At 41.7% G+C, this 72,089-nt stretch overlaps 1 protein-coding gene across 3 annotated transcripts; it reads left to right on the top strand.

The window, feature by feature from the left end:
- The first annotated feature begins 44,268 nt into the window (after positions 1 to 44,268).
- LOC131239930 (hydroxyproline O-galactosyltransferase GALT2-like) lies at positions 44,269 to 54,720 on the top strand. 3 transcript variants are annotated; one of them, XR_009168490.1, is made up of 7 exons: positions 44,269 to 44,484; positions 44,583 to 44,632; positions 45,675 to 45,864; positions 46,284 to 46,348; positions 46,851 to 46,929; positions 47,522 to 47,650; positions 54,612 to 54,720. XR_009168490.1 is itself a non-coding variant. In XM_058237871.1 (3 exons), the coding sequence occupies exons 1-3, from the start codon at positions 46,912 to 46,914 to the stop codon at positions 54,716 to 54,718; spliced, it is 243 nt and encodes an 80-aa protein (XP_058093854.1). In that variant the 5' UTR covers positions 46,384 to 46,911; the 3' UTR covers positions 54,719 to 54,720. The 3 variants fall into 3 exon arrangements, 1 of the variants encoding a protein (XP_058093854.1); XR_009168491.1 differs by lacking the exon at positions 44,583 to 44,632; XM_058237871.1 differs by lacking the exons at positions 44,269 to 44,484; positions 44,583 to 44,632; positions 45,675 to 45,864; positions 46,284 to 46,348 and having other exon boundaries at positions 46,384 to 46,929; positions 47,522 to 47,639.
- The last annotated feature ends 17,369 nt before the right edge of the window (positions 54,721 to 72,089 follow it).

The raw sequence follows: 72,089 nt of genomic DNA, 5'->3' as shown, positions 1-72,089 counted from the left end.
TTCCCCACTTGTGGGCCCTTCCATCCATCTGTTCGACCAACTCATTTTATCTATAGAGCCCAAAATTAAAGCTGATCCACATCTCTAGTGGGCCGCACTGCGAGGTGCAAGGGGCTGGGAAGCCCTGCATTAATGACACTTTGCATGGGAGAGTTGGGGTGGGTTTCCACTAGAAGGACCCACCTTAATTTTTTTCCTTAGATCCACACCATCCACTACTTTACCCAAGTCATTTTAACCACTGAGCCCAAAAATGGGGTCAATTCAACCATCAGGTAGACCACACTATAGGGGACGATGAGGTGAGGAACACCCCCTCACCTCAGTCATGCGGACGTGGGGTGGGGGTGGGGGTGTCCCCACCCGTGGACCTCACCTTGATATATATGTTTAATCCACGCCGTCCACCTATTTCTCTAGACCATTTTTGGCCATGGGTCAAAAAATGAGGAAGATCTAAGTCTCGAGTGGGCCGCACTGCAAGGATTAAGGTGTGCTGTTGAAATCTTCCAAGGCCAACCGTGATGGCATTGTTCATCCAAACTAGCCCAACTCAGGCCAATTTGACCCCTCTCGAGCTGGCCAATTTGGTGGACGGATTGGATCATCCAAATGGGCACCACCTAGATGGCGTAAATAAAATTTATGGAATTTTCCCATATGATCGCCTGCCTTTTTGGTTATGGACCGAAAACCTCCCACTTCTAAACAATTTCCAAGAATCTGCTCATAGCTTTCACCATTAGAGATTAAATCACTTTTTTTCTGATTTTTTTTATTTACACGCGCACACACACCCCACACATAAAGCTATACACGAGTCGAGCTGAGCCGAGTATTGCCCAGCTCATGCTCGGCTCGCACTACCCGAGTCCTACTTGTACTCGGCACTGCTCGGGCATCGAGCATGGATTCCTGCTCGTGCTTTACTCGTACGAGTACAAGCTGAGTATGAGCAGAAATCGAGCCAAGTCGAGTCCGAGTTTTTAAGTCGAGTTCGAGTCCGATTCCGAATTTTAGCCCCATTGGAGCAGGGTTTTCGAGCAGCAAATTTAACATATATTAGCTGTATTAGCATATATTAACAATTTTAACATATATTAGCTATATTAACATATATTAACATGTTAACAATTTCTATATTAACATATTAACAATTTCTATATTAACATATATTAGCTATATTAACAGATATTAACAATTTCTGACATATATTAGCAATATATGATATCAATTTCTGAAATATATTAACAATTTTTACAAAAAACTAATAATAATAAATCAACACCACATAGTACAAGTCGAGTACCGAGTTGAGTACGAGTTGAGCACACGAGTCGAGTATTGCCCGGCTCGTACTCTACTCGTAATCAAAATGAGTATCAAATTCATGCTCGTGCTTGGCTCAAACTCATGCCGAGTCGAGACGAGTTGAGTAATTCCGAGTCGAGTCGAGCGAGTAACCGAGCTTACTTTGCTCGTGTACAGCTCTACCCACTCACTCACGCAGTAGTGGAATTTCTCCACCTATGGGTACTCGAACCCTTGACCAAGTGTTGAAACTTCCGGGAGTCTACCACTGGAGATTAAATCACTTGCCTTTAGTTTACTGTGTGAATGGATTTGTGTCTTTTCGTATTGACAGAATTGCCCCCTCTTTACCGCACTTTGCAATCTCCCCTCACTGCCTTCATGGGCGTGCCACCTTAATCCCCGACCGTACATAGGGCCCACCTTGTTATTTGTAAAAAATACATCCTGTCCATCTATCTTACCAACTCATTTTAGTGCAAAAGCCTAAAAATACGCCAGATCCAAAGTGCAAAGTGGGACCTATAATGGCCCTAATATTCTTCAATGGTGGACATTCAATTCCCATTGTTTCCTATCAGTTGGCCCACTAGGGCTTGGTATTGGCCTCATTTTTTGGTCCATGGCATAAAATGAGCTGAAAAAACAGATGGTCGGGGTGGATTTGTCGCAAACATCCTGTGGCTTAATGAGTGTTTTAACTGTAAGCTTTTAATCTCCACTGTTTCATGTTCGGGTGACCTACGTGAGCACTTGATCAATCTCGTTTTTGTCCCATGCCCTAATATGAATTGTCAGAATAGATGGACGGAGTGGATTGGTTACAAACATCATTCATTGTGGGCCCGATTTGGTCGAACAACCTCTGGACTTAATCTGTTGTGTGGCCCACTGGAGCTTGGTATTGGCCTCATCTTTGGGCACAAGCCATATAATGAGCTGAAAAACATATGGATATGGTGGATTAGTAAAAATAATAATTTCCCATGGCTTGACAAATATTTTAATGATGGGTGTTTAATTCTCAATTTTTTATGTTCGTTTGGCCCACTTGAGCTTTAGATTGGCCTCATTTTTTGGATCCATATCCTAAATGAGGTGGCAAAATAGATAAGATGGATTGGATTTGTTACATACATCATGATGGGCCCTATTTAGGTCGAGCACCCCTCCCCATCTAAACGTAAAATGTCCATCAAATCTCTCGCTTGCCATTGATAGACGTTAATGATCTAACCCACCTTGATGTTTGCGAGAAATCCACTCCATCCATCTGTTTTTCCAGCTCATTTTGAGGCATGCCCTAAAAAATGAGGCAGATCTGGAGCTCAAAATGGCCACACAATGGCCCTAAGAAATTTGGGGCGCAGATAACTTTGCCACCTCAATATAACACGGAGGTTGGTGCTCTCTTGTACATTGTAATTCGAGTCTGTCTGAATCATGGTATTAGCATGGATGAGCACTAAGCCAAGTACAACACTGATAAATCAATCTTGTCCGTCCGTTGGGTGGCCTAAAAAATAATTAAAGTAGAAAAATTCATAGCTAAATACGTGTGATCGGTGTGATTTTGACAGTCTAGATCCATCACTGCCATGTGATTGCTGGATGTTAGTTTAAAAGAGACGTCCATACAATTAACAATGTTCATGCATACCGCACCTGTCTTCATGCAGAGACAGATGTTCATGTGGACCCCACTTATCCTCATATGTCTGAAATCGAATTGTGTACTGAGTTACTCAATACATTCTTATTGTACTAAGTAAACTCTATTAGGCCCACTGTGAATGTACGTGGTCTACCCACACTGTCCATTCGTTTTTCCCGGCTCATTTTAATGGTTGAAACCAAAATTGAATTATATCCAAAGGTCAAGTGGACCATACCACCGAAAACAATGGGAATAATAATTTCCACCATTGAAACCTTTCTAGGGTTCACAGTGATGTTTATTTGTCATCTAACATGTTCATAAGATCATGTAGATATGAATGAAGGGAAAACACAAATATCATATTGATCCAAAACTTACGTAAACCCCGAGAAATTTTCAACAATAGACGTTCAATTTATATTATTTCCTGTGTTGTGGCCCACTTGGGCATTTGGATGTGCTTCTTTTTTGGGCTTAAGCCCTAAAATTTCCTGTTAAAATGGATGTAAAGAGAGGATAGATTACAAAAATCATAGTACTATTATTTTGCAAAAGTAAAACCAAGGGAGGGCATGAAATAGTTATATCTGTGATCAACCAGGAGTGAAATTGACCTTTCAATAGTTAACAGCTGCATTTGTCAAGCATCTGCTTGTGTGAGTGGTTGCCAAACGTTTTCGAAATAGGTGAACGGGTTCTGGGAAATAGTTTGAAAGTAGGAGGTTTTCTGTCTATAGCCAAAAAGGTGAGCTGTCGTATGAAAAAATCCCTTAAAAAATGGGTTGTGGGCATTGTACCCAACGTCCAGAGTCCTGCAGCCTTCTTGGGCGGGGAGTGGGGGCCATTCGTGGGACCCATCACGGTGTATATTGTCATGTCCCAAACTCAGAAACCGGGCTCACAGAATTCCCGATCGCCGAATCCGGCGCTGACAGCCTTCGTAGTACCCCATTCTCGACTTCCAGCGCCCATATGCTAGATTTCAATATTGGGATCCTACAAGGAGGGCTTTTATTGTGATTTTTTTAAAAGGAGCATAACCACAAGCATAACCAAGTCACAAACGACAACATTAACACCACATATCCACTAATATAAACATTTGAGTATAATGCTGAAAGGGAAATATATAAATAATAAAATCTCCAAAGTGATCTCTCACAAGCTCTTGCCTCAATGCTACTGTGACCTAACGTCACCTGCACGCAACGGTCATGCATAAGCTTATAGAAATCTTAGAGGGTGGTCTAAGTGTGTGCACAAGATAAGTACCAAGAACACAAATATTAACGTAAGCGGAATACTGGCAAGTTTATAAGTCATTCAATATCAGAGTATGCAATGCAGATCGGCTATGCATTGTGGAGTCATAATGAGCCAAAAATCAGATACCGAGGATGCAATATAATATGCAATTCTTGATGAGCCACAAATACCGTCAGCCTCGTCTAGGCCATATAATTGCAGAACAACCCAAAATGCCATATGCGGAAGTAATGAAATATGCAGATCCTAGTGAGTCCATAATACCATCAACCTTATTCAGGCTAGACAATACAGAAACATAGTAAACCAAATGCAATCTGTTGTGGATGCAATGCAATATGTGGTGTGAAAGAAAAATGACCAAGATGGAATGTGAAGTCGGGATGATGGTACATAGTATCGCAAGCTGTGGGGTCTATCACAAATGACTTCTATCCAAACCAGTCCCATACCTAAATTTGGATAGCCACACTCAATGTGGTAAACTCCTAATCTCAGGTTGGTCACGTGCCCAATCGAAATCCTGGCCATTGTAAAGATATACATAATGATTTGGTTGTGCACCACTAGCCCGAGTGGATAGTGAGTGAATGAATGAATGAGACAAGTGCTGAGTTCACAACTCCTTCTCAGTAAGTTCACATATGACCACCACAACGCTTTCAATGTGGGACAAGGTTTCGCCTCACTGTATGCACAGTATCCTGCCGGTACAATATCCTGCCAACTACTGGTAGCTCGCCCAGGCACTTAGGCTCTGCCCACATCAGCGACCGCCCACGTGTGTAACAGTGACGGGGCGTCACAATATCAGTACCGTATATCTCTAGGATATCACCGGGGTTTAGTACACTCCACACTGGTTGCCGCCTCCCTAGCTGCATAACCCAATGAGTGGAAGAGACCTCACTACCCACCTGACCAGTACTCTGCCAAAACCTACCTGACACATCGATAGTGGACCCATTTACGAGCTGTTCAAACTTATCCTAGCTTATAACCCCTTCACTCAGGCGAATAAGGCCACACCCCCTTCCAACTGACTACAACACAGTAAGAAACATGGCCTACTGCTATTCGGCACTCGTGCGCTCATGTATCCACTCGGTTTAGACGTTGGAGCATCTCCTAGCCATGGAGGTTTAGGGATTTTCACCCACCGACAACTAACGTGCCCAGATGCTCGAACTAAACATTTCTGGTATCTCAGCTGGCAAACCACAATATATGCCTGTAGAAGCCACAGCCCTGATGTCGCGAGGGCACTCTATGATCATATGACCTAAGATGCGAGATGTATGAGCCATACTATCCAATCATGCATCAAACCTGCGTGTACCGCGTGCTCATGCGGGGCAACTCCGCCTCTCAGGGTGTTTCATAAATAACCAACCCATTGACATATGTTATGATCAATCATAACAAGCATACAAATTATGCGCATGGGCATGTATCATGACGTAATAAAGTACATAGGCATGATTATCTAATAAGGCAGATAACAATAATCCACAATCGACCATCACAGGCATGTCACATACTAAGAGTGTAAACTGAACGACGTGCTTCGACAACTATAGGAGCTCATGCGCTGTCTTACATTAGCCTTCCAAGGCTCTGCATGATCCAAGACGGGGATGACGGGTGTAGTCCATACATCGAGATAGGTTTTACATAGTGGATATACCAAACCTAATACTATGTAGGCCTCACACTCTCCCTAAGAAGGTAAATGGACAATGTGGATAATACATACATAACACGAGGTCCTAACAATCGATTACAAGGTAGGATACATCTCACGGGGTTAGTGAAGTAGGTGTACGACAAGTGGGCTTCCTCACTCCCTTTATCATGAACAATCGGGCTTTCCTATGAGGGCCCAATACAAATACAAGGTGGGCCTTGGTAGGATCCACACATCTAGGACTATGTAACCCTACAAACGGTCCTACTCATCATCTAAGTGGGCCTCAGGTTTGGGTTACTAAGCTTGGACAAACGCATGCATCTAGGTGGGACACATTCCCTATGGAAGGCCCGGTATGAACACAAGATGGGCGCCAAGGCTTGGGTGGTCATATAGGGTATGGTGGAAAGCATTATTTTCAAATGGGGGCCCAACGGTTTGTGATAGCTCAATAAGGTAAGGTGAAAATCACTACATCAATGTGGGCCCAATGGTTTTAGATAGCCCAATGAGGTGAGATGGGAATCATTAACATTAATGAAGGCCCAACGGTTTGGGTTAGCCCAAAAGGGGTGGGGTGGTAATGGGCTTAACAATGGGCCCTAAGGATGTTTACAACGGTGGACATTTAACCACCATAATCTCCTAGTATGTGGTTCACTTGGGATTAGACTCTGAGTCACAGCGGGGCCCTCGGCCCTTTAAATATCTAGAAAGATGGATGAACAATGTGTATCTAACACATATATCATGGTGGGCCTCTCACATCGCAATGGGTCTCATACATCACAATGGGTCTCACATATATCATAATGGGCCTCATTACATGGGTGTCATATACATCATAATGGGCCTCATAAACGGGCCTCATATACATCACAATGGACCTCATAAACGGGCCTCATATACATCACAATGGTGCTCATCACATGGGCCTCTTATACATCACAATGGGCCGCATCACATGGGCTTCAAATACATCATAATAAGCCACATCACATGGGTTTCAAATACATCATAATAGGCTGTATCACATGGGCTCCAAATACATTACAATGGGCCGCATCACATGGGCTCCAAATACATCATAATGGGCCACATCACATGGGCTCCATCACATGGGCTCTAAATACATCATAATGGGCCGCATCACATAAGCTCCAAATACATCATAATGGGCCGCATCACATGGGCTACATGGATGGATGGCCTAGATATAACACATAGATCACGTGGTCCCACGTCCTTCCATTGGACGGTGTAGATAAAACATCATGGTGGGCCCCACGTTCGTGATTTGGACAGCATGGATGAAACCCAAACATCAGGTGGGTCAGCACCGTCCCAGCTGGATGGTGTAGGTATAATACATACATAATAGTGGATCCCACTATCCTACTTGGACGGTTTGGATACAACATTTACATCATTGCGGGACCCACCGTCCACGTACTAGACAGTGCATGAAATGCATATATCAGGTGCGTCCTACACAGATGAGCGGTGCAGATAAAACACTTACATCATTTGGGGTCCTCATCGTCCCAACCTAATGGACGGTGTGGAATACAACACATATCATGGTGGTCCCCATGCGGATGGACGGTTAGGATGAAACACATACCTCACGATCAAACCCACAAAACTTGCTGACATCAATAAAGCATGTGGACGGCTTGGATTAAACACATACATCATAGGTGGGGTCCACAGTCATGTCCAGACAGCTGGACGGCTTGGATTAAACATGCACATCATAGGTGGGGTCCATGATCATGTCCAGACAGCCGGATGGCTTGGATTAAGCACGTACATCATAGGTGGGGTCCACGACCATGTCCCTACAGTTGGACGGCTTAGATTAAGCATGTACATCATAGGTGGGGTCCACGACCACGTCCAGACAGCTGGACGACTTGGATTAAGAATACATACATCGAGGTGGGGTCCCACCATCCAGCAGTTGGACGGTGAGGATGAAACCCATACATTACAGTAGGGCCCCAATGTCCAGGGTCTGGACGATGTGGAAAAACACATACATCAGGGTGGTGCCACTTGGTGGTCCACCCGATCAAGATGACATTAGCATTTCTCTTCGTCCAGGGGCACTGGACATCCAGCGGATGGATGGCCCTGGATGGGGCACGCCATCATGATGGCCCCACGTCCAACAATGGACGGATGGTGCGGGTGAGATGCACACGTGCAGGTGGGTCCCACATGTGCAGCAGGTGGGCCTGGCGACCAAGCTAATATTAGTGTTTTCACTTTCCTCTAGGCAGGTCCGAAGTGGACAACAAGATGGACAGCAAGGTGGGTCCCAGTTAGATAGTGGGGGCGTCCCAACTGGGTGGACAACATGGGTAAAATACATAGAGAGAGAGAGAGAGAGAGAGAGAGAGAGAGAGAATGAGACGTGGAGGGGAGGGGCTCCGCCACTATGAGCACTCCCTATACATGATACAAAACATACATCAAATGGGTCCCACCGAATGTGGGCTCTCAAATCATAAAAATCAACAGTGGAAACTCATTTCCCACTAATCAAATGCAAGGTTTAGATGACCTTCAAGCAATAGAAAAATAAACATCATGATGGGGTCCATAGAGAATGGCTCGATCATGAGATGAATACATGGATCATGGTGGGCCATCGGCCACACCTAGAGTCTAAAGTGAGATCCATACCATCAATCGGTAGGCCTCACTTGGCCCATCATCAAAATCATAAATATAGTCCTATAAACACCCACCTATTTCACTTCTTGGTCCCTTGGCTTCCTTAGCTCCTAGGCTTCCTCTTTGATGGAGGATGATGAAGAATGAAGGGTCGAGATGAGAGATTAGGGGTAGGAAATGGGCCACACACTTAGCTTCTTTTCTCTCCTAGGATTTGTCTCTCATGGTTGCTTGAGAAATGAAGGGAGATAAGATGGAATGGGTGAGAGATGGGAGAGAGGAATGGGTGTTGTAAGAAGAAATGACATGGAGGGTATGGGCTTGGTTGACTTTTAGGTGAGAGAAGGATGGGTGTCATGCCTTGTTGGTAAGAGAGGAATGGGCTAGGTATGGATTGTGCTTGACTTGTACTTGATTGATTGATGTGATGTTTGGGTAGAGATTCTTCAGGATTCACAATGTACGTCGTTTCTTCGAAATATACATAGGCCCACAACTCCTAGCCTGGGTATCGCATCAGTGTTCAAGACGCGGCGTTGGAACTGCGGTGACGGCGTGGTCGCTAGGGTACAAGTCTCATGTTAAGTCAACTCTGATCTATGGGATGCAACTTAGGGTCGCGCACAAATACTGATAACAAATCACTGGTTGTAGAAATTCAACGGGGAGGATCGTGGAAGTCTGAGGAATGGTACGGTCTAAGATATGGGCCTTATAGCTCTCCCCTCCTAATAAAAATTTCATCCTTAAAATTAACACTATAACGCAACTAAACAAAACTCACAAAGGAAGGAAAACCATATCACTATATATATAATCAGAACCACAACATACAGTCCAACATCGAAGAGATGGGGATAGCGCTCGCGAACCTTAGCCTCTCGCTCCCAAGATGCCTCATCTTCACTATGATGACTCAGCTGATCCTAGGATCCCAGTCAGAAATGATCGAAACTAGGATATTATGCAGCCTCACAATCCCATCAATGACTAATCTAACAAGATGGTCCTAAGGCCTAGTCGCCCAAATCATCGACAACTCCTCCTGACGACTAAGGGTCCTAGTGGGGAGGTGTATGTCTCCTTTGTGGTTGTTGTTGCTGCTGAGGTCTCGGCGGCAGGTACTTCCGTTGCTGCTGCTGCTGTGGAGGCTTCTGCTGAGGACAGGGACACTCATGCTTACGATGCCCCGTCCCACCACATCCGAAGTAAACACTTGAGAACGGTCTCAATGGTGGTGTTGAAGGTGTTGTTGGTGCTCGAAAGGATGGATGGTTCCTGTGCCTCTGCGGTTGTTGAAGCTGCTACTGCTGGGAGCTACCGGAGGGAGCCTTACTCTTCTGGTCTCCTGTATGGAAACACAGGGGATCAAGCTGCCTGAAGTTACATAAAAGGGTGCTCGTGTGCCCCTGATCAGTCTAGACAGGTGTATCCACGGGTCGCCTACCCTAGCCCTAAAGAATCGCAATCATCGCCTATAGTATCTGTTGAAGTTGATCCGCATTCACTGATACGGTCAGGGCAGTACTGGTCTCGGTCGCGGGAGTTGCTCGGCTCGCTCTCTCAGGCGTCATGTCCTGAAGGAACAAGGGCCTATTAGCTTTAAGCACTCTCAAATGTACGTGCATTAAGGAACTATATCAGAGAGTTTCTAAGTTATTCAAACTCGAGGACCTAATCATTCTAAGTTCTCAACAATCATAGAGTGAAGGTAGCTATCAGCAGATATCTGATATTATCTTCCGGTGTTCCCAAGTTATGATCTAATACCAACTTCTGTCATGTCCCAAAGTCGAAAACCGGGCTCACAAAATTTTTGATCATCGAATCCGGTGCTGACAGCCTCCGTAGTACCCCATTCCCGACTTCCAGTGCCCATATGCCAGATTCCGATCCTGGGATCTTACAAGGAAGATTTTTAGTGTGAACTTTTTTTAAAAGGAGCATAACCACAAGTATAACCAAGTCACAAACGACAACATCGACACCACATATCAATTCATATAAACATTCAAGTACAATGCTGAAAGGGAAATACATAAACAAAATCTTCAAAGTGATCTGCCATAAGCTCCTGCCTCAATGCTGGTGCAACCTAACGACACCTACATGTAACGGTCGTGCATAAGCTTATAGAAAGCTTAGAGGGTGGTATAAGTGTATGCACAAGATAAATGTCAAGCACATAAATAACAACGTAAGTGGAATATTGGCAAGTCTATATGTCATTCAATATCAGATTATGCAATGCAGATCAACTATGCAATGCAGAGTCATAATGAGCTAAATAGCAGATACCAAGGATGCAATACAATATGCAATTCTTGACAAGCCACGAATACCATCAGCCTCATCAAGGCCATATAACTGTAGAACAACCCAAAACGCCATATGCTGCGGATGTAATGAATTATGCAAATCCTAGCGAGTCCATAATACCATTAACCTTTTTCAGGCTAGACAATACAGAAGCATAGTAAACTAAATGCGATGTGCTGAGGATGCAATGTAATATGTGGTGTGAAAGAAAAATGACCAAGATGGAGTGTGAAGTTGGGATGATAGTACGTAGCATCGCAAGTTATGGGGTCCATCACAAAGGACTCTATCTAAACCAGTCCCATGCCTAAATTTGGATAGTTAGAGTCAATGTGGTAAACTCCTGATCTCAGGTTGGTCGCGCACCCAATCAAAATCCTGGCCATTACGAAGATACACATAATGATTTGGTTGCGCACTACTAGCCCGAGTGGATAGTGAATGAATGAATGAATGAGTCAAGTGCTAAGTACGCAACTCCTACTCAGCAAGTCGGCATATGACCACCACAGCGCTTTCGATGAGGGATAAGGTTCCGCCTCACTGTATACACAGTAGCCTACCAGCACAGTAGTATGCCAACCACTAGTAGCTCACCTAGGCCCTTAGGCCTCGCCCACATCAGCGTCCGCCCACGTGTGCCCGCCCACATGTGCAACAGTGACGGGGCATCACAATATTAGTACCATATATCTTTGGGATATCACCGGGGTCTAGCACACTCCACACTGGTTGCAGCCTCCCTAGCTACGTAACCCAGTAAGTGGAAGAGACCTCACTACCTACTTGACCAGTAGTCTACCACTACCTACTTGGCACATCGATAGCAGACCCATTTATGAGTTGGTCAAACTTAGCCTAGCTTACAACCCCCTCACTTGGGCAGATAAGGCCACACCTCCTTCCAACCGACCAAAATACAATGGGAGACGCGGCCTACTGGTATTCAACACTCGTGCACTCATGTATCCATTCTGTCTAGACATTGGAGCATCTCCTGGCCATGGAGGTTTAAGGATTTTCACTCACGGACAACTAATATGCCCAAATGCTCGAACCAAAGATTTTTGGTATCTTAGCTAGCCAACCATGATATGCCTGTAGAAGCCACATCCCTAATGTCACTAGGACACTCCATGATCATATGACATAAGATGCGAGATGCATAAGCCATACTATCCAATCATACATCAAACCTGCATTACCGCATGCTCATACAGGGCAACTTCGCCTCTCAGGGAGTTCTATAAATAACCAGCCCAATGACACATGCTATGATCAATCACTCATAACAAGCATACAAATGATGCGCATGGGCATGTATCATGACATAATAAAGTACATAAGCATTGTTATTTGATAAGGTAGACAACAATAATCCACAATTGACCATCACCGGCATGTCACATATTAAGAGTGTAAACTGAACAACATGCTCTTTCTACAACTATAGGAGCTCATGCGGTATGTCTTACATTAGACCTCAAAGCTCTGCATGACCCAAGACGGGGATGACAGGTCTAGTCCATATGTTGAGATAAGTTTTACATAGTGGATATACCAAACCTAATACTACGTAGGGCTTACACGCGTCCTAAGAAGGTAAATGGACAGTGAGGATGATACACACATAACACGAGGTCCTAGCAATTGATTACCTGGTAGGATACATCTCACGGGGTGAGTGAAGCGGGTATACAACAAGTGGGCTTCCTCACTCCCTTTATCGTGAACAATAGGGCTTTCCTATGAGGGCCCGTTACAAATACAAGGTCGGCCTTGGTAGGATCCACACATCCTGGACTATGTAACCCTATAAATGGTCCTGCTCATCATCTAAGTGGGTCCCGGGTTTGGGTTACTAAGCTTGGACAACACATGCATCTAGGTGGGCCACATTCCCTATGGAAGGCTCGGTATGAACACAAGATGGGCGCTAAGGCTTGAGTAGTCATATAGGGTATGGTGGAAAGCATTATTTTCAAATGGGGGCCCGACGGTTTGGGATAGCCCAATAAGGTCGGGTGAAAATCATTACATCAATGTGGGCCCAATGGTTTGGGATAGCCCAATGAGGTGAGATGGGTATCATTAACATTAATGGGGGCCCAACGGTTTGGGTTAGCCCAAAAGGGGTGGGGTGGAAATGTGCTTATCAATAGGCCCTAGGGATGTTTACAATGGTGGATATTTAATCACCATTGTCTCCTAGTATGCGGTTCACTTGGGATTAGACTCTGAGTCACAATGGGGCCCTCGGCCCTTAAAATATCTAGAATAATAGATGGACAACGTGTATCTAACACATATATCATGGTGGGCCTTTCACATCATAGTGGGCCTCATACATCACAATGGGTCTCACATACATCACAATGGGCCTCACATACATCACAATGGCCTGCATAAACGGTCCTCATATACATCACAATGGGCCTCATAAATGGGCCTCATATACATCACAATGGGCCTCATCATATGGGTCTCTTATACATCACAATGGGCTGCATCACATGGGCTTCAAATACTTCAAAATGGGCTGCATCACATGGGCTTCAAATACAACATAATGAGCCGCATCACATGGGCTCCAAATACATCATAATGGGCCGCATCACATGGGCTAGATGGATGGACAGCCTGGATATAACACATACATCACGCGGTCCCACATCCTTCCATTGGATGGTGTAGATAAAACATCATGGTGGGCCCCACGTCCATGATCTGGACAGTGTGGATGAAACCCAAACATTAGGTGGGTTAGCACCATCTCAGTTAGACGGTGCAGGTAAAATACATATATATGGTGGATCCCACCGTCTTGCTTAGACGGTGTGAATACAACATATACATTGATGCGGGACATTGAACGGTGGATGAAATGCATATATCAGGTGGGTCCTACACAGATGGGCAGTGTAGATAAAACACTTACATCATGTGGGGTCCTCACTATGCCAACCTGGTGGACGATGCAGAATACAACACATCACGGTGGTCCCCACATAGATGGATGGTTAGGATGAAACACATACCTAACGATTAAACCCACAGAACTTGTTGACGTCAATACAACGTGTGGACGGCTTGGATTAAGGACGTACATCATAAGTGGGGTCCACGATCACATCCAAACAGCTGGACGGCTTAGATTAAACACGTACATCATAGGTGGGGTCCACGATCACGTCCAGATAGCTGGACGGCTTGGATTAAGCACGTACATCATATGTGGGGTCCACGACCACGTCTAAATAGCTGGACGGCTTGGATTGAACTTGTACATCATAGGTAGGGTCCACGATCATGTCTAGATAGCTGGACTGCTTGTATTAAGCTCGTACATCATAGGTGGGGTCCACGACCACATCCAGACAGTTGGATGACTTGGATTAAGAATACATACATCGAGGTGGGGTCCCACCATCCAGTAGCTAGACGGTGAGGATGAAACCCATACATTATGGTAGGGCCCCACCGTCTAAGGTCTGGACAATGTGGCAAAACACATACATTAGGGTGGTGCCATGTGGTGGCCCACCCGATCAAGCTGACATTAGCTTTTCTTTTCGTCCAGGGGCGCTGGACGTCCAGCAGACGGACGGCGCTGGATGGGGCATGCCATCAGGATGGCCCCACGTCCAGTAATGGACGGACGGTGTGGGTGAGATGCACACGTGCAGGTGGGTCCCACACGTGCAGCAGGTGGGCCCCACGACCAAACTGATATTAGTGTTTTCCCTTTCATCTAAGTCGGTCTGAAGTGGACAGCAAGGTGGGTCCCGGTTGGACAGCAGGGGCATCCCAATTAGGTGGACAACATGGGTAAAAAACATACATTTTTGATGGGCCATAAGATGGAGAGAGAGAGAGAGACGTGCGGAGGGGAGGGGCTCCGCCACTATGAGCCCTTCCTATACATGATACAAAACATACATCAAATGGGTCCCACTGAATGTGAGCCCTCAAATCATAAAAATCAACGATGGAAACCCCTTTCCCACTAATCAAATGCAATGTCTAGATGACCTTCAAGCAATAGGAAAATAAACATCATGATGGGGTCTATGGAGAATGGCCCCATCATGGGATGAACACATGGATCATGGTGGGCCATCGGCCACACTAAGGGTCCAAAATGAGATCCATATCATCAATCGGTAGGCCCCACTTGGCTCATCATCAAAATCACAAATCTAGTCCTATAAACAGCCACTTATTTCACTTCTTCTTGGTCCTTTGGCTTCCTTAGCTCCTAAGCTTCCTCTTTGATCGAGGATGATGAAGATTGAAGGGTTAAGATGATAGATTAGGGGTAGGAAATGGGCCACACACTTAGTTTCTTTTCTCTCCTTAGGATTTTTCTCTCATAGTTGCTTGGGAAATGGAGGAAGATAAGATGAAATGGGTGAGAGATGGGAGAGAGGAATGGGTGTTGTAAGAAGAAATGACATGGAGGGTATGGGCTTAGTTGACTTTTGGGTGAGAGAGGGATGGGTGCCATGCCTTGTTGGTAAGAGAGGGATGGGCTAGGTATGGGTTGTACTTGACTTGTACTTGATTGATTGATGTGATGTTTAGGTAGAAATTCTCTCAGGATTCTCAATGTGCGGCATTTCCTTAAAATATTTACGGGCCCACAACTCCTAGCCTGGGTATCGCATTGGTGTGCAAGACATGGTGTTGGAACCTTGGCTACAGCGTAGTCGCTAGGGTACAAGTCTCAAGTTGAATTAGCTCTAATCTACGGGATGCGACTTAGGGTCACGCTTAAATGCTGATTATAGATCGTGGGTTGTTAGAATTCGACTGGGAGGATTGTAGAAGTCTAAGGAACGGTACGGTCTAGGATACGGGCCTTATGTATATGATATATCATGCCATTCACCTTTTTCTCCAAATCGTTTTAGGCCATGGGCCAAAAAATGAGGTAGATTTGACTTTTGAGTGGGCCGCACTAAGGGAAACAAATTCATGCTGTTGAAACCTTCTGAGGCCCACCATGGGATCCCTGTTTATCCAAACCAATCCTAGTCAAAGCCTATTGGACTCCAATCGAGCTGGCTTACGTGATGAACAGAGTAGATCAACTGCGTGAGGCCCGCACTGATAATATATAAAAAAGATAAATTTAAAAAATATATATAGAAATAGGTGTCAGAGTTGGTGCTACTACCAGCGCCATAGGCAGGTGGATGCCCAGTGTGGGCATAGAGTGGGGCCCACTTGTGGGACCCCATGATGTATGTGACTTATTCATCCATTTTTTACATATCATGTTAGGCCATGGGCCCAAAAATCAGAATGATCTAAATATTAGGTGGACCACATTGAGGTAAACATGGGCAGGGGTGGCTATACCTTTTTCAAGGAATGGGGTCCCACACCTTGATGTTTATGTGCCATTTATGCTGTTCATCCTTCTTTTCATATCATGTTGGGCCAGGGGCCAAAAGTTCAGGCTGACCCGGATCTTAAGTGGGCCGCACTACAGGGAAATGTGGGGGTGGAAACCCCTTGGACTTGGAATCCCCTGGATATGGAATCCCTTGAACTTGGGATTCCCTTGGATTTGGAATCCCTTGACTTGGGAATCCCTTATGTGGGATCCTTGTATTTGGGGCTCTCTTGGACTTGGGATTCCTGGAATTTTGGAATCCCTTAGCTATGTTTGGCACTCTAGATTCAAAATACCTATAATCATAAGGTAATATGCATAATATGTTTGCAAGGGATTGAATTTACTTATTAAATCAATTTAAAATCCATAATTAGTGTGTGTAAGTAATGTTGACACTATGGTTGTATTAAATTCGTTGAGACATATACTTTGCCAGAAATGTTAAAATCCCAGGACTCAGATGGGTCATAAGCATAGGATCACATCCTAGTGACTAACCAACGATTTATAACCGATGATTCATGTCAGCAATGTTTAGAAGGTGCAAATCATCTTACCAAAGTAATTACAATGATGACATTGATAATCTAGTTGTTTTGGGATATCATCAATGGGCCATGCACCCAATAGATTGATAGCCTAGTGGCACACATGTTACACATGTGGGTGTCCATCCATGTCATTCTTACTGGACCCCTCATTGGCATATGCATCTTATTGTAACACCCCGAAAATCGAGGGTCGAGCAAGGCTCGACTCCCGAGATCCATCGCATCACTTATGCAACATAGATGATGATGATTAAATGTTATCCGTATTAGTGTCTTAAACATGAATGAGATTATACTAAATTAGCATATCATACTTTAAAGATAATTAAGCAAGCGGAAGACTGAGATAGGTATATAAAGTAAATAAGTGTTTCTCGACCCCCAGAGTTTGAGTATGTTGCCAGGCTGAATATATACATGTATTGCTCCAAAATTTACAAAATACAAAATGTAAGTGTCCAACTAATCCTTATATTCCCTGCAATCTCGTCGATCAGTACATGGTCTATATAGACCCGCCTGATAGCTAGACATGGGAGAATTCCTCCTCCTCGTCTATGAAATCCCAATCAGTAGCATAGACATCGTCGCCACCTGCATCTACAACAGAGTCTGGTTGGTGTTTTAAAACACCGTCCCAGAGTGGGAGTGAGTGATCAACTCAGTGGTACTTTAAGGCAAAGGTTAACATGTTATCAATTCAATCAAGCAGTAATGATTAAGCAATACAACAATCATGTCCTAAGTACTCTTATTAATGCAGGAATGGTATGCTATATTGATGCATACCCTCTCCTGCACTCCCTCAACGACACCATCTCACGGTCGCGCATGGCAACTCTCACTGTGCACTTCCTCGCTAAAGCACATGCAGTGCGATGCATGATAGTGTTAGCCAAGTACTTAGTTAGACTTATTCATACAGCAGATTCGGGAAGCTAAGGTACCTCCCTTTATATCATTTACCCAAACGATGATCCATCTAGGGTCGTCAATCTTAGTTAATCATATATGACAGGCAAGTTATAGGGCAACATCACCCCTGATTTGAAAAGCAGTGGATAGGCAAGTTCATGAGTTTACACTCAAGGTCACTACGAAAGGCTCGTCACCTTAGCGTACACCTGATTTATACTCGAGGTCACTATGTTTAACACCCCGTACCTTTAGTACATGGGTGTTACCTATTAAAACCACCTTAACCTAAATCAGACTAAAATAATCAATTGACTCGAACATGACTTATGCAGGACGGGACTTCCAAACACCACTAAGGGCCACCCATCGGAGGCCCCAAGAGCTGGAACGCACCCCATGAAAATTTAGAAGGTAACCTTACATAGGCACCTTAAATCAGAATAGTTCCAACCCAATTTACTATAGTGATAGGCAGTAAATTAATCTTCGAGGGCTAGTAAATAGCCAACCAGGCGCCCATTTTTCTCTAAAACCCCAATGAACCATTGAGAATTGGTGTCGAACCGATCCAACCACCGGATCAGTGGTGATGGGGCTAAAAGGGGTTCGAGGCAAGTGGTACGACCCACCTGGGCCTCGAGTCCGCCAAAAAAATCGGGCCAATACACCCTCATGACTACTTATAAGGTATTTTAACGGATCAGATTTATCGGGACCATCCGGGTAGAACTCATACAGTGTGCATGTGCATCCCATGCACTTGTACACGAAGTGCATTAAAACGGCCAGCCCGGTCAAACGAGCATTGACCAAACCTTTTGCAAAAATCAGAGAAATGACATTCTCCCGCCTTCCTCCCTGTTTAAACTGACATTGCTCGAGCCTCTAAGTGGCCCACCATGGCCACTTTCCAAGCCATCTGAGCCATCCAACCTCTTCATGGGGCCCACACGATCAAAACCGTATAGCGGTTTGGTCTCGTGCATAGGGATAAGGAAGATCAACTGAGACAGTTCGGGATCCCTTGTGCGGCTGAGATTTGAGAAGTTAGGCCCATCCGTGGACACCTGGGTGGGCGGAGATCGCAAAGACCAGGCGATCCCATCCATCCAACCATTATTTGTCTTTTGCCAAGAAAGGCCAGACATCCTCCGGTAGCAGGAAAGGAGAGGAAACAGTTTCCTTTTACGAAAGTCGGTTGCCGACCATCTGATGGGCCTCATCTGACCGTCGAACTCTCTCCCTCCACGTCTATAAATAGAGCCCTGTAGCTCTCAAGAATCGGATGGGAGAGAGAGAGGAGAAAGGAAAGAGAACGGTAAGAGAAAGGGAAAACAGGGAGGTCGGTTCCTCCTGTTAAAGCTCGAGAAGAGAGAGAGAGAGAGCAGTAGCAGGTGACTATTTTCCTCCATTTCCTTCCTTCCATTTTAGCTAACATGAGGTCATAGTGGTGTTGGTATCGGGCTGAAAGCTGGCCAAGCCATGGCCATGCTTTCGGATAGAAAATCGACAAGTAAAACCACTGTGTTGTTGAGTTAAAGGCTGCCCATTCCGAGCCTTTGTTTGAGCTGGGACCGACTAAATGATGGCCGGGTATCAGGTAGACATTAGGCCTGAATGCTGGCCGTAGATGGGCTGAAAGCCAACCAAGTAATGGATGTGTTCACGCCTAAAACAAGGCTTGAAGTGGGTCCCTGTTTTGAACCGAAGCTGAGCAAATCTATGGCTCTCTCCCAGGGTGAAACACAACCCAACTGCAACACCCGTTTCGGGCCAGGACCCAGCCAAACAATGGTCGTGCATCAGGCCATGAACAGGGTAGAACCGAAGCTCTGTTTTAAACTCAGAGTTGTCCTAAGAATAGTCGTAATTCATGGGTTGTTGTAGGTCTATCCAAGCCTCCATCCAAGCTAAAATTAGGCCTGGAGAAGGTGGTGGGAATCAATTACAGTTGAGCTAAAATCGGGCTCCATCAGGCCGCATTTTTGGTTGAGAACCGACACCAAATAGTGGCCTAAGTTGAGCTCTCAGTAGAACTTCGAAGTTGGCCCCGTCAGGCCGTAATCAGATTAAGGTCGAGGCCTGTTCCAGCTCTCTACCTGGCTGTGATAGGGTTTCGATCTGCCCTCTGAACAGAGATTCGAGCAGGTTGCATGGGAGTAGCTCTCAACAAGGCTGAGGACGGGTCCATGCGAAGGAAATCACATCCGGGTTGGGTTGCACCATGCTGGGCCTCACCAAAATACGGGCGGGCTGCACTGTGTTGGACCCTAGCTGAATTCCTGGTGGGCCACACCATTAGACAACCACGGTGGGCCACACCTAGATGTGTGTTCTACATCCAGCCCATCCATCAATGGACGTTGTCTCCTGGTTGTCCATCAATGGACGTGCAATGCTGGATGGACTGCTGCATATGTGAAAACACATGGATATATAGTAATATAATAATATAATGCTATATGTGGTGGGCCCCACGTGGGACCCGCCTGTTGTGATTAACGGGAGTACCCCTCCATTTCAAGTGACGTATAATAAAATATTATATGTGGGCCCCACATCCACGTGGGACCCACCAGGTATACATGTTCACATTTAAGTATATATAATATATTTATATCCTATATGGGCCACACCACATGAGAATCCACCACTGATGGACGTGTGCTTTAAACATTCTGTCTATCTGTGTAGGGCCCACCTTGGGGCGTGTATTATATACTCACTCCGTACACCTGTTAGGACGATGGTGTGGACCCCACTGTGATGTATGTGTCCTATACATACCATCCATTCATTGGACGTGGGCTCATTGCAGCCAACAGCTTTAGCTGCTGCATTGATGCCACCAAGTTCTGTGGGCCACAGCAGCATGAAGTTGCTGTGATGACTTCAACAAATCCAGTGGGTCCATGCATGGTGTATGTGTCTTATTAATGACATCCATCCCAGCCGGTCACACCGCCATGGTATATTTATTCATGCACATTGTTCAGGCTACACTGAATAGTGCTGGACAACGTTTGGGACAGTGTTGAACTATACTTGATAGCACTAAGTTACATGGACTACACTGGACGGTGCCGATTTACATAATCTATGTTCGGTCAGCATTGATTTACATGCCCAATGTTGGATGATGCTAATCATCATTAGTGAGCCAAGTACCCCATGAAATGATGGTGTACAGTGATACACATGTTACACTTATTAAAATGATTTTCGGTGTAACCCAGCCCTCACTTAGGCCTGTTCATAAAGCCGTCATGATTAATGGTGGGCCCATTCCATCTAACGAAGGCCTAAGAGGGCCTTGTTATCGTCCTTTTAGGCCCTCATGATATTTGGGCAAACCCTAGGAATACTAATAGACATAAACCGTCATTTTAGGAAATTCCTTGGGTAACTTTGGACCACGAGAGGACTTGGATCAAGAGCGCAATCACGACCCTACAGGTGATGATTTTTCTCCCCTTAAGCTTTCCATCCCTAACTGGACCAGAAATAATAGCTTTATTAGGATAAATGGCTAGCTAGATAATGATAAACTATGTGTGGAATAAGCTGCAGTCACTTAATTTATCTGTTTAACATGATAATTATCATGCTTACTATTGTTTAGATTCTTGACTTCTCTGAACCGCCTAAGTGAATAATCTAGTCATTCATGTTATGTATCTTACATTAACTCATTAGTGTGTATTGATAGAAATATATGTATTGTTCTTCATTCCCTTTCCATATTATGAACTATGTTGCTATAACACACATTTTGCTGAAATCTCTCCATGGGAAGTCTTAGCAAAGGAGAGTCCATGCTTGAGGTGTAACTAGACTAGTTGTGACCTAAGTAGGGCCCTGACATGGAGGTTTTTAGTTGTGGTGTTTGACCCTGGGGCTTACCATCCAGGTGTGGTTCCACCTAACTGATTTGGGATGGACTTCACAACCTTTCCAAATACTGCTGTTTACTCATCTTTACACCATTCATGCCATCATGTTTTAAATGCCACATTTGGTAATTTCAACATTTCATTCCCAGTCGGCATTGGTGGTGGCTCCTTTATGTCGAATTAATTGGCCACATGTTATTGGGTATTACACACACCCTAAGACGGTAGCCTCATGAGCCGGGGATGGTAGTCACGGGATACTATGCCCAAGCCGTCGGGCTATACTGGGTCATGCGCTCCCCGTAGTGACCGTGAGCTTACTTAAATCGGCTAGTTGCAATTGGACAATAATGGGCTGACAAATCATACATACATGGCATATTACGATGGCTTGGATCATTATGCCCATGCGATTACGCTGAGTGTTGCACTTATGACCAGTCATTCGATTGTGATAGTGACTCGGATTATCATGCCCATGTGATTACGCTGAATGTTCCGCTGATGACCAGTCTTATCCCTGATGATGACCCCAATGTCTATCCAGATGTTTTACCCAGGACATAGGCCATCTGGATGTTTTACTCGGGCCGACGATTGCATTCATATATCCATGCATTTAATAAGACTGCGGCTACTGTGTTTTGGATTATCAGTATCTCTTTATGACATTCCTTATTTAGGGCCGCGGTGTGTAATCTTGAGGGGAGATCACACTGAACTGGCTACTCATTTATCAATGTTCAACCGTACAGATGATAAAGGGACAGATGAACTTGCGGAGGATCCGGAGGTAGCTAAGGTCGAGGAGGAGCCTTACAACGAGGAGCCATACCAGGAGGCGGCTACTTATTTTGGATTAAATCAGTAGACTATTTACTTATTATCTTTTCAGTTCATTTTGGGATTTGAAGTTTTGTACGTAGGCCCCAACTAAGTGGCCTAAGATATTGTTACTGCTTGAGCTTCATTTATACTATGCTTGGTTCCATTAATTGTACTTTGATTTGGTTTGATTATCCTTTACTTATCAGTTAACACCCGAATTTTCAAGAAATGAATGGTATACTCGGGTCTCAAAAATCGGGGTGTTACACTATGAGAGGCTCATCACCTGATCATAGGGCGACAGCTCGAATACAGTGTCCCATACCACCGTATTCGGCTCACGAGTTTGGGTTGCTCACTGCTCACTAAGGGGAGGCTCATCACCACAGCGTAGGCCGACAGGTCGACCACGGTGTCCCATACAACCATGCCCGACTCATGAGTCTTAGCGGATCGTGGTACCAAGGTTGAAACGGGCTTTACATTGGTAAGTGGTACCTTAGATTCAAGTAGCAGCATCTATACATGGTAAACACACATTAGGCCAATAGGGTTACTTGACAAGTTTGATTGGTACGAACGTATGCTAAATTAATCGACATAGAGCACATACGTACTCCTCATGGCCTAACCACTATCGATAATCACCGTACGACTCGAATTCAACGAACGTATCTAATGTGGAGAAAGTAGTTCGGCCACTCAATCAGGAGCCATTACCAATTGCCTAGACTAGGTGGTAGTCCCAAACATACTTAAATGTAATAGGGAATCACATATGTTACTCATATCAGCATTTAACGAATAATACAAATATAAATCTCATTTGAGCATGTTAACAAACACATTTGACAAGTTGACAATAGATGTGCATTTCACCCATACATCATATAATGACAATTTACAATACATGAAGGAAACTATTCATATGACTAAGGAGATTAAGAATCCTGTCTTAATACACTTAATAAGTACAATCCATCAACAAGATCTCATTCAGACATTTTAATAAACACTTAGACTACAGAATACCACATACATGAACCAATCTAGTTATAACATATATTATGAAAAATCCTTTCATAAAGGAGTTGTCTCACATACAACGAACATGTATTCTAGGTGAATAGGCATGGCCAGCATAAATCATAATTCCACTTTCATTCAAACATTTCAACAAACACATAGAATGCATTTTATACTCACATATTTCAGACATGTATAATTTATTAAACAAAACATCGTAGATAATATCATATGGCAGCAATCAAGTCAAGCATAAATCATTGCTAACATTGAAAGCCTTGAAAACCATAACCTAAACATTTATAGTCCGCACCTTCCGTCAGTTTGCTCATTACGAACTTGGTTCATACCCTACGCTTTCGTCTACAGCACAACAGCTACCTAAATCACGAAATAGGTTAGCTATTTTGTCGTTTCCACTATTTGAATCCCTAAAACAAGATTAAGGTTAGGATTTCATACCCAAAACGAAGTTGAAACGAGTTGAGTAGCTAGACGTAAAGGCACTTCGATGCGAGAAGTAGCAGAACAGAAGTACTACAGCAAACTCCAAGGATCTCCCTTCAATCTTCACCTTTTTCTCTCCCTTTCTCTCTTCTCTCTCCTAGGGTTTGGAGAAAATTCATATGGAATGAGAGAGGGGTGGTTTAAGGTCCTTATATAGGCCAAGGACTGATGTCAATGGCCCCAGGACCATGGTATACTTAGGTTATAGCCAAAGGGTGTTTGTTTCGGCCAAACAGGACTCATTTGGAGGCCCGTTTCTCACCTAAGTCATGGAGTAAATTTTCTGACAATGGATCTATGATAGGACTGTTTATGGTGTGATCTGACAAACATATCGGTCGTGAATGACTCGAATCAGATCAACGGTCATCGCTCCTCGATCAGGGCCATAAGTATACTAACTTGTGCAGGGAAATTTCCCTGATCCAGGGGTATAGTTTGGTTAGAATTTGAAGGTCTGAAACCTTCAATTTTTCCTACAAGAGAACAGTCCAAATCACTTAAGTTTGAGTTCATTTTCTAAAGATATTCGTGTTTCCCACACACTTTGATCAGGGCTCAAGTTTTGTGCTTCTGGATACTATTTGTGTTTGATTCCCGCAATGCTTATCAAGCCCAGTATGGCGGTCATAACCTTATTGTTTCGCGGTAATCGGACTTTCAATACGCGGTCCAGGTCCGATATTGAGTTTCAATGCGCTCCCAAGAGCAACTAGGTTTTGAGATTGCTCTTAGGTTCTTAGGTAATGTTGAGTTAGCGATTCTAATGGTTTTAGGTCTTGCAGTTCATATAGATAGTGGTTCAAGCTAATTCCACTGGTGATTGAGTTCAATACTTAATTAATTTTCATCTAATTACTAAAGGATTCGCTCATTAAGGATTTCTACTTGAGGTAGTACTCGGATCTTTGTACGAATTTTTCAGAGACATTACAATTTAACCCCCTTAAAGAAAATTTTATCCTTAAAATTAGTACCTTTTCGTACTCCTCTAGAATCTGAGGGTAGTTCTTATGAACTTCGACTTCCATTTCCCACTTAGCCTCTTCCTCAGTGTGGTGAGTCCACAATACCTTCATAAGCGGAATCACTTTACTACGTAACACCTGCTCCTTCCTGTCTAGAATACGCATCAGTCACAGTACATAGGTAGCATCTTCACTCAATTGTACCTGCTCCCATTTCATAATGTGGGATAGATCAGGAACGTATTTCTTCAGCATCGATACATGAAATACGTTATGCATGCCTGCGAGTGGTGTGCACAAAGTAAGGCGGTACGCTACCACACCCACTCGGTCTAGTATCTGAAATGGGCAATGAATCTCGGCGTGAGTTTCTCTTTCTTGCCAAACCAAAGGACTCCCTTCATCGGGGAAACCTTCAGGAATACATGGTTCCCAACCTCAAACTCTAGCTGTCGTCATCCAGTATCAGCGTATCTCTTCTGCCTGCTCTGTGCTACAAGAAGTCGACGCCTAATAATGTCGATCTTCTCAGAGGTCGCCTGTAACCAAATTTGGGCCAATTAAACTCTTCTCACCAACCTCTGCCCAACAATGCGGTGCTCGACATGGACGCCCATATAGTGCTTCGTATGAAGCCAAGCCAATGCTCGCTTGAAAGCTGTTGTTATAAGCGAACTCAGCATAGGAAAGATAGTCATCCCAACTGTCTTTAAAATAGAGCGCACATGCCCGCGACATGTCTTCTAACACCTGATTTACCCATTCCGTCTGCCTGTCAGTCTGTGGGTGAAACACGGTACTGAACTTCAGTTTCACACCCATTACTTCTTGGATTCGAGTTCAGAAGATAGAGGTGAATCGCGTGTCTCGATCCTACACAATCTCCATAGGAACCCCATACAGACGTACAATCTCCTTGATGTACAGCTTGGCCAAATTATCTACTAAGTTTGAGACTTTAATCAGAAGGAAATGAGCCAATTTCGTCAATCGATCCACAATCACTCAAATGGAGTCGTGTTCCTTCCTCGTCTTCGGTACCTCAAAACTGAAATCCATAGAGATGAAATCTCACTTCCATTCAGCTATGGGCATGGGTTGAAGTAAATCAGGAGGTCAGCGATGCTCTGCTTTGACCTGCTGGCATGTGAGACAACGGGATACATAATCCGCTATGTGGGCCTTCATATTGTCCCACTAGTACGAACGCTTCAAATCCCGATACATCTTTGTACTACAGGGATGCATTGCCAACTTTGAATTATGTGCAGGTTCGAGAACTTCCTTTCTCAAGTCATGAAGATTAGGGACGCATAGGCAGCCACGATAATGTAAACGCCCATCTGAACTAACTCTCCATTCAGATTCTTCATCGTCTGTTGCCTGTTCTCTCATTTTCACTAACAATTCGTCCTCTTCCTGAGCCACAATGATTCGGTCATCAACAAGTGGTTAGACGCGAATGTGTGCGACGCTCTCAAACTGCTCCTCTACTGTAAGCCTCTGTTCGAAGTCTCACATAAATTCTACCTATTCCATTCCTCTATCATCAGCGGAGCAGCAACCGCTATCGTTTTCTTACGGCTCAACGCATTTGCCACAAGGTTAGCCCTGCGAGGATGGTAGGAGACTTCAAACTTGAAGTCCTTCAAGGTTTCCATCCATCGTCATTGCCTCATATTCATGTCTCTCTGCGTGAATATGTACCTGAGGTTCTTGTGGTCGCAAAAGAGCTCAAACTCCTCCCCGTAGAGGTAATGTCTCCAGAGCTTTAATGCAAAGATGACGACCGCTAATTCGAGGTCGTGCGTAGGGTAGTTCTCCTCGTGTTTCCTCAACTGTCGCGATGCATAGGCAATCATTCTGTCCTTCTATATAAAAACACAACCCAAACCAACACGAGAGGCGTCAGTGTATATGGTATATCTGACTCCTTGCTTCAGCAATACTAGCACAGGTGCGGATGTCAACTTGTCCTTCAGTTCCTGAAAGGCTGCTTCTGCCTTCTCATTCCAGGAAAACTTAAGGTCCTTTTGCATAAGCTGTGACAACGGTCTGGCTATCTTGGAGAAATCTTTAATGAATCAGCGATAGTAACCTGCCAGACCGAGGAAACTCCTCACTTCAGTAACCGAAACGGGCTGCTCCCAGTCCTGAACTGCGGTCACCTTAGCAAGGTCCATAGCTATTCCTTCTTTGGACACTACATGTCCCAGGAACTTGACTTCTTCTTTCCAGAAGTCGCATCTCTTGTACTGAGCAAACAACTGGTTCTTCCTGAGAGTATCAAAGACTGCTCGTAGGTGCTCCTTGTGATCTTTCGGACTCTTGGAGTATATCAGGATGTCATCTATAAATACGATGATGAATCGGTATAGATACGGCCGAAACACCCGGTTCATAAGGTCCATGAACACGGATGGTGCGTTTTTGAGTCCAAACAACATCACAAGGAACTCGTAGCACCCAAAGCTGGTTCTGAATGCTGTTTTCTGCACGTCCTCATCCCTGACACGCAACTGGTGATATCCTAACTGTAAGTCAATCTTAGTGAAGTACTATGCCCCTTTCAACTGATCGAACAGATCATCTATCCTGGGCAAAAGATACTTATTGTTCACTGTCACTTGGTTCAACCTGCGATAATCAATACATAATCGCAACGATCCGTCCTTCTTCTTTACAAACAACACGGGTGCTCCCTAAGGAGATACACTCGGTCGTATGAAGCCTACATCCAATAGATCATTGATCTATTTCCTCAATTCCTCCATCTCACACGGAGGCATGTGATACGTCGGTAGAGATATAGGTGTCACACCTGGCACTAGGTCGATGGTAAAATCGATCTCGCGCTGATGAGGTAATCCAGGTATCTTTTTGAACACGTCCGTGAAATCCTGGACTACTGGCATGTTCCCAAATGTCGGACCATCATGATCTTTCAATAGGGAAGCATAACAAAGGATGCGAAAAGGGCAACTGACCTGAACTGGGAAAGTGAAGGTTGTGCCCTCAGGCCCACGCACTGTCACCAATCTGGTTTCACAATCGATCTCTACATTCATGTTAGTGAGCCAGTCCATGCTGAGGATGACGTCGTAATGGTATATCGTGGTGACAATCAGGTCAATGCGTATCGTTCTGCTCCCCAAATCTATCAAGCAACCCTCACACAACTTAGTGGCATCTGTAAAAGTTCCTGTTGCTGTGATAACTCTTACCCCAACCATAGGGGTCGTATTCAGCCCTAAGCGCTTGATTGTAAAACATGATATCATTGAAATAGTGGACCCAGTGTCCACCAATAGAAATATGGGTGTACCTTAGATGTGGGCAGTGGCCTCAAAGGCTAAAGGCACGTAGTTGCTGACTCAGACACTCCAGCTGAAAGGGCATGTACTCGTGCCTATTGAGAACGGTTCGGTTGTGGTGCCATAAGTCATTGAGGCAGCCTAAATTAAGGTGCGGGTGGCCGGTAAGATGGCTGTGTAGGTGGTGTCGATCGTAGAGGTGGAGTTGAGATAGGTCGAGGCATCTGACGGTTGATCTTCGGAGGAGGCGTGAAACCATTGTGTCTCATCTTGGTAAAGTAGTACGTGTCAGTATCGTCTGACCTCTTCCAGCAGGTGTACCACACGTCTGATCGCCTCAGTTGGGTCAGTTGAGCCGTAAGCCTAGGATGCGAATCTGCGTGTGGCCTCTTGCTGAGGAACGGTCTGCTTGGCAAATCAAGTCGAGGTCTCAGACCTATGGGTACATGTGTACGGGACAGCTTACAGGGACATGTCCACTAGCTCAACATAGTTGGGAATGCTAATGCAATACATCTTCGTACGTATTTCAGGCCGCAGACCCTCAGAAAATCGCCGCATTCACATCGGCTCGTCTGCTGGTATCAAAGGAGTGTATCTGGCCAACTCCGTGAACCTATTCTTATATTCAGCTACGGTCATCCCTCCTTGTCGGAGGCGAAGGAACTCACCCTCCTTTTCATTACGGTAAGTAAGGGGGAAGTACTTCCCATGAAAGCACGTCTCAAATGTGTCCCATGTCCACACGTGTCCTAAGGGAATTGTCCGTAGGATGCTATCCCACCATAGACTGGCCTCCTTCTCGATCATATAGGTGACCAGCTCAACCTGCTCTACCTCAGTGCAGTGCAGCAGTTTCAACATCTTAGAGATGCGATCATGCTAGTACTCGGCCTCCTCGGGTCTGTGAGTGCCAGCAAAGGTGGGAGGTCGAAAATATTGAAAGCGCTTGAACAAGCTGTTGGCATTCATATGTCCAGCAGGCTGCACAGGTGGTGCACCCGGGACCACATTCATGTTTTGGGCAATGACCCCCGTAATCGTGGTCCAAATCTGCTGCAGCTGCTGCATTAAGAGCATTATCTGCTCCAAACTATGAGGAGGAAGAGTTGCCTGAGGCATGTATGGCGTCGAGGTAGATGCAAGGTTCTGTTATGGAACTGGTGGTGCACTAGGTGTTAGCCCATTCATAGATCTAGTGGCCAGCTGAGAATCCAGCGTGGTATCACTATCAAGGCCTAAACTGGGGTCCATGTGGCTATAGCCTAGGGGAAGTGCCCCGTCAAATGATCCACCAAGTACAAGACGTACAGTGCTCTGAGTGCTCTTAGGTGGCATTCCCTATATACAACATACGGTGCAACCCATGTAAGATTTAGCACAACGATACACACTTATCCAAACGTCATTCGCAATCCAAATTAAAAAGAAGCTTCGTGTATTTCATTCAACCAAAATTTTCACGATACATATGATGTGGCATTAGCGAAATCAAGACAGAAAATGCATGTGAGCTATTCTAACACAAGTTTTAAACACCAAAACACACTAATAACCAACCAAGCCTACCAAGGCTATTACAAAAGAAAGCTAGAAATAAAACAAACTAAAAGACGACTGCATCGCATGACTAGTCGTCCGAATCTGGTGATGGTGGAGGAGCACCCTTGTCCTGTATACAACACAAGAGAGCCTTCAAGGTGCGAGACAACTTTTTAAATCTCCGCTTCATGTAAGCCTGACTCTCTTCAAGCTTTTGCTTCAGTTTGGCTTGGGTCTCTCTGACCTCTTGTCTCAGAGCGGCCTGACTCTCCTCAATCTGAGCCAAGCGGGCCTCTATGGCGGCCCGATCATGGGGGTGCTCATGTGTAGCAGGAGGAGGTCCCTCATCAGAATCTTGGGCCTCCTCTTCTTCTTCTTGATCCCCCTCTTCATCACTGCCCTTATCTTCACCGCCTTCCTCTCCACTTCCTTCTTCTCCGTCACCACTTTCTTCCTCGCCTTCACTTCCCTCGACATCTTCACTGTCTTCTTTTGAATCATCGCTCTGCTCCTCAAGTCGGGCTTGGCGGTGCCTAAGGCCAATGCCCATGTTGTCGAGCATGTTTTCGCTGATAATGTGATTAGGGCGACGTTATCCATATGGATTCTGAAACTGTAGTGGGGAGCAATTTTGCAAACAAGTCAACTAAAAGGTAGCGATGAGCTTTCCCTAGTAGACCATGCAGAGTGGATTATCTGAGATAGGACAAGAGTAGGCAGGCATACTTTCTCTCCTTGCCCGACTCTATACAAGAAATCTACCATGAACCTTGTGCATTTGGTGCGGTTACTCCACCTAGGATACACGTTATACGTGCATATGTGGTGGAGTAGGCGGAAGTCGTTCGTCATCTTAGATGAAGCGAGGCTATTTTCACGCCTCCAACACTCGAGCTGGTCACATAGAAAATGTGTGCGGCGTCTTTTGTCTTGCTCACTAGTGAGGTTCTTCTCACTGGCGTGTACCACACCTCTTTTAACTCCCATAATGCGGGCAATCTCATCCACACCAACTATTCCTAAAGGGATAGTAAACTGGAGAGGCTTCAATAATGGGTTCTGAATGTGGGCATAGAAGGCGCGCACAGTGCCTTCGCTCACATGAGTGTTTTCCTCAAATATGGGACCTCATCCATTTTTTAGGAGAAAGTCGATGACTGGATACGTCCCAAACAACTTCTCATCGATGTGTGCTTCAAATACGACCTTGCAGTTACGGAACTTACCAAGATTGACGTTCGACGGTAGCGATCTTTTCAACGGAATTCGAAGATCGAGGTCTCGCTTGGACCTTCGTTCACACTCGTTACTCGTACTGGCTTCGGCGTCCGCCCTCTTCGTAGTATGGCGTGGTTGGCTCAGGCCAGCCTCATCCGAGGCCGCTCTCTTCTTTCCCATGAGAGAAAGGAGCATGGAGATTAAGAAGATGGCAGCGACAGCCTCAAAAAGAGTCATTGGAAGTGGAAATGCTTGAAGGATGAGATGGGTTAGTGGGTTTTTGGAGGGTTTAAGACACAAAAGGAGGGCCTTTGTGCTTAATAGATGGAAATAGGGAAGTTAGAAAGATAAAATAATAGTTTCAAGGCAATGGAGGTGGGTAGATGCAATGGGTAGAAAATTTGGAAAGTTATGAGACACAAAAGAGGGCTTTTGTGCTCAAAGGGGTGGAAATGGTGAAGATGGGGAGATGATATTAAGGGATAGTGGAATAATGATGAGTAAGGAAGAAGATTCTTAAGGTTTGAATAGTATGGATGAAAGGATATGAGAGGAAAGAAGGGTTTGGGGGTTTGGGAGTGAAAATGGAGTGGAGGAGGCTTGCAATGGGTCAAAACAACTCCAAAAAGGGTTTAAAGGGATGGTAGGGTGGTCTCACACGTGTGTTAGGGCCCACCATCCACCGACCAGGAGGTGCGCCGCCCCACCTCTGGACCTCCAGTGGTGGCTCCGCCCTAGGGCGGTGGCCACCCCCTCCCGGGACACCGAAAATGTGCGGGACCCCCCTGGGTCCCACTGTATTTTATGGTGTGGCCCCCCACATTTGTTTGAAGTGCTTTCTGTGTCCAACTCGCACGTATTCATGCTTTTTGGCATGTTTTGAGCGTGGGATTCGCCGAACTACTATCCCAACCCGTCAATTGACGGTCTAAAATGGGATGAGGATCATTTCACAGGATCTTATACGCATATGGGGTGCATTTCAGCTGTCAGTTTTGACCGTCGATGAAACTGGAAATCCTATGTTCGTTTCTACATTTTTTTCACCCCTACCTAAGTCAAAGTATGTCAGTGTGCATGATGTTACCATAACCCAGGTCCAGTTTAATCCAAATCATACTCTGATACCAACTTGTAACGCCCCGAAAATCGAGGGTCGAGCAAGGCTCAACTCGCGAGATCCGTCGCATCACTTATGCAATATATATGATGATGATTAAATGTTGTCTGTATTAGTTCCTTAAACATGAATGGGATTATACTAAATCAACATATTATACTCCAAAGATAATTACATTAAGCAAGCGGAAGACTGAGATAAGTATATAAAGTAAATAAATGTTTCTCGATCCCCCGAGTATGAGTATGTTACCAGGCTAAATATATACATGTATTGCTCCAAAATTTACAAAATATAAAATGTAAGTGTCTAACTAATCCTTATAGTCCCTGCAATCTCGTCGATCAGTACATGGTCTACATAGACCCGCCTGATAGCTGGACATAAGAGAATTCCTCCTCCTTGTCTATGAAATTCCAACCAGCAGTGTAGACATTATCGCTACCTGCATCTACAACAAAGTCTGGTTGGTGTTTTAAAACACCGTCCCAGAATGGGAGTGAGTGATCAACTGAGTGGTACTATAAGGCAAAGATTAACATGTTATCAATTCAATCAAGCAGTAATGATAAAGCAATACAACAATCATGTCCTAAGTACTCTTATTAATGCAGGAATGGTATGCTATAATGATGCATGCCCTCTCCTGCACTCCCTCAAAGACACCATCTCATGGTCGCGCATGGCAACTCCCACTGTGCACTTCCTCGCCAAAGAACATGCAGTGCGATGCATGATAGTATTTGCCAAGTACTTAGTTAAACTTAATTATATAGCAGATTCGGGAAGCTAAGGTACTTCCCTTTATATCATTTACCAAAATGATGATCCATCTAGGGTTGTCAATCCTAGTTAATCACATACGACAAGCAAGTTATAGGGCAACATCACCCCTGATTTGAAAAGCAGTGGATAGGCAAGTCCGCAAGTTTACACTCGAGGTCACTATAAAAGGCTCGTCACCTTAGCGAAGGCCTGATTTATACTTGAGGTCACTATGAGAGGCTCGTCACCTAATCATAGGCCGACAGCTCGAATACAGTGTCCCATACCACCGTATTCGGCTCACGAGTTTGGGTTGCTCACTGGTCACTATGGGGAGGCTCATCACCCCAGCATAGGCCGACAGCTCGACCACGGTATCCCGTACCACCATGCCCAGCTCATGAGTCTTAACAGATCGTGGTATTAAGGTTGAAACGGGCTTTACATAGGTAAGTGGTATTTTAGATTCAAGCAGTAGCGTCCATACATGGTAAACACACATTAGGCCAATTGGGTTACTTGACAAGTTTGATTAGTATGAGCATACGCTAAATTAATCGACATGAAGTGCATATGCACTCCTCATGGCCTAACCACTTCGATAATCACTGTACGACTTGGATTCATCGAACATATCTAATGTGGCGAAACTAGTTCAGCCACTCAATAAGGAGCCATTACCGATTACCTAGACTAGGTGGTAGTCCTAAACATACTTAAATGCAATAAGGAATCACATATGTTACTCATATTAGCATTTAATGAATAATACAAACATAAATCTCATTTGAGCATGTTAACAAACACATTTGACAAGTTGACAATAGATGTGCATTTCACCCATACATCATATAGTGACAATTTACAATACATGAAGGAAACTATTCATATGACTAAGGAGACTAAGAATCATGTCTTAATACACTTAATAAGTACAATCCATCAACAAGATCTAACTCAGACGTTTTAACAAACACTTAGACTACATAATACAACATACATGAACCAATCTAGTTATAACATATATTATGACAAATACTTTCATAAAGGAGTTGTCTCACATACAACAAACATGTATTCTAGGTTAATAGGAATGGCTAGCATAAATCATAACTCCACTTTCATTCATACATTTCAACAAACACATAGAATGCATTTTATACTCACATATTTCACACATGTATAATTTATCAAACAAAACGTCGTACTAATATTATATGGTAGCAATCAAGTCAAGCATAAATCATTGCTGACATTGAAAGCCTTGAAAACCATAACCTAAACATTTATAGTCCGCACCTTCCGTTGGTTTGCTCGTTATGAACTCGATTTGTACCCTACACTTCCATCTACGGCACAACGACTACCTAAATCATGAAATAGGTTAGGTATTTTATCGTTTCCACTATTTGAATCCTTAAAACAAGATTAGCGTTAGGATTTCTTACCCGAAACGAAGTTGAAATGAGTTGTGTAGCTAGACGTAAAGGCACTTCAATGTGAGGAGTAGCAGAACAAAAGTACTACAGCAAACTCCAAGGATCTCCCTTCGATCTCCACCCTTTTCTCTCTCTTTCTCTCTTCTCTCTCCTAGGGTTTGGAGAAAATTCGTATGGAATGAGAGAGGGGTGGTTTAAGGTCCTTATATAGGCCCAGAACTGATATCAATTGCCCCAGGGCCATGGTATACTTAGGTTATAGCCAAAGGGTGTCTATTTCAGGCAAACATGACTCATCTGGAGGTCTGTTTCTCACCTAAGTCATGGAGTAAATTTCCTGATAATGGATCTACGATAGGACTGTGTTTATGGTGTGATCTGACAAATAGATCGGTCGTGAAGGACCCGAATCAGATCAACGGTCATCGCTCCTCGATCAGGGCAACAAGTATATTGACTTGTACTAGGAAATTTCCTTGATCTAGGGGTATAGTTTGGTCAAAATCTAATGGTCCGAAACCTTCAATTTTGCTCGCAAGTGAACGGTCCAAATCACTTAAGTTTGAGTTCATTTTCTAAAGATATTTGCGTTTCTCACACACTTTGCTCAGGGCTCAAGTTGTGCACTTCTGGATAATATTTGGGTTCAATTCCCATGATGCTTATCAAGCCCAGTATGGCAGTCATAACCTTATAGCTTCGAGGTAATCGGACTTTCGATACGCGGGTCCGATACGGAGTTTTAATGTGCTCCCGAGAGCAACTGGGTTTTGAGATTACTCCTAGGTTCTTAGGTAATGTTGAGTTCGTAATTCTAATAGTTTTGGATCTTGCAATTCGTATAGATAGTGGTTCAAGCTAATTCCACTGGTGATTGAGTTCAGTACTTAATTAATTTTTGTCTAATTACTAAAGGATTCGCTCATTAAGGATTTCTGCCTAAGGTGGTACTCGTGTCTTTGTACGGATTTTTTCAAGAAGTTACACTTATCCATGCTTTACATGCAGTTACCATGTGCAGGCTACATGAGGGGCTGATGTTAGTCTAACGTGGGCCACACCACATAGACATCCATATTTTAGTGGGGCCGGTCGTTTGGTTCCCACTCTATGTGTATGATGTGCCAATTAAGGCCGATTATCTCATGATATGTCTAATGACATGCTGGTATATTTAGCCTGATAGGACACACTAATAACATGTCTAGTATAAGGGATACCATGCGCACTTGTATGCCCATACGCATCATTTGTATGCCTATTGTGAAGAAAGATTGATCATAGCATGCGCCTTTCATCTTGAGATACTGACGCAGGGAAGGACGTGAGGTTGAGCACCATCTTCCTGAAGGGGATAACTGTTCCGAATCCACGAAACTTCTCTAGACTCCTCACAGAGACTCCTCGAATCCACGAGGAATAGAGCAAGAAAAATAGAAAATAAATTCTATAAAATTCAAAATTGTTTAATGAATGAAATAAATGAGTTAACAACCCTTTAAATAGGGAAACTAAGCAATGTGAGAGAATTCAGAATCAAACTACAACTAAAACTGCTAGAATTCGCAACTTACTATGATAGTAAACTTACTATTTATTGACGGTCGTGATGTTTACTTGTACACAAGGTTTTCAGCCAAAAATAGTAAGTGTCCTATTTGGTTTCACTAAGCTGATCTCCTAATTATTCTAAGCACTTCTCGCGTTGGGCGCAACTCCTAAAGCCCAACGGATGAAGAGTTATAATCAAACTAAAACTTACTATTTATAGTAAAAATGGAATTAAAATAAGGAAATGACCATCGATCTGGTGATATTTCTCAAATCCAACCTTCGTAACCTGACATGGCCTAGTTGGGTGGCTAAAGTAGCTCATTCCACCCCAAAATCATATATCTTATGCCTGATAACTCATTTTGGATTGCGAGATATGCCTGATTTAAGATCTGACAATCCGGATCACTTCTATAGTCAACTGGGCCTTTTCCAATCCATCTTGGCTATGAAACTATCCTTGAACTGCTCTACATCAAATACTTAGGGTGTAAGTGCTAAAATGATTAAGCACACTTTAGTTGTCAAATTTTGTATAGTCAAAATAACTTAATAAGAGATTTTTAAATCTGGTCCATAACTAAGAAAATATCAAGCTCAAGATCAAGAGAAGATCAAGCTCAAGATTGGTACATTCTTAAGAGAAGATCAACTGATTTTCAATAATAGATCAAGCTCAAAAGTTAAGATGAAGTCCGTAATCAAGTTCAAGACAAAGAAGTTTAGATATTTCATATATCTCAAGTAGTATAAAACCCTAGAAAGACCTTAGGATTAGGTACTTTCAAAATCTTTTTAAAATTTGGTTTTATACTTGTGTTTGCTTGGAATTTAACTAGCCTAAGGTTTGGTTCGACTAGTTTAAGTTTTCTCAGCCAGTCCGAATTCAAGTCGAAGCAAAACCAATTTTAGGTTATAAATTCGACTGGTTGAATTTTTGGTTCAACTAGTCAAAGCTTGACCTTCGACTAGCCCGAGAAAATTCGGCTCTAAGTCCAGCAACTACAACATTTCATATTTTCGGAACTTCGACCAGTCGAAGACCAAATTCGACTAGTCGAACTGGTCATTAGGCTAGTCGAAGTTTGGATAGATCTTATGCTACGTGATCCGAAATCCGTTAAATTGAATCCAGTCTGCTCGGGCTAGTTGAAGATTCAACTTCTTTGCCTATAAATCGAGTTCCTCTCTCAATCCAAATATCCATTATTATTATCAAAATCCTTCTGCAAGAAAGAGAGAGAGAGAGAGAGAGAGAGAGAGAGAGAGAGAGAGAGAGAGAGAGAGAGAGAGAGAGAGAGAGAAGCTCAAGTTATTAGCAAGCTATTTGAATAATATTTATAAATTTTATTTATAGCTTTTGTTTAATTCCCTTAATCTTAAATCTTTCCATTCTGATTCTAAAGAGAGTAAACTATACTCTTCTTTTGAGATTTAAGAGAATTAACTTAAGTAGCCATTGGTTTGAACTTAATTAAAATCAATAGAACGCTGGACCCTTTCTATCTGACTGAACAAGGAACAATCTACATTCAAGAAAGCGGTTCTTCTGTTAAAAGCTTCTGATACGTCTTCTACGGTGAAGATAAGTATACCTTCTATTTTTTTATTTGGATTTTCTGAGATAGTCAGAAAATCTCAGTGTAGGTTTTGTCTGAGATATCCTGAAAATCTCAGTGAGGGGTTTGATTGTAATAGCCTGGTAAAATCATAAGAATTATATCAGGTTTTAAGGTAACCCTGGGAAAACCTTTTTCTTATTGAAAGCCAAAATTATGTGGAGAGTAATTTTGGGAGTGGAGTAGGTGTGGCTGTTTTAGAACAGTTGTTGACACATCGAACCACTATAATTCTCTGTGTTATATGGTCAATGCTTTTACTTTTTATATGATGAATGGTTATATTTATATTTCACTTAAAGTGGTGAATGATTGTAATATCTTATTTTTATTTACTCTTGCAAAGTTTGAAGTTTTATTTTAAAGAAATTCATGAAATAAGATTGTCCTGCCTAAATTTTAGATGAAGGTTGTCGTACGAATTATTTGGAATCAACGTTTCAATACTTAGGCAATTGAGAACTCTGATTTATTTACATATTCAACACTTAGTTCGATTATTTGGCGTAATCCTATTCACACCCCCTCTAGGACTTCTTAAGCTCTCATTTTCAAGTGGTATTAGAGAGGGTTGCCTTTTTTTTTTTTTTTTTGAATTTACCTCCTTGAGCTAGATCCAGAGCTTTATTATGTCAAATTTTGACAGCTTGTTTATTACCAGGCCACCTACTTTTGATGGCTCTAATTATTCATACTGGAAGGTTGGGATGAGGATTTTTCTAAAATCCTTAGATGAAAGTGTGTGGCAAGCCACTGTGACTAAATGGATCCCTCCTATGATTGAAGTAGCAGTCGATGATGTAACCATATCGATGAGAGAAACCGCATTTTCTTTTTAGACTACAGTTCAGAAAAGTGAAAGCAGTGCAAATGCAAAGGTCTTTAAACGCAATAACTTGTGCTCTATTGCCTGATGAATTCAAAAGAATTATTTCATGTGATACAGCTAAGCAAGCATGGGACATTCTCAAAATGACATATGAAGGAACCACTATAGTGAAGAAATTAAAATTTTAAATCTTCACAATCAAATTTGAGGAGATTCATATGGAAGAAAATGAGTCTTTTATGGACTTTCATGCGAAACTAAATGATATAGTGAATTTCATGTGGGGTGTTGAGTGTGAAACATTGCATATTTTCCCTATTTATAACTTGGTTTTATAAACATGATAGTGCTTAATCGATTTAATTATGCATGTTTTCATGTGCGAGGTGATTTCGAGAGGTTAAGGTGAAATTGATGCGAAAAGAAAAATTTATGCTCAAAAGATTACTAAATGAAGAATTTACATGTGAAAGATTCAAGAAAACCAAGTGAGGAATGAAGAGAATTAAATATTTGAAGTGAAGAAAATGAATACTGAAATTGTCCTAAAAACAAACATATTCCTGAAATTGTCTTGAAAAAATATATTTTGAAACTCCGAGTCTATTTTCAAAAATTGTGCAGAGTGCATAATTTCAGGCGGTTTAAACTCTTGAGTTTATTTTGAAAAACTGTACAGAGTGTGTAAATTTAAAGTGGTTTCTAGATTTTTCTAATTCGGTGTGAAAGTTGGAGTTCCACAACTATAAATAAGACTCCGTATGATACTCCAAAGCATTTTCTAAGGTTTGGAAAGGTCTCAAGGAACATACATAAGGGTGGAGTAATAGTCAAAGAGTTTTTCTTCTTTCCTAATTTATTTTTCATATATTTTTTTAAGAGATTTGATTTCAATCGTATTTATGGCACTGCACCAAAATTCTTTACGAGGAACGGCTAGTGCTTTGGTTCAGAAACGGTATTAAGCCGTTTCTATTTGCACACGATTCTAGACTGTCTACATGCAGGGAGTGTACCCTCTTTCCACGCACGTTTCTGAACGCAGGGAGTATCTATACCCAACTTTTAAGTCGTTCTAAAGCAGGAAAAAGCCCGATTTCACCGCAGTCGTACCCAATCTCTCTCTCTCTCCCGCTCCGTCACGACTTCAATCCCTCTCTCTCTCTCTCTGCTCCCTCCCTCCCCCTCGATCTCTCCTCTCCCTCTCTCTCCTGCTCCCTCACTCCCTCACTCCCTCCCTCTCGATCCCTCTCCCTTTCTTTCTCTCCTGCTCCCTCACTCCCGATCTCTGTCCATCTCAATCTCTGTAGCTACAGAAGATTGTAGATCGATCGACCTTCGCCCCATCCACTTGTTTTTGAGCAGATTTTCTATCGTTCGATCGCTTTTGAGGTGATGAATCTTCGATCTCGGATTCCATTTTCATGAAATAGGGTTTCAATTCTCAATCTCGCATCCCATTATGGTTGAACTAGCCTGACTTTTGGGTAGGGGTTGGGCCCACCTGATGAAACTCATAAGAAGTCAGGAATGTATACTACGAATTGCCTTCGAATCTCTCTTTGTTTACTAGGGTTCCTGAGATTCTTCTTAGGGTTTTTACAGGGATGATCTGGCACATGCGGATTTTGCCACGCTGGAGCTTCTGGAGGATCCGGACCGGCATGTCTATTCTGTCCTAATTGTCAATTTGTACCACAAGATGAAGGATCTGGTTAACTCGGCCTGCTCTATGAATTTCACGCTGAAAGATCTTGTCAGTCTGAAGCGTGACTGGACGACTGCATTCATCAACGGGATCATCAATTTGTGCCTTTACAAGTAAATCAATACCTTTGATTCTCTCTTTAGGGTTCCTTTTGTAGGTTTTAGTGATCGAGGTTTCGATGGAATAATGGATTAGGGTAATCTAGGGTCGTTTGGCCTCCTTAAAAATAGCCATCTAGAAATGGAATCCGTTAAATAGGGGTAAATTCCAGCATTGGGGACCCTAGAAAAGCTTAGAAACTGTCTCTGGTTGGAAACTGGTTCCAGCTTAATGGCTGCTTTTTTGATTCCTGGCCAGAGGCTGGCTTACAAATTTGAGGGAAATAGATTCCTCCCAGCTGTCACTTTTTTGAAAATTTTAATACACATTGTGGAATTCCTGAAAATTTCCACAAAATTACAATCCCAATAACCAAACATGACAAACAACCTGTCTTTCTCCGGGACTTCATTTCCTGTAAACAAATTCTTTTGTAAATTTTAAATTCCCAGGTGCCAAATGACCCCTTAAAACTTTTTGACTGGTTGATTTTAAAATTTTAGGGAATTTATATTTTCTACCTCATTTTTGATACATTGACCTTTTTATTTTTGCTTTTGGTACTATTCCGATATTTAGAAGTGGGAAATAAGAGGTCTATATACCAAATTTCTTTTAATGAATTCTTAGAAAAATGGGAAATCTAACTTGCATGTAGTGCACAGATTTGATAATCTCATTTCTGTGCTGCATATAATAATGCCTATGGGAGTTTTGCGTTCTCATTGCCAGTCCCAAGCTGGATAAAGGAGGATTGAATCATGTTGTGATGCATTGGTTTATGGTGTGATGCCTATGGGAGTTTTGCATTCTCATTGTCACTACACAAAAATTGTTTATCAGTAACAGCTAGTGCTTTGGTTCAGAAACGATATTAAGCCGTTTCTAATTGCACACGGTTCTGAACCATTTCTACATGTGGGGAGTGTAATTTTATACATATTTCCATTCATAGTCTGCCCCCCAATTTGGATGTCCTGGATTGCCGTCATGCTTACCACTTGTGACTAGTTGAGTCACTACTATTTTAAAAATGGCAGGTAGGCCAAGATCTAAATCGTCCATCTAGTGATCCTTCCATGTTCAAGGGCTGAAAATTGTTCAGAGTGTACTTCCCTAGCTATAAGAATGTGATCTACAAATGGACAGCAAAATGGAAATGGTTAGTGGTCAGGATTCAACAAGAAAAAATTAATGGATGGGATGATATGTTCGGTTTAATTTTCAAACTTTGGCCGCCACATGTGGGAACGGCTAGATGATCAACCCGGGTAAAACCCCCTGCCATGTGTCAGATCAAGTGGGACAAACGCCTTTGTCTGATCCTAGCGGGGTCTAGTTTTTATTAACCATTCCCTTGGTGGGGCATTGATAAAAGATTCCTGTAATTTGTGGGAGCAGACAAAATAAAGGGCCGAAGCAATGGAATATAGTCGTGGATTCGTATCATCGCTCCAGGGTTAGTAGTCGCTTTCCTATTAATATTGTTATAACACCACCCCAAGCCGTCCTGCAGTGATGTGTCAGGGGCTGTGCGACCTAACGTGATGCATGTGTTTTATATCCACGCCGTCCATCCGTTATTCACTCTTATTATAGGGCACGATTAAAAAAACGAAGAAGATTTGAAGCTCATGTGGACCACACTGCTGGAAACAGTGGGGATGATGACACCCACCCTTGAAACCTTTCTAGGGCCCACCTTAATGTTTATTTGTCCTCATGTCTGTTGATAAGGTCACTCAGACGTAGCCTGGTCCAAGACTCCTATAGCTTTAAGAAGTTTTTAACGGTGAACGGTCCATCCCCACTATTTTCTTTAGCGTGGACCACTTCAGCTTCAGGTCTACTTCATTTTTAATAGCACGCCATAAAAATCCATAAAAATGAGTCAAAATGAATGGACGGCATGAGTATAAAGCATATATATCAAGTTGGGCCCCACATCCACACACCACCGCTGGGGCCGATGTAGGCAAGATCGACCCACATGTGGATTGTATCCTATGGACCACACTAAATAGCAAACTTAGGTTGCATTAAATGCATAAAGCATTAAATAGAGGAGTTATATATGGACACCCATGGTTTTCTCTCGTCTGGTAGATAGGTTTATCTTTGATTTCTAAGATAGGCTGTCCACCGTAAGTTCTCAGAAGTAGTCCCTAGCCCAAATATGACACGAACGCTTCAGGTCAGATGGTTTTCTCTCGTCTCATAGATAGGTTTATCTTTGATTTCTAACATAGGCTTTCTTTAGCTAGGCGAATGACATTTTATTAATAGGTGGACCTAATGGCAATCACATTAGTGGCTTTTTTATCGTAGACTATTGACATGCACAGATGTTCCCTTAAACTGGGCATTTGTTTACTTGCATCAATTTTGAAATTTCAAATTCTAGAATTCCATATCCATGTGATTTGTTTACACAAACATGCTAGATATCTGTTTGTTTGAAACCTCATAACAGCTGGTTACATTGAGCAATCACTTTGGGAGGTATGCATTTATGTTTTGAATTTTTATAGATGATGTTTGTACCTGAATGTGCGCTGTTTCTTATGTTTATTGTGAGTTTTTTCTCCATCCCTGAAATGGCAATGGATATCCTTCAGGAATGCTTACTTTTATTTGATTTCTGTTTTTCAGCAGTTTTGCTTGTTTTGTTGTGTAGGTTACTCCAGAAATGCCCCTCACAAGGACTACTAGGTTACTCCAGAAATGCCCCTCACAAGGACTACTCCATAGAACCTAAGAAGTCTTGTATGTATATATGTCAACTATAATTGTGACAGGCAAAGGCAAGAATCCAGGAAAACAAATGGGTCCACCATGCCCAGTATCGTATTGTTTGTTGGCGCAACCGATACACCCACCAATACTGTTATTCAAAACCTTGGGCTCACCTGATGAGTTGCCAGCCTGATTTTTTGGCCTGGTCATCAATAAGGCGGTGCCTACCTGATGATAGCTAGGATGTTCCAATACATTGCTCTAAGTATTAATACTTCTTGTCATATGTAAGATCAAGGTGCTCCCACTTCTAAATCTGAACTCTGTTATGATTGGCTCCAAGAGCTCATGTAGAAAAGGAAGGTTAATGTCTGTTAGACAACTGTTTCTACCTAATGTGTCTTACTGGTACACAACCCCTTTACTAGTATTAGTGCAACAGATTAGTAAGTTCAGTCACTATTAAGCAACAAAAAAACAACAATTTTACCTTGGGTAATAAAAAGAATACGTACTCAAGGCAATCCTAGATACCAACTACATAAAAGATGGAGTAACAGAAATCTACAGAAGCTGGAATGTTAACATGGACAATTCGAACAACATGAAATGTAACCATCATATTTAGAATTCAAAATTGTACTTCTGCAACTGTATGTAGCCAGGATAGGGTTTTGCACTTCCAAAACTATTAAGTAGTGTTTACCAGTTGACCAAATATCAGTTTGTAAAGGCAATATTGGCAGGTAAAAGAAAATCATTAAAATTGTTTAGGTAGTACATAAGTTTTGCCGAAAAGAAAGAGATATTTAGTACATATGTCTTTATATATGCAGCCCTGTGTGAAGATTCGGTTTAGAGTCTCATCTTTTGCAATTCACTTACTTGAGAAGGGAACACAGGTTGGTTTCTTCTTCTATATCACATGATTCTACCGATAAATAAATAAATAAAAAATTAAAAAAAAATAAAAAATAAAAAAAAACAGAGAGAGAGAGAGAGAGAGAGAGAGAGAGAGAGAGAGAGAGAGAGAGAGAGAGAGAGAGAAGACAAACTGATACAGATGCACTCAGAAATTGTATGTGTTATATGTAGTCCCAAATAAAACCAACTAATTGTGCAGCCCACTGTTCTCAAGTCACAAGACCAAGATCAAATTGGTCGAACAATCCTAGCCACTTTATACATTTTCTTAGACTTTGTATTCCAGTTTTTTAGGTGATAACATCTTAACGGTTCCTTAAAACAGGTGTTTATTTATATATATATATATATATATATATATATAAAACTTTAAGGCCATGGCAACTTGATCAGTGAGCATTTCTGTTTGGTGAGGATGTAATTTTGAGATGAGAAAGAAAAAGTACAGATTTGGCAATTTGGGCAACTATGTGTGAAATAGTTTGAGGACATGTCTACATATAAAGACAAAGTCATTGCAATGTGGGCGCACGTGGCTGGGGAAAATGTTGTGTTTCTGGATGCTCAGAGATCCGTGTAAATGATACAGACAAGGTAAGATGATGACATGATTTTTTGTATACTATACTCATACTTGTAGAGAGAAATGTATCGTTCCTCCAGGCCTTACATGAATTGGGTTGTCCTGGTAGGTTATGGCAAATGCTGACAAGGGAACGGACTTTGTAGGATAGAACACATGGTAAATAGAAAATATATTTGTTCATTTTCACAATATTTACATTGACTTTCGTTGGTGTAGAAATTTTCACAATTTGTGTAAGTTAGATTGCTTTCCTTCATAAATGCCAGTTGGAATGCATTATATTTAATTGCATGACCAATGGTAACCAGGCCTAAAAATCCAAAGATCTCAATCATGTTAACCTCATAAAGATGGCTATACCAGGATTCTAATTATGCTACTCTCACAAAGATAGCTGTGAATTGCCCTGTAGTGAGAATATTACAACTATAACGTGGGATTTAGTGTCCCATGGGATTTATATGAATGGTTTGGATTTTGCCACACAACGCTTGCCTAATGCCTACACACCTTTCATACATCTCTAAGGTTTTGATGGAAAATGGTGCCAATCATACCACGGCTACCATGCAGGGCTGAATCATCTTAGATAATCATTTGAATTTAGATTCTAATGCTGCAGGGGCCATCTGAAGAAACATTCCTTTGTGCCCTTTTAAGTCTTCCACATATTTGAAATCCTTAATAGTCTTTTAGACTATTTTAAAAAATAAAATAAAATTAGTTAATGCATTAGTACACATACCCCCACTGTTAGCCACACCCTACTTGGGAATTGAGGTTATTTTCATTCAGTCTACCACTTGATGTATGGATTGGTGTGTAAATTAGTCCTGAAAGTAGCTATTAATCCTAAAACCTATGGTATTATAGACTTAGAAAGTAGCAGTTGGTCTTGAAAGCTGAAATTTTATTTGCTTAATTAAAAGAACATTGGTTCGTTTTCGAACTATGTTGATTAAAATAACTATTACTTTTTTCATGTCCACATTTTAAATTGCTAAATTCATATACCATGTTTAGATGGGTAGAATTTGTGGGGGTTTTCTTCTTCTTCTTCTTCTTCTTCTTCTTCTTTTTTCTCGTTTTTTTTTTTTTTTTTTCTTTTAATTGTCATGCACCTAAAATGATTTCTTTCATTAGTTGTAATTGTTGTTTTCAAGAATCTAGCTCATGGCTGACATTACCGAACTTTCAGGGATGTGCTAGGTATACTGTGCACCCACATTTGAAGCCAGCCCTCTAGGAAGCAGAGTCTTCAATAGTTTGAGCAGTGGGGCCTATGGTTTTAATGATCCTGTCATCAGTTTGTTTGGGGCACAATATGTATGGGCAGTCACCCGAGCTGGAGGGTTACGAATTTACTTACTTCATTTTATCTATGGAAAGTGTTACATGTATATCTGTTCATCACATTCGACACATGTAAAAAGGTTATCTAATAATCCTATACTATATATAACTCTAGTAGTTGGATTTTGACAGTGGTTGTTTGTTTCAATACTTGATTTAATTTCTAACCAGTAAATATTGCTTATCAACAGGGGTTGGCGAAGTATGGTTCCATTAGTTGGTGAAGGTTATAGATATGTTTACTTGTGAACTATATCATTGATGAAAAGTTTAAAAGTAATGAAATAATTAAGATGAAAACCGTTCTTGTTATGAAATATATGGTTTTCAACCCAGTCTCTCTGTTGGGCTTTTGTTATGAAACACTAGTGGTAATAGCTGGGAGCTAATCATGTCGATGTTATCTATATATTTTGAATTGCTTGCACTCATTCTCTTCAGGTCTTGCGGTAAGAGTACATTCGTGGAATCAGTGCATGGAATTTTGATCTGGAGGATTTGAAAGCTCAAGCTACCATTGTAAGGGGGTTCAATTTTAGTTAGATATTAATGCTTAAAACCATGAAAAATGTCTAGAAATGGTTCATTTTGGTAGTACATGGAAGTACCTCAAATTAACGATGATTGCCTATGTGGTGATTTCATGGGATACCATGGGAAATGAATCCTGAATGGTGAATTTTGTTTTCCTTTTCCCTGCCCTGGAATATTATTCCTTTAAGTTTCAAGGTACTTGAAGTTAACAAAAGATTATGTTGGCAGAAAAGCATTCTATAAAACCATTTCCCAAGGCACTTCCAGATGAAGGGATGAAATAATGGTGGCAGTGACTTTTCACTAAAAACTGGATTCGACACATATATAAGGATCCAATCCAATCCAATTCTATTCGTTTGAAATATACACACATTTATGAATTTTTCTTTCTTAACCTCTTAAATAAAACCCATAAAAGATCTCTCTTAATTTTTTCTTTTTTCCTTCTATTATAATGATTTTGTTTTGATGGTGGTATATGAAGGACAAAGAGGGTGCATGATTGGTGTAAAAATAGGCAGTGACTTAGACGAGTTGATTTATCAATGCATGTACTAGCAATGGTAAGAGACATCATTATTATAATTTTTTTGATAGATTGTTACAGCTTATTTTTCTATTTTACTTTTTATTGTTTCCCTTTCTTTGTTTATCAGGCTGCTGTTCTTGGAGCTCCTAGTTGAGAAATGTGAAAGAATCCATATTGGTGTGGTTTCTAGGCTCTCACGCTGACACATGTCATTCGATACATGTGGGCCAATCATGTACATTGAATGTGGACTAGATATCAATATTTTTTTAACCATCCATTTCTTTTGAGGACATGTGACCAACCTGATGAGTGGATTGCCCGATTCCTTGGCCAGGGGGTGTCCACATGAAGCAGTGCAACTGCTGCTAGCAGGGATCATGCTGTTTTCTTATATTCCCATGGGTTCTGTACTTTTTTAAAAAAAATTATTGGTTAGCATGTTAGTACACACACCCCACTTGGGAATCAATACCAAGACCTCAGTAGTGTTCAAACGAGGTTATTTTCATTGGGTCTACCACATGAGCTAAGGATTGGTGTGTGGGTTTTGTACATGTACTTGTATGTTTATTGGTTTCTTGTCTACTGAATTTCTACTCATTCTGAAGATTGGCATGTTGTAGAATCCGAGGAAGGAAATCAATGTGGTGCTGAAGAAGGAAGCAGATTATTTTGGCGACATTGTGATTTTGCCATTTATGGACCGTTATGAGTTTGTGGTTCTTAAAACCATTGCCATCTGTGAGTATGGGGTGAGAATGTTTCCTTTTCTGTTTCCTTTCCTAAGTGTTTTTTTTTTTTTTTTGGTTAGAATGATTATTTGATTCAGATAAGTTGTACAATCCACACAGAATTATTGATCAATAGAGTCCATTCCATCCATATGTCTGCTTGCCTGCCTGCTAAGGGAGGAAATTGCATTTTGGTTATTTCCATTTTATTATACCAATGTTTGCAATTCAATTTAATAGTGCATTGAAATTCACCCCAACTACCAAAGGGTTTTACTGATAATTGGACAGTTCCTTTGTTTCAATGCCATTGATGCACAATTTTCGCATTTAAAAAAGAAAAAGAACAAAAAGGAAAGAAAATAAAAGGGCTTGAGATCTAGTTGGTGTTTTTGTTATGGGAAAAGCTTAAACCTTGAATGTCAGTTTTTCGCAACATGAGTTGTTCTTATTCTAATTCCGTGAATTTTCTATAATTTTCTTCACTTGAATGTCATAAAAAGATGGTTTTGGTTTGCCTGGGTGTAAGGCCCGTATCCTAGACCGTACCGTTCCATAGGATTCTGTGGTCCTCCTGGTCGAATTCCGGCAACCCTCGACCTGTATCCAACATTTGCGCGTGACCCTAAGCCGAGTCCTGCACATCAGGGTCGGCTCAATTCGAAACTTGTATCATTGCAACTGCGCCGTCATCGCGATTTCGACGCCACGTCTCACGCGCTGAGGCGACACCCGGGCCAGAAGATGTGGGCCAGCATTCAGTTTGAGGAAAACACTGCACGTTGCAAATTTCAAGAGAATCTATCAAATCCATCACATCAATCACATCACTTGTCAAAAGTACACCCATCACTTAACCCATTACTCTTCCCATGCCCAAGTACAAAAGCAACCCCAAAAAGTCAACAAGCACCTTACCCCTCATGTCACTCCACCATCCCTCTCTCCCATCACTTCTCTCCCATCACCCATCTCTTTCTCATTCTCTCTCTCATTCTCCAAAGACAACCAACTCCAACGTCCATGGCTTCCATGGAGAACCTTAGTGCGGCCCACCTTCCTATCTCTCATCCCCACCATCCAAAGTCTATCTCAACCGTCGGAATCATTTCCTTGGAGCTCTAGATCGTGTTGGAGGAAGAAGGGAGAGGAGATCGACGGTGGGTGCTTTTCTAAGATTAGATTTGTATCATTTTACTTGGATTTGATGATTGAGGGCCCACACATGGTGGGACCCATCTTGATGTATGATTTTTAAGGACCCATAGTGGCGGGGTCCCTCCACTCTTCCGATCTCTCTCTCTCTCTCCCTCTTTCTTTCTCATGTTTTGGGGCCCACTTGATGAATGGGTTGTACCACGTTGACCAAGCCTTGGGGCTGTGTTGCTGTCCACCAGATGGTCCACTTTGCTGGACTGTTTGGACCGATGTGGCCAGACGGCCACACAGGCCCAAATCGGACAGTAAACACGAGTTTCAGCTTCATTAAAAACTGTTGGTGGGCCACACCACGTGGCCCCACATGATGTAGATGTTCCACCCGTGCCATCCACCGTCCAGACCCCCTGGATGGTGGAACTTGCAGTGGTGTTTGCACGCCGTCCATCTGCTTTCCATCCAAGCCGTCCATCTGCCCAGCTTCATGGCAGATGCATTGACGTCAGCAACCTTTGGTGGGCCGCTTGTGTGGACCCACCTCATGCATGTATGCCACTTTTGGGCGGTCCATCTGTTGGACGGTCAGCAGCCTACAGCTGCTGACCTGACGCAACAAGGGCTGTGCGGCCGCCATGATGTATGTATTGTATACATACCTTCCGTTCATTTTTTCCTATGATGTGGGACCACCCACATGTGTGACACGTGTGGGGTGGGACCCTTGATGTATGCGTTTAATCCGCACCGTCCGTTTTGGACGGTGGGCCAGTGCTGAGGACGTCAGCAAGATATGTGGGTCCCCACCGTGATATTTGTGTTTTATTCTGCTGCAACATTCATTTTTTCCTATGATGTGGGACCACCCACACGTGTGACACATGTGGGGTGGGACCCTTGATGTATGCGTTTAATCCACACCGTCCGTTTTGGACGGTGGGCCAGTGCTGAGGACGTCAGCAAGATCTGTGGGTCCCCACCGTGATATTTGTGTTTTATTCTGCTGCAACAGCAGCCGTGGGACCCACGTGTGTGTGGACTCCACATGATGCATGCCTTTCACCCGTGTTGTCCAGGGCCACTGTGATGTATCTGTTCTATCTACGCCGTTCATCATCTGGACGGTGGGCCATCCCACCCAGTGAGGTCATCAGATCTTGTGGACCCCACCGTGAGGCATGTGTCTTGCGTCCACACCGTCCATTCCAAATGGACGGTGGTCACTGGACGTGGCAGGCTACAGGTGTTGTTTATATTATATATAATATAATATATATATACATCTGGCTCTCAGGTGATATTAATATATTATATAATATATTATATATGTGTATATCATAAATGGTGAGCCCCACATGGGAACCCACCTTACTGTATGTGGCCTATATCCTCACCGTCCATGTGCTCTGGACGGTGGGATCTGGATGTGAGAAATCCATACTGTCTGTCCATTTCATCTCGTGGGCCACACGTGTGGACCCCACCATGAGGTATGGGTTTTATCCAAGCTGTCCCACTGTAGGACCCGACCTTAATACATGTATCGTATTCACGCCGTTCATCTGTGGTGGGCAGTTTGGATGGTGTTGTGCTCCCCCGATGCATTTGTTCATCCACACCGTCCAGATGATCTGAACGGTGCTGGACGTGTTTGAACGGTGATGAGGACTCCACCATGATGTATGAATCTTATGTCCACACCGTTCTTCTATCGGTCCCACCTTGATGGATGTGATTCATCCACACTGCCCGGCCATGTGATAGGGCTCACCTGTAATGTATATTTGAGGCCCACCTATAGTGTATATTTGAGGCCCATATGTAAGGCCCAATGTGGTGCATATCAGGCCCAAGTGATGGGGCCCGTTGTTATGTATAAGGCCCATATCGTGCGGCCCATTGTGATATGTATTAGGCCCATGCTGCATGGCCCATTTGATGCATACGAGACCCATGTGTAGGGCCCACCTATTGTGTATTCGAGGCCCATGGGTTGTAGCCCATTGTGATGTATTCAAGGCCCATGGGTGAGGCCCGATGTGATGTATGTGTGGCCGTTACGTTGTGTATGAATCCCTTATGTGGGCCACTCGGGAGCAATGTTGGTTAGATGTCCACATTGCTGGGCAATGATGGTTAGATGTCCACATTATGACATTTCCTTAGGCCTTGTTAGGCCCATTCTCACCGATTTCGATTGTCGTGGCCGATTGTCAATTCCGAGTATCGTAACCGACTTGCCGACTCTGATTATCGATCGATCCCGATTGTTGATTCCGAGTATCATGACCGATTTGCCGATTCTGATTATTGATCGATTCCAATTGTGGTGACCGATTTGCCGATCTTGATTATCGATCGATCTCGATTATCGTGGCCGATTGTTGATTCCGATTAACGTGACCGATTTGTCGACTCTGATTATCGATCGATCCCAATTGTGTAACCGGTTTACCGATTTTGATTATCGATCGATCCCGATTGTCATGGCTAATTGTCGATTCCGAGTATCGTAACCGATTTGCCGATTCTGATTATTGATCGATCCCGATTGTCGTGACCGATTTGCTGATTCTGAGTATCGATCGATTTCGATTGTCGTGACTGATTGCTAATTGACATAACCGATTTACCGATTCTGATTATCGATTGATTCCGATTGTCGAGGCCTATTGTATAGGTCGATTCCGATTGTTGAGGCCAATTGTATAGGCCGATTCTGATTGTCGAGGCCGAGTATCAAGGCCGATTCTGATTTATCGAGGTTGATTTCGATTGTTGAGGCCGAATGTATAGGCCGATTCCGATTGTCGAGGCCGATTATATAGGTCGATTCTGATTATTGAGGCCGAGTATCGAGGCCGATTTCGATGTGTCGAGGCTGATTGTATAGGCCGATTTCGATTTGTCGAGGCTGATTGTATAAGCCGATTCCGATTGTCGAGGCCGATTTCGATTTGTACAGGCCGATTATATAGATCGATTCCGATTGTCGAGGTCGAGTATCGAGCCGATTCCTATTGTCGAGGCCAATTGTATAGGTCGATTTCGATTGTCGAGGTCGAGTATCGAGGCCGATTCCGATTGTCAAGGTCGATTCCGATTGTTGAGGCCGATTCTGATTATCGAGTCTGATTCTGATTGTCGAGGCCGATTATCAAGACCAATTTCGATTGCTGAGGCCGATTTTCAAGACCCATATAATGTATATGAGGCCTATGTGATGAGGCCCATTGTGATGCATTTGAGGGCTAGGCAATGGGGCCCATTGTGATGCATATTAGGCTCATGGTGTGGTATACTAGGCCTTTGTGTGAGGCCATGGGTCCACTATATGATAGGCTCTATGTGGGCCATTCCTTGGGGGAAATGTTGGTTAAACGTCCACATTATCGAGGCTGATTGTTGATAATGATTATGAGTATGTGACAGCATAGCATCACGATACATGCCCATACGCATCATCTACATATTTATTATGAGATGTGGTTGACCATTGCATATGTCATTGAGCATGTTGTTATCAGACTCCCTGATAGGTGGAGATTGTCTCACATGAGTACACGGTATGCGTAGGATTGATGCATGACTGGATTGTATGCCTCATGCATCTTGCATTGTGTGTTATGATTACTGTACGCCCTAGCGACATCAGGGTCGTAGCCTTCACAGGTACTTTGTGGATGGCCAGATGGGACACCGAAAATCTGTTCTACATGGGGTGCTATAGATATCCCTGGGTGAAAGTCCTTAAACCCTCTTGATTCTAGAGGTTGCTCCTACGTGTAGATTGAGTGGATGCATGAGCACATGAGGGCCGCATACCGTTAGGCCGCGTCTCCCTCTGTGTCGTGGTCGGTTGGAAGGGGGTACGGCCTTACCTGCTCGAGAGGAGGGGCAATCTGGCTGAGTCTGACCAGCTCGAGGAATGGGTCCACTATCGACGAGCCGGGCCTGATATTGGCAGGCGGATAGTAAGGTTTCTTGCACTCACCTTGTTGCGCGCGATGGGGCGACAATCTGGTTTGGAGTGTGATAGACTCCGGTAATTTTCCAGAGAGGAACCATACTGATATGTGGACTTATTGGGCAGGAATTGCATACTCATTCATTCATTCATTCACTATCCACTCGGGCTGATGGTGCGCAACTAACTGTTGTGTACCTTCGCATGGTCAAGATTTTGGTTGGGCGCGCGGCTAACCTGAGATCAGGAGTCTACTACATTGAGTCTGACAATCCAAATTTAGGTATGAGACTGGTTTGGATAAAAGTCTCTTGTGATGGACCCTATAGCATGCGATGCTACGTACTATCATCTCGACTTCACTCCAGCTTGGTCATTTCATTCGCACCGCATATCACATTGCATCCGCAGTACTTAGTATTTTGGGTTGCCATGTTTCTGCATTGACATGGTCGTTAGTACTCACCCCTGGCATCTCCTAGCCTTGGTACGACTGATGACACTCGTAGACTTATCAGTATATTTCCGCTTATTTTAATATTGTATGATTTATGACATTGTATCCTCGACATCTAATATTTGTCTTGCTCTGACACCTCATTTGCATAGTAGATTTGCATTGCGTACCCTGATATTGTATGACTCATGGACTTGTCAGTACTTCCGCTTACTCTGATTACTCTGATATTGCTTACTTGGCACTTACCTTGTGCACACACTTACACCACCCTCTAAGCTTTGTATAAGCTTATGCATGATATATGCGTGCAGGTGTTGTTAGGTTGCAGCGGTGTGGAGCTTGGAGCATGTAGCTGACTTCTGGAGCTTTGATTTTGACATATGTATTTCCCTTTCAACATTGTATTCAAATGATTATATTAGTGGATATGTGATGATGTTGTTGCCTTTATGACTTGGTTATACTTGTGGTTATGCTCCATTACAAAAAAAAATAAAAAATCATACTGAAAATCCTCCTTGTAGAATCCCAGGATCGGAATCGGGCACGTGAGTGCCGGTATTAGAGAATGGGGCATTATGGAGGCTGTCGGCATCAGATTCGGCGATCGGGAATTTTTTTGAGCCTGTTTTCAGAGTTTAGGGCGTGACACTGGGAGTCCAATTAGTGACCTAAGTTTCCAGACTTGGGAATCTTTGATTTTGTTTTACAAATGGGTTGCATTTCTCCACTACTTTGTTACAATTAGCAAGAATTCTGCTACTTCATTCATTTATTTGACTATAAAGTATATTTTCCCTAGAATAATGAACTATGTTCATTTCTCTTTTATATGTTTCTACCATTTCATTTCTCTATTATTGCCAGGCTAGAAGTGGCAATTTCTTGAGTCTAGAATGGAATGAAAGATTGGTTTACAGTAAATTGTTCCCTAAATTCTTTTCTTATAGGAAGATCTGGAATTACCAATAGGCATGCAACATTTTCCTTTAGAAGGGCACATGTTTTCTAAGAGGCATGTCTTGCTGCCAAATAATTTGTTCCTTAAAGCTTACCAATGTTTGTTAGCCTTAAAGTGACTCACTATTATAGCTATGAACATAATGATTTGAAAGAGAAATGCTATGCATGCTTTCTCACACGAGGTTGAGGGTTATCTTTGCAGTAGATGTGTGCATGACAGGGCTATTCATCAGGTGGGTCTCACCATCAGTATGCCTTATCCTAAAGACCAATTTGATCCACTCATTGGTTGGGCCATTTACATGTGTTGCATATGGATCATTGGTCGTGTTTTTCCTATATGTCCACTTTTCTCATACACTAAAAACAGGGGACTGATGCAATTGAGAATGTAATGGAGGATATAATTAAAATTTTTGTTGGTTTGTTTTCTATAGGGATTTATCCAGTAACTTGCTATATGGAGATATTCCATTATCGACATCTAGGCTCAAACAACTTGCTATATGGAGATATTCCGATAACTTACTATGTAGGACCTTGAAATGAAACTAACCTTTATTCCTAAGTTTGTCGAGGCTATTGCCATGTTATTCTTGGCAATCTCAAAATTTAGAGACACTGTCAAACACCTGACACAGCAGAACATCCATCACTAAAGATAAATATCAATCAAAATGCATTAAGAGTCATGCACTATTTACGACTACAAATATGAGAGAAGATAGCAATGGACTACCTCTCGTAGGAAGCAATAGTTGATTCCAAGTCCCCACGATTTTTATATATAATACCCATGTTGCAATATGCTTCAGCATACATAGGCCTTTGTAGTGCAGCGTTCTCGTATGGTAGGTCCTAATTGTTCTTCAATGGGCTATGGAGCAACACAAGAGATTGGTCCTTTCATCATTGATTCAGATGGAGAGCTTAAATTCAATCCTTACTCATGGAACAAGGTCTTGAAATATATTCACATCATACATGCCCCTATAGATATACATACATACATACATCTAAACATGCATGCATTCTTACAGATGCATATAGTAGGGAAAATGGTACATAAATTTTCATGATATGCTGCAGAGGCTAAATTTTGGAATGTTCAATCTGAAAAGGAAAATGTGGGGGCTTTTATGTTTTCGGTAACATTGGTCCAGCAGGGTTCTTTAACGTTTTTGGGATTACTTAGGCACTGTCAGGGATGCTTGAGTGTTTTGTTTAGGCTTGTCAGGGGTTATTCCAGGTGAAAGAGAAGTCTCTTTGGTGCTTGTCTCTGTGGGTTGGTTTATGATCTATCTGGATGGAATGGAACAACAGCACCTTTTGCAATAGAGGAGAGTCGATGGATGTTACTTTTCTCAGGGTGAGGAGTAAAGTTGTTCATCAGGCGGCAGGTCTTAAAACATTTGCATAGTGTAGTAAGTCTTGTATAGAGCCATCTTGGGAAGTGGCCTTTGTTTGTTAATGTTCTTGTTGGACTTTTCCTTGTATACTTGTGCTGTCTGGGAAACAAGTAGATTTTGTAGCATTTATGGTTTGCTCTTACTTGAAATGAATTTTGTACATAGTCCAATAGGAAAGGTGAACTTATTGGTAGCACAATCTCTTGGCCTTTTGAAGTTTATATTAGTTTCAAATTCTCTGGTTTATTTATTTGTGTAATTCATTCGTTTCATTAACTTTTCTAACAGTTGTGCATGTTAGTTTGGACTGATTAGCATTTTCATATTACAGAATTGCTTCAGGCCCTCTACTTTTTATGGACACCAGTAGCTTGTATTCTTTGGTGAGACCTTTTCTTTCATTAAACTGCTAGTTTTCTGTCATATTGTTATAGAGAAATGCTTCTACCACGGGTCTTTTTGTACAGTTCCATAAGTGTGCACTATAAGTGCACAATATTCCCTAGAATCTTAACACTCTTCCTTGATGATTTAAAGCAGGGTTGCCTTCAGATGGCCAAGCAACTTGAATTGAATGCTGTCATGGGACTCAAAATTTAATAATTGTAATTCAATATGATAGTGCATCCAAATGCAATCAAACATCTTCAAGCACATTATTTTCTTATGTTTTTCTTTGGATTAATCTCTATTTTGATGGAATGCAATAAACTTTTGTTAATTTATTTCCCTTGACCCTAAATTTTGCGTGTTTATCAGGGTTTAAAATTGTTCCTAAAATTCCATCCTAAAATCTGACCGTTACATTAAGAAAGGTTTAAAACCGTTCCTAAAATTGTGTTCAAGATCGTTGGCACTAGAACTGTTTAAAACCGTTCCTAAAATTTGAAACGGTACCCAAAACGGTTCTGAACCGTTCCTATTTTTCTGCGATTCCTCATTTAGGAAATGGTTTTAAATCGTTCCTGAAGCATTTAGGAACGTTTTAAAACCGTTCCTAAATGACAATTTTGGTATAGTGTGGTTGGCTAAACCTCTTAGCTAGGGCTAAGAGGTGAAGCTTGTAGCATGTTTGGATGTTTATTTTGCTTTGATTCTTGTTCTTATTGAACTTCATTGATTTCTAGTTTGATATTAAGGGAATATTTTTAATTTTCTATGATTTATTGTGACTTGAATTACAATAGATGTTGTGATAGCTTTGGATTTCTTCTTTTCCTGTTTTGAGATAGTGAGATTAGTAAATCCCGTTGTTCACCATCGTCTCCTGGGCATGGTAGGGTGATGGAATCCCTTCTAATCATCACAATTCTCCTCCATTGAGAATTAGGTCAATAAAAAGTTGAGATTTGATTTAAATTGCTTTATCTTCCAATTGGATATGATAAGACTTCAATTCCAATTGTGTTCCTTGAATCAAGTAAGGTAGCATCTTAATAGCTATAAGTGGATCCTTGGCACCCTAGTTCCCATCTATAGATTCATAAGTTTTAATCAACATTATTCACCATTACTCTCAATTATTCAGTTTTTAATTTAAATCTTTTTCAAGTTATAGTTTTAGTTATTTTCAGAATACGTACAAGTTTAGTCCCTGTGGATTCGATCTCGGTCTTACCGAGTTATTACTACATCGTAACCCTACACTTGGGGTTGTCAACACGTTTTTGGCGCCGTTGCCAGGGACTACTGCTACGTTTATCTAGAATTAATTAGTATTAGAATTAGGTTAAGATTAGGGTTTATTTATCTGCAATGTTTTTAGGTTATGATTTTTTTTTGAAATTATTTTTAGAAAGTAACATTGTTTTCTGTTTTATAGGATCTTAACATAACAACTCTTATTTGATAATTTTGTTCCAACCCTCTCTCTTACCTTTTCTAGATCTCTTATTTGTTTTGGTTGTTCTACTTTTCTTTTGAGGCTTAGTTGTTTAGTTACTTGAGGGTTGAGAGTGTTTCATGCCCAAGTGGGTCTATGATAACACTCTACGTCTTTTGAATGAAAGAGGATTAGTCGAAGGGTTGCCTATCCATCATAGGATTAGACACCACTTGAGACCCTCTGAGTCAATAGAAGTGATGGCTACAAATCAACCTTAACCTTCAGTTGAGGAAGTTCAAGATGAAAATGAGGTACAGAATGCACACCCACCTCGTACTCTATGCTATTTCCATTGAATACATGAACTGTGGACATTAAACCAGGGGTAATTCAACTCCTCCCTAAGTTTCATAGACTTGAATCTGAAAGTCCATACTTACATATAAAAGAGTTCGATGAAATCATATCTACATTACACTTCCCAAACGTGTCTGAGGACACAGTCAGACTGAAATTATTTCTTTTCTCTTTGAAAGAAAAGGCTAAGTCATGGTTACATTCCTTAAGACCAAGGTCCATTAGCACATGGGCTCAGATGATAAAGGAGTTCCTTAAAAATTTCTTCCCCTATCAGAACACAAATACCTTAAGGAAAGTAATCATGAATTTTGTGCAAAAAGAGGATGAGACCTTGCAATGTTGGGAGCGATTTAAGGATCTCATAATTTCATGTCGACAACATGACATATAACAAGCTTTTTCTATGAGGGATTAATCGCACCCATGTGCCAATTTGTAGAGATGATGTGTAATGGGGAATTCATAAATAAGGAAGTCGATGATGCGTGAGATTATTTTGATAAACTTGCTGAAAACGTGCAATCATGAGATACCTCTTTAAGAATTACCACTTCTAAGCCTACTCAATCAAAGGAAAAGGGGAGGAATTTATGTTCTAAAAGTGGAAGATGATATAAATGCAAGAGTGGCCAAACTCACAAGAAAAGTGGAGGCTATGAAACTTAAGAAGGTAGAACTCGAAAAGACTGCGAAAGTTGTTTGTGGTATTTGTGCTTGTAACATACATATAACTAAGAATTGCCCAACAATTCTTACTTTTTAAGAGATATTAAATCAGTAATCAAATGCCGTAAACAACTACCAAAAATATTTCAGTGGACCCACCTCAAATACATATAACTCAAGTTGGAGGAACCATCCAAACTTCAGTTGGAGGAATGGACAAACGGCTACTCAAGGGATTCTTAACCCATTTCTGAATCAAAGGAAACCTCAAGAGATTCCAGTCTTAAAACATATATAAAACTAAGAGCTTTTTAATTAGGATATGTTGCAAGCCTTTCAAAGCATTATAAAGGCCATGCAAGGGCTTGAAACAAAAAAAAAAAAAATTCGATTGGGGAGACAAGGATCCTTCCGGCTCAGCCTCTCTCCAACTTAAAACAACAATATGAAATCAGTGACCCAAGCTCTTCAAAACAGATGGAGCAGGCTAAGTCTATCACCACTCTTAGGATTGGGAAGACAATTGACAAATCTATTCCGGTGAGGGCTAAAAAGCCTAAGGACCCAAAAATAGATGAGAATGGTAGACCTAGCAATGCTCCACATGGGTTAGAACCGGAACCACAAAGTAAGCCGATTACGCCATTCCCTCAACGGTTGATTGCACTAAAACCTCTCTCTAAATCTCAGGATATTCTAGATGTGCTTAAGAAAGTGAAGGTTAACATCCCTCTACTGGATGTCGTTAAACAAATTCATTTATTTGCCAAATTTCTGAAAGATTTATGTACAATCAAAAGACGGCAAAACATACAAAAAAAATTTAACAGAAAAAGTGAGCCGCACTTCTTGACTTGGGGGCGAGCGTAAATATAATCTCTTACTCGGTTTACGAATAATTGGGTCTAGGTGAATGAAAACCCACCCGGACCACATTACAACTTGTGGATCGCTCAGTTCGTGTACTGAGAGGGATGATTGAGAATGTGTTGGTCCAAGTTGATAAATTCTACTATCCAACAGATTTTATTATCCTGGGTACTCAACCCATCATATATGTGAGCACTCAAATACCCATCATTCTTGGTCATCCATTCCTTGCTACATCAAATGCTATCATTAATTATAGGAACGAAATGCTCAACATCTTTTTCAACATAAACAAATAGCCAGAGGATGATGATGATAGCCATGACATTAACATGATCGATTCTTTTATTGAAGATAGAGCACTCCTGAGTCTATACTCTGAGACTCTGGAGAAGTGCTTGGCCCACTCCCTTGATTTAGATGATGACATGATTAGGGAAATGGATGCCTTACTTGATGTTATGCCGGTACTTGAAGTTAACTGGTGGAGGCCATAATTTGAAAAATTATCCCAAACTTATGTAGTGCCTCTACCGTCTAACCTCAAAGCACTGAAGCTTGACTTAAAACCTTTGCCCATCGATCTTAAATATGTCTATTTAGGTCAAGATGAGACATACCCGATGGTGATATCTTCCCACCTTGAGAAAGAACAAGAGAGTGTGCTCATTTCCACTCTCATTAAGCATAAATGAGCTCTTGGATGGTCAATTGCAGACCTTAAGGGAATTGACCCTTTGATTTGTATTCATCACATTCATTTGAAAAATTATCCCAAACTTATGTAGTGCCTCTACCGTCTAACCTCAAAGCACTGAAGCTTGACTTAAAACCTTTGCCCATCGATCTTAAATATGTCTATTTAGGTCAAGATGAGACATACCTGATGGTGATATCTTCCCACCTTGAGAAAGAACAAGAGAGTGTGCTCATTTCCACTCTCATTGAGCATAAATGAGCTCTTGGATGGTCAATTGCAGACCTTAAGGGAATTGACCCTTTGATTTGTATTCATCGCATCCATTTTGAGGATAATGCGAAAACCTCCCGATAACTACAACGTCGACTCAATCCAAATATGAAAGAAGTGGTTAAGGCTGAGGTAATTAAGTTATTGGATGTGGGTATCATATACCCTATATTCGATAATCAATGGGTGAGTCCAACTTAGGTAGTTCCTAAGAAGTCCGGAATAACCATCGTATCCAATGCTGACAATGAACTCATGCCAACTAGAGTTACTATAGTTGGAGAATGTGCATTGAATATAGGAAGTTGAATACCGTCACAAGGAAGGACCACGTTTCTTAGCCCTTCATTGATCAAATTTTGGAAAGGCTAGTCGGTCACTCTTACTATTGCTTCCTTGACAGATATTCGGGCTACAATCAGATAGAGATAGCTCTTGAAGATCAAGAGAAGACAACATTCACATGTCCCTTTGGCACCTTTGCTTACCTAAGGATATCATTTAGACTATGTAATGCCCCAAATATGTAATGCCCCAAAATAATGTGCATGTGTATCCAGATTAGATGAACTAATAAAATGTATAAATCAAAAGTGGTCCCACACCCAAGTGGGTCAATAAGAGGATGAATGTTATGTACAACATAGATCCAACATGCACATCAGTTAGCACATGAAATGTATTGATCAAATCCTTTATTGGAAAATATCATCCAATGGATGGTTTGAAAATAAGTCATTTATACTTTATATAGTTTTTCAACCATACAGAGCCTTAGATTCATCTGAACCACACAAAACGATTCAAGGTTTATCCTTACGAAAGTATCTATCGGTCAAGAATTTTTTAAATTTTATCATAAAAGAATCTAACCATAGAGACCATACATATGATTATTAACTATCTCAAGCATGTTAATAATAAATATCAAATATATCCGACCGTTGGAATCACGGATATGGCCCACACAAGAATGGTCAAAACAAGCCCCCAAATACATTTTCATATAAGGCCAAGATCTAAGTCGTCTAAACTCCGATCGAGGCTTATTATATACCGTTGGAAAGATACTTCAATTTTCTATGAATCCAACGAAACATATATTTTCATTGTATTCGGAAGTAAAAATGGTTCCATTTTTGGCAAATCAAAATCCTGCATGTGCTGCTGGATAGCAGCCAACTAAAGTTGATGCTACTGATGATTGGACCGTTGGATGGCTACAAAATTTGGCCCAAAGTTATCTCATATTGTGGTTCATACTATTTTCAAGTTTCAACTCTGATCGTAGATGGTTGATTTTGTATAATTTTTAAAAGTTGCTGTCCAAATACAAAAAGGGGATTTCAAGTGAAGTGTATTGATACAATGTTCATCATGGTGGACCATACTGACATGGGCCACCATACTAACCACCATAACAATTAATACATGCACCCATGGGGCTCCATACTAGTGGGTCTCACATGCATCAAGAAAATATAAAAGGTGGAAAGAGGAGGATGGAAGTTGGGGTGTATACTCATCTCAAATAGATGGATGGCTTGATGATGATGTGTGGTCCACTCCCTCTAGGTTGATGATGGGCCACATCTTGGCCCCACCATCTCTCACTCTCTGTTAAAATCTCAGAATTTTTCTAAGTATAGCAAAAAGATGAGTGTAAGAGAGCTCCTACTCTTATATAAGGAATTGAGGGTTAAGGTGGCAAGATGATGTGGCAAGTTTATGGGGTCTTATTGGTGCCAAAAGTGAGGTAGAAGGTGGTGTATGGTATGGGTAGTGGATGGATGAGTTGGATGGTACTAATCATGCATTGGCCAAGGTGGAAGAAATCTAGGCATGCATTGGCTAATGGATGCATAAGGGTTGTGGGTTATAGGTGATGCATAATGGATGATGAAGTGGAGTGTTACAATTGGTTGTTTGAAGTGATGTGGCACAAAACAAGGCATACATTGGATGCATGTGTAGGATGAGGTGGACATGGGCCATGATTAGTTTCTAAGGCATGGGGAGAGGGCTAATGATGGATTTTGGGCTAGACTCCATTTTTGTCTCATGTGCATTATCTTATATGTGTTAACTCATTTTTTTTGTCATGTAGTAATTGTCCTCTTTTGTGATAATTTTTATATTCTAGAAATTGGTCTTTAGGCCCACATGGGCCCAAGTCTAATGGGCCTAGCATAATAAATGTTGCTCATGTTACAGGATACGTAATTTTGGTCATGAGTTCGACGGGTCATATCTTACTAACGGAGCATTGATTGACGTATAGTTTTCGCTGTGGCGACCACAACGACGACGCAGTCCATATGACAGATGTTTCAAAGGCATGTGGAATAAATCACTCGGTCGAGCGGTTTTAGTGGATCCAAGGTCACTCCTTTTGGTCCCAAACACGTGCGTATACACACACAGACATACACTCAAGTCAATAAATCAAAGGTACTGCCCAAGGACATTCAATTCCCAGCTGGCAAAAATTCAGGGTGTTACAGAAGACGTCTAAATATTACCTCACCATGTTAGAAAAAAAACTAAACATGCATCCTATCTGGCCATCCGCGATGAACCTGTGGAGGCCACAACCCTGATATCGCTAGGGCGCCAAGTGATCATGTCACACAGATGCGAGATGCATGAGTCATACCATCCAGTCAAGCATTAAACCTGTGTGTACTGCGCGATCATGTGGGGCAACTCCGTCTCTTAAGGAGTTCCCTAAATAACTCAGCCCAATGACAATGCTATGATCAACCATTCCTCACAACATGCATGTAAATGATGCGTATGGACATGTAGCATGATGTAATACTAAGTATGATCTCAGTGTGTCTTACTAGACTAAGTACACTAGCATGATTTTCAGATATAACAAGCGATGACCGGTCTTAATCGGTATGTCACTTACAAGAGTAGGGCTGAATGATACGCCTCGCAGGACATATAGAAGTTTGTACGAAAAGGTCCATGTTAGACTATCATAACCTACTCAAGGTACTAGCATATCATACCTCCTAAGGCGGGGTCCCCTATAAGGATGGTAGATCTAATTCATGAATCAAAAAAAGCTTTAACGGTGAATGTATCAAATCTAATACCTCATATTCGTCCATCTACGGCAAGGGTGATGGTGTACTAAGCAACGAATGGTACAAATGATACACTAATATCAAGGATGGACCTCACACTTGTCTCAGCAAGGAGATGGATGGTGTGGATGATGTGTGCATATCACAAGGTCCTGGCAAATGGAATACAAACATAGATACATCTTTCATGGTGAGTCAAGTGAGTATACAACAATGGGAGTTCATAGGGTAAGCTAACATGGTGAATAATTGGACTTCGTAAATCTCTATATCATGTAATAACTGGGCTTTTCTATGGAAAGCCTGATATGTACACAAAGTGGGTTACAAGGTTTGGATAATTCTATAAGGTATGGTGGAAAGCACCATCATTAATGGGAGCCTAACGGTTTGGGATAGGCCAACAAGGGAAGATGGGTACCACTAGCATCAATGGGAGCCCAACAAGGGAAGATGTGTTGAAATTTTAGATATAACAATGGGCCCTATAGGGTATGGTTTTCAACGGTTAAACGTTTAACCACCACTATTCCTATGGTGCGGTCTACTTGGGATTTGGATCTGACCCTCAATGGGGCCCACGGCCCTATGAGATTTGGAAGAATGGATGATTAGCATATTAATAACACATACATTATGGTGGGACTCTACTCAAGGCTAGGTAAAAGAGAGGATGGGGAGATGGGCTTCATGATGAACCCTAGGATGGTTCCCAACGGTGGACATTTAACCACCGCATACAACATGGACATTTAACCGTCATTGCTCTTAAGGTGTGGCCCATATAATAGGTAGAAAGAGTGGAACTTAGAATCTAACTACAATGGAGTCCACGACCCTTATACTAGGTAGAAAATGGATGGGCTACATATCATGGTGGAATCATACATCACACTTGGGCCTCACACATACAATGGACCTTCAAACATATAATGGGTCTCATCAAATGAGCCATAAATACATCACATTGGGCCTCATCAATGGGCCATCAATACATTACATTGGGCCATACCACCTGGGCCTCAAATACATCATGATGGGCCTCATTACTTGGGTTGCATATACATCATAATGGGCCTCATCATATGGGCCATAATTACATCACATTGGGCCTCACCAAATGGGCCACAAGGACATCACAATGGGCCTCACCAAATGGGCCACAAATACATTACAATGAGGTGGGCCTTGCACATTCCAAATGGGCCCCACCAGACGAACAGCTTGGATCAAACACGTACCTCATGTGGGGGTCATGTGAATGGATGGTATGAATATACAACACATCACAAGATGGGGCTCATAGTCCTACATGGACGGTGAAGATACAAAACTTATATTACGGTGGGGGTCCACGTCCAGCAATGGACGACGTCGATGTAATACAAACATCAAGGTGGTCCCACGTCCAAGTAATGGACGGTGTGGATGGATATAAAACACATGTATCATGGCAGGCCACATCGTCCCATGCTTAGATAGTGTGGATATATAACATATCAAGGTGGGACCCACCATCCATAGGCTGGACGGTGGATGCAACATATATATATATATATATATATATATATATATATATATATATATATATATATATATATATATATATATAGTGGGTGGGCCATCATGTGGCACCACCCTGATGTATGTGTTTTGCCCACAATGCTTGATAGTGTCAATGCAGCAGCTGCTGCATGGTGTGTGGGACCTACCGTCCGTACCAATGGACGGTGTGGATATAAGGTAGGTCCGCACGTGTGGCCTACCATAACTTTTATCTTCCATCCCATTTGTTCATAAGGTCACAAGACCTGAATTAAGATGAAAAATAAATTTCATATAACTCCAAAACTTCTGTGACCCAAAAAGGGTCCAATGGTAGACGTTCAATCTCCTGCTGTTTTTGGTGGTGTGGACCATTTGAGTTCTGTGAACAGCTAATTTTTGGGGTATCCCAATATCTAGAGGGGACCTATCAAATGCATGGTGTAGATGTTTAACATACATCATGGTGGGACTGGTGGTGGGGCCCACGGTCCATGCGTTCAACTAAGCAATCGGACACTGCTTGCTGCAGCGCCCTCTGGACGATGGCAGTAACAACGTCTGCTGTTAATTTTTTTGTTTTCTTTTATTTTTTTTACAGTTTTTCATAGGTGGGGCCCACATCAGGAGGATACACCCCGCCAATTGGGTTCCCGGGCTCGAGACAGGCCTAACAAGCCCAATATTTGATATATTTTGATGTACAAAAACATCACAATAGGCCCTAATAGTTTATATCACCTAAAACCACTTCTTTCTACAATATGGCCCGCCAGAGATTCGATTTGGCTTCATTTTTCAGCTCAACGCCTAAAATGAGCTAGGAAATTGGATGAGAGGTGTGGATCAGATACATACATCAAGGTGGGGTCTATGTCCAGTGGACTGGACGGTTGGCTAAAACACATACAACATGGTGCGTCCAGCACCGTCCCACACTGGACGGTGTGGACAGCACACAAGTGCCACGGTAGGCCCACTGTCCCCACCTTTGGACGGTCGGTATATACAACACATACATCACTAGGGACTCCAGTGGATGGGATGGATGAATGCATACATCTGGTGGGTCCACATGTGTGGCCACCAGCTTTGAACAAAGCTGATATTTATTGTTTCCTACGTCCAAACTTGCTGGATGGCCTGGACAACAGCCTGTTTGGCTAGTCATGGCCCACTAGGCCCATGTCTTACATTATCTCCAATTGGACGGTGTGAATTTTGATCACGATCATTAAGGTGGGCCATCAAAACATGGGAGAGAGAGAGAGAGAGAGAGAGAGAGAGAGAGAGAGAGAGAGAGAGAGAGAGAGAGAGAAACGTGTGGTGGGAGGAAGGGCTCCACCACTATGAGCCCTCCTTAAGTGGGTCATGCAAATACAATACATACATCAAAATGGGTCTTAAAACATGTGGGCCCTAAATCATAAAAATCAATGGTGGAGATCCCTTTCCACCAAACAAAATGCAAGGTCTAGATGACCTTTCATAATGGTAAAATAAACATCATGATGGGGTCCATGGAGAATGGCCCCACCATGGGATGATCATATGAATTATGGTGGGCCATCGGACACACCTAAGGTCCAAAGTGAGATCCATACCATCAATCGGTAGGCCCCACTTGGCCCATCATAAAAAATACAATCTAACCTACAAGTCACCCACCGATTTCGCTCCTTCTATGGTCCTTGGAATGCTAGGACCCTTGGCTTCAACTTTGATGGAGGATATGAAGATTGAAGGATGGAGATGATAGTTAATGAGGTAGGAAGTGGGCCACACACTTGGCTTTCTCTCTCTTGGTTGCTTGGGATGGGTGAAGAAAGAGGGAGAGAGGGGGTGGTTGTAAGAGTGATGGATGTTTGATGGGTGTGAGTGATGGGTGTGAGTAATGGGTGTAGTGATGGATGGAGTGATGTAAGGATTGACTTTGGGGGTGTTACTTGTCTTGGAGGAAAAGAAAAGCATGGGTTGAGATGTGATGTGTACTTGATTGATTGATTAATTGATGAGATGGATTGGGTAGAGATTCTCTCAGAATTTGCAATGCATGACATTTTCCTCGAAATGAACGTGGGCCCACAACTCCTGGCCTGGGTATCGCATCGGTGACCAAGACTCGGTGTCGGAACAGCGGCGACGACACAGTTGCTAAGGTACAAGTCTCGGGTTGAGTCGACTCAGAATTACAGGATGTGATTAGCGTCGTATGTAAATGTCGATTACAAGTCGAGGGTTGCCAGAATTCGACGGGGAGGATCGCAGGAGTTTACGGAACAGTACTGTCTAAGATACGGGCCTTACATGAACTCCTTAGCCATCAATAAACCTTTAGAACTTCTCCACATAGATTTAGTCAGACTAACTAGAACAGAGAGTAGAGGTGGAAAAAAGTATTTTCTGGTCATAGTTGATGACTACACCAGATATATGTGGGTAGCCTTTTTAAGAGAAAAATCAGATACTCTTGATGAAGTCAGAAAATTTTTAAAACGTATCTAAACTGAAAAAGAGATATCTGTGGTCAAAATTATAAGTGATCATGGTACCGAATTTGAAAATAGCAATTTTGAGAAGTACTGTAATGATCATGGCATATCGCATAAATTTTTCGCTCTAAAAACACCTCAACAAAAAGGAATTGTTGAAAGAAAAAATAGAATTCTATAAAAAAAATGACTAGTCTAATGCTAAATAGCATGAATCTACAAAAAAATAAAATAAATTATAGGCTGAAGTTGTTAGTACTGCATGTTATATTATAAATCGTGTTTATATTAGAAAAGCTAAAAACAAAACAACTTATGAATTATGGTTTAATGAAAAGCCTACAATTAAATATTTTCAAACTTTTGGAAGAAAATGTTTTATATTACGTGACTGAGAAAATTTGGTTATGCTTTGAATAGCCGGGCATATCGTGTTCTTAAGAAGAAAAACTGGGGTAATTCAAGAATCTATAAATGTTGTGATAAATGATCAACAGATCACACCAAGTCTTAATAAAGATGATGATGATGATGTCAATGTGATTAATATAGCCGACCCATCATCTGAATCAGTCAATACTGAGATTAGATTAGTCAAAGACCATCCAACTAATCAAATACTTCGTAACCCTCGCACTGGTGTTCAAAGAAGAAGACAACAAGAAAATATATGCAATTATGTCTGCTTCACTTCCCAAATTGAACTGGCCAATGCAAATGAAGCACTTACTAATGAAAGTCAGATAAATGTCATGCAACAAGAATTGAATCAATTTATTAGAAATGATGTATGGTACTTGGTTTCCAGACTTACTGATAAATATGTGATTGGAACCAAATGGATTTTTAAGAATAAAACTGATGAAATAGGAAATATTACCAGAAATAAGGCTCGACTGGTTGTACAGGGGTACACTCAAATAGAAGGTATTAATTACGATGAAACCTTTGCACCAATTGCGTGCCTTGAATCAATAAGATTATTTATTTTGATTGCACGCCATAAAAAATTTAAAATTTATCAAATGGATGTTAAAAGTGCATTTTAAAACTGTGATTTGCATGAGGAAGTATATGTTGAATAAGTGAAGGGTTTTGAAGATTCCAAACTTCTAAATCATGTATACCATCTTAAAAAGGCTCTTTATGGTTTGAAACAAGCTCCCAGATCATGTTATGAAAAATTGACTAAATTTTTACTTAGTCATAATTTTATTATGGGTAGTGTTGATTAAACCTTATTCGTCAAGAAATATAATGATCATATTCTGATAGTTCAAATCTATGTTGACGATATCATTTATGGATCTACGTGCACTAACTTATCTATTGAGTTTATAGATATAATGAAATTCAAGTTTGAAATGAGTATGGACGATGAACTAAACTATTTTCTTAGATTGCAAGTTAAACAACTTGAAGATGGAATGTTCATCTCACAGACCAAATACGCTTTGAACCTTGTAAAAAGGTTTGGTTTTGAGAATGGAAAAAATTTTGATACTCCTATGAGCACGACTCTTAAACTCTCAAAGGATGAATTAGGTAAAAGTGTAGACTCACATCTATACCGAAGTATGATTGCTAGTCTTTTGTACTTAACTACTAGTAGACCAGATATTGCTTTTAGTGTTGGAATATGCGCTAGATATCAATCTAATTCTAAAGAATCACATTTAACTGCTGTTAAACAGATAATTAGATATGTCGCAAGTTTTGCGAACTTAGGACTATGGTATCCGCATGATATGTCTGTATAAATTGCTGGATATACTGATGTAGACTAGGAAGGAAATAATGACAATAGAAAATCTACCAGTGATGTTTCTACGTAGGGAACTGCTTAGTATCTTGGCTCAGTAAGAAACAAAATCCAGTATCTCTCTCTATAGCTGAAGTTGAATATATTACAGTAGGAAATGCTTGCACTTAGCTAATTTAGATGAAAAGAATGCTAGCTGATTATGAAATTATGTAAGATATAATGACTTTGTATTGCGATAATTCATTGCAATTAATATCTCAAATCCAACATTCTCGTACAAAACATATCGATATACGATACCATTATATTCGAGAATTGGTTGAAGACAAGTCTATCATGCTTGAATACATTCAAATTGAGAAGCCTCTTACAGACATACTGACCAAGCCACTTGACAGTACTAGTTTTCCAACTTAAAGCATGATATTGGTTTGTGCATTGTTAATTAATTATCTTATTTATGCATTTTTTTATGCTTATTTTTATTAAATGCATAAAATGATGATAAAAATTAAAATAAATAAGTCAAAAAATCCAATTATGTGATTTTTCAACCAGTCGAAGTACATACTCGACTAGTCGAAGATCACGCGATTTCTCCTAAAAAGGGGGAAAATCACATTTTCTATTCATTTCTCATCTTCTTCCTCGACTAGCTGGTGCACCATTCGACTAACCCATCATCCATTCTTTCTAGTAAACATTCCTTTCAACTTCCTTCTAGTATTTGATAAATTATTGCTAGAAAATTTCTTTTAGGTCTTGTATTCTTCATTTGAAACCCTATTTGGGGTGGTTTATCTTCAAAATCAGATCTAATCTCATTCTTTTCACTTTGTTTGATTTCTATCATGTGCAAACTGATATGGAGTATCGATCAAAGAAAACGACACACAAAAATCGTGCTAGCTCATCATCTAGATCTACTCCTATTGGTGTGAGAACCTTACGGGCCTCGGAAGAGGATTCGGAGCACGTTCAGGATTTCCACACTAAGGATATTATCATTGAAAGAACAATCAATGTTAATCATATTCATCTTTCGGTCTAGTTCCCATTCTCACTGAAATCGGTTGGGAACGCATTTTAGGATGGGGTGGAACGGTTTACCACTCCATTACATAAGGAATGTATGCATCAATCCTTGATGTATCTCTTGATGACTTAACATTCACGATTAAATTCATTGAAGGGACATTCCTAGTGACACCGGACGTTATTTCGAGGTTGATGGAAATCGATGTTGTGGAAGATGGGATACTTATAGCCATATTAACTGAAAAATGTCACGTAATGAAAAGGAAGCGATAACACATAAGTTGTGTCACTTTAATGCCGAATGGAGATCATGTAATGCCCTCCCTGCAAACCAAATGCTCCCTAAGTATAGAGTTTTGTATAGAAGTTTTACTTCCAATGCCTATCCTCGATCGGGGAATAAGACTGATCTTACTCCCTTTATGGTTAGAGTTTTTCATTCTGTTGTGTCAGGTATGTGTTGTCTTCCATTGTTAATTTAGTACATCATTATTCAGTATCCCTTGCATCCCAAGCATGGTTCAATTCCTTTTACATATCTTATGACTTGCCTTACATTGCATTATAATGTTAAAATCCCATCAGCTGAGGCATCGGAATCTGAACTCCCTTTCAATAACGTTAATATTAATAAGATGAATTTGAAACCTCTTCCTGGTCAAAGTGAAGAAGATAAGGAAGTACAACAACTTGAAGACACAACCATGGATGACATTTTTGATGAATTGGAAGAATCAGATGATCCAGATGATTTCGACTACTAGCCCTCCCAGATTGATGAGTGTCTTAAATCACTGGAGGAGAAGGTTGAAGCGTTGAATGTATCACATGAAAATTTGGTTCAAACCCATAAATCTTCAATGAAGTACATGAAGAAGTACTTCCATCGCATCAGCCAGAGTTTGAATCATCGATGCCTGCTCTGTCTTCTTCTAGATCGGATTGAAATTGATTATCTTCTAGTTAAGCTTATTATGTTGGTTACGTAAACTTAAACTTTCCTTTTGTGTTAGTACTTAATTGATTTCCCTTGACACTTCCTTAACACTTTTTAATGTTTCGTGTCATTTTCTTTCCTGACCTTAGATATTTGATATTCTTACTTTTACTTAACTTAATTCATAGCTATCTCATATGCTTACTTCTTGGTATTTGAAGTTTATTTATGCTTCCTTGCTCTTTATATCATTCTTCATTTGTCAACTTATGACAAAAAGGGGGAGAGTTGGTTATAATAGTGAAAACGGAGAGTTATCATGAGCATGATTGGTTATAATAGTGAGAATGTAGGAGGAATGCATGAATGTTATGGAAATGTTATGGAATGTTATATATGTGTTGTTGAGGCACAAAAAATATTCCATTTCATTGGTCAGAGAAATCCATGGTACGGATCTTTCCCAGGGTTGTGCACTCTGTATTTTGGTGAAAATCAGTCTCCGGGGGTAGTTTGGTAAAAATCAGTATTCGGGGGTATTTTGAGTATTTTGGTAAAAATCAGTATTCAGGGGTATTTTGGTAAAAATTAGCATCCGGGGGTATTTTGGGTATTTTGGTAAAAATCAGTGTTCGGGGGTATTATGGTAAAAATCAGTATCCGGGGATATTTTGGGTATTTTGGTAAAAATCAGTGTTCGGGAGTATTTTAGGTATTTTGGTAAAAATCAGCGTTCGAGGGTAGTTTAGGTATTTTGGTAAAAATCAGTGTCCAGGGGTAGTTTAGGTATTTCAGTAAAAGGTAGTAAAGAGGATGTTTTGGTAAAAAAAGGGTGCACAAGTGTAATTTTAATGAAGAAGTGATCGTACACCACCATTTAAAAGAGAGCTTGGTGGACACCATTGTTTAAGAGAGGGAGATGGATATTATGTGAAGGGAA

The sequence above is a fragment of the Magnolia sinica genome, chromosome 3 (assembly GCF_029962835.1).
Source record: "Magnolia sinica isolate HGM2019 chromosome 3, MsV1, whole genome shotgun sequence".
NCBI lineage: Eukaryota > Viridiplantae > Streptophyta > Magnoliopsida > Magnoliales > Magnoliaceae > Magnolia > Magnolia sinica.
This window is presented reverse-complemented; position numbering and strand designations above follow the sequence as displayed.

Coding starts and splice junctions, on each gene's coding strand:
- LOC131239930 (XM_058237871.1), top strand. Junction 47,640..54,611: donor TCTTAAAACCATTGCCATCT/GTGAGTATGGGG, acceptor TGTTTTCTATAG/GGATTTATCCAGTAACTTGC.